The sequence below is a fragment of the Triticum aestivum genome, chromosome 6D (assembly GCF_018294505.1).
Source record: "Triticum aestivum cultivar Chinese Spring chromosome 6D, IWGSC CS RefSeq v2.1, whole genome shotgun sequence".
Classification (NCBI taxonomy): Eukaryota; Viridiplantae; Streptophyta; class Magnoliopsida; order Poales; family Poaceae; genus Triticum; species Triticum aestivum.
In genome coordinates this window covers 380411946-380484034 of record NC_057811.1, presented here as the reverse complement: position 1 = coordinate 380484034, position 72089 = coordinate 380411946, and the positions used below count along the sequence as shown (strand labels likewise).

The 72089-nt window shown below is 46.1% G+C and overlaps 2 protein-coding genes across 2 annotated transcripts; one reads left to right on the top strand and one right to left on the bottom strand.

The window, feature by feature from the left end:
* The first annotated feature begins 38623 nt into the window (after positions 1 to 38623).
* On the top strand, positions 38624 to 44131 carry LOC123145236 (universal stress protein A-like protein). Its single transcript, XM_044564608.1, has 4 exons — positions 38624 to 38889; positions 41166 to 41287; positions 41382 to 41500; positions 43730 to 44131. The coding sequence occupies exons 1-4, from the start codon at positions 38706 to 38708 to the stop codon at positions 43836 to 43838; spliced, it is 534 nt and encodes a 177-aa protein (XP_044420543.1). The 5' UTR covers positions 38624 to 38705; the 3' UTR covers positions 43839 to 44131.
* Positions 43858 to 44794, bottom strand: LOC123145235 (uncharacterized). Its single transcript, XM_044564607.1, has one exon. The coding sequence runs from the start codon at positions 44618 to 44620 to the stop codon at positions 44090 to 44092; it is 531 nt and encodes a 176-aa protein (XP_044420542.1). The 5' UTR covers positions 44621 to 44794; the 3' UTR covers positions 43858 to 44089.
* Between the last annotated feature and the right edge of the window lie 27295 nt (positions 44795 to 72089).

Genomic DNA, 72089 nt, shown 5'->3' with positions numbered 1-72089 from the left:
GGTATTTGCTCGTGTTAGGGCTTTGTTGTGCTTTGAGACACTCCAAGTTTGCTCTTCTTTTGTTCGACATCTTTAACTTGGAGTTTCTCTTCCCATCTGCTGGTCTTTCGTGTATTCAACCCAAGCCATATCATATACAACCTCTAGATATTTGCATAAGCCACCATTCCATCTTGATCTTGCAAGTTTACGCCTGCGCGGTACTACCGCTGGTGTCTGGGCGGTACTAGCGCTTGCAATCGGTACTACCGCCGAGCACACTGTAATACCGCTGGAGCGGTACTAGCTGGCTTCCTGCCGTGCTGAGGATCTGTGGGGGGTATGAGTCGGGCAGGGGGAGTTCCTACTCCCCCATACCCATTCATCTCTCACTCCCTCACATTCTCCTCTGTCCCAGGCGACAAACATGCTCCGATGGCCACCGCCCGGCCGCCACTTCTGTGCTGTCTTCCGTGATTCCGACTGGCGGGATCGTTCCCCACCCTCTCCTCTTGCCATGGATGCCGGTATTGCCCCTGTTTTCCTCTCCTATGGTTCTAGTTTTGGAATCTAGGTTCTAGGCAATACTTGTTGCTTTCTTCGATTTTTGGTCAAATTGGGGCATGAGTAGGGCATAGAAGACTGCTAGAATAGGTGGATTGAGGTTTGGTTGGAGGAAATTTGAATTTGGCATCTCCGGTAGTACCGGATCTCGCCGCGGTAGTGGTCAGCCCACTGACCTCCACCTCGGGTGGTACTACCGCCGCGAGCTCGCGGTACTACCGCTTGGAGCTATCAACTTCCAATTTCCTCATCTCAACCTTCAATCTTTTTGTTTAACTCTTCTAGCTTACAAAATTGTTTACACCTACTTTTCCCTCTCTCTCTCTATGTTGTGGGTTCCAGGTGGTAGCAGCGCTGGGCACCAGGCCGTCGCAAGAATCTGGATCGTCCAGGTGGCTTGAAGCATTACCTTCCACCAGAGGATGTCAGTGTCACCCCCAGTGCTCAGCGTATGCAGAGGTCCAAGCAGGTTGCCAACAAACAGAAGGATATGACCAAATCCGCGAGTGAGCTATCTGTCAGAGATTTCTGTATTTTTTGCTACCGCAACCCGTATCACAACGAGCAAGATCCAGCTCTTGTCAGTCGTCCCTTCTGAACTAAGTAGCACCGCTCTATCTATCATGATGTGCTCAAATGGAAGAATAATCTGTTTGTAAGAGTCAGGTCCATTGATTTGGATGATATGCAGAAGGATCCCAAGTACTTTGGTGAAGCTCTTGAATTGTGCGGTCAGTTGGATATCATCAGGCTTATGACATTCAACAAGGACTTTGATGCAGAGACTGTGGCTCGGTTCTATGCCACGGTTCATCTTGGTACTGATGTGGAGAGGACATTGACATGGATGACAAATGGAAGAATGTTGTCTGCCAAGTGGAAGGGTTTCATGTCCCTCTTGGGCTATGATGATAAGGGGCTTGATACCCCAATTGGGTTGCGCCCTCACAAGGAGGTGGCCGCCACACACAAGTCTGTGCTCTGGCCATTTAGTACTGAGAAGAATTCTCCCACCACCAACAAGAAGTCCTATGAGTTGTGCCCATTCTTGGATATCATGTGCCACATCATCAGGCACACGCTCTTCCCTCGCATTGGGAACTTGGATCATGTACACTCATACCTTGTGGATATGTTGCTCATTTGCGAGAAGGAGAAGAACAAGGGGCAAGTTCTGGATGTGTCTCATGTCATGTAGTCGGAGCTTCACTCGGTCCTGATGGGGCGTAAGTGCCCCATCTATTGTCCCTACTTGATGCCACTTGTTGAGAAGACTTGGGAGTCTACCTTTTCTAGATGACATGTTTGTGACTGGTGACCTGACTATTCACGATGTGGTTCTACTCAGGCTGAAGGACAACTGGGGTACTCCTACTTCTCCTGAGATGGAGGCCCCTGCAGATGAGGATGAGAATGAGGGCAATGATGAGCCCGATTACGAGCCGTCCGGTGAGGAGCCATCTTGGGCTATGAAGCTCAAGCAGAAGATGAAGAAGATGTTCTACATGGAGGCTCATGGTCAGTACAAGGCGCATGTGGTAGAGAAGAAGGCCCGTAGTCGTGACAAGGCCATGATGTCTACTACACAACCTTCTTCTTGTAGACGTTGTTGGGCCTCCAAGTGCAGAGGTTTGTAGGACAGTAGCAAATTTCCCTCAAGTGGATGACCTAAGGTTTATCAATCCGTGGGAGGCGTAGGTTGAAGATGGTCTCTCTCAAACAACCCTGCAACCAAATAACAAAGAGTCTCTTGTGTCCCCAACACACCCAATACAATGGTAAATTGTATAGGTGCACTAGTTCGGCGAAGAGATGGTGATACAGGTGCAATATGGATGGTAGATATAGGTTTCTGTAATCTGAAAATATAAAAACAGCAAGGTAACTAATGATAAAAGTGAGCACAAACGGTATTGCAATGCTAGGAAACAAGGCCTAGGGTTCATACTTTCGCTAGTGCAAGTTCTCTCAACAATAATAACATAATTGGATCATATAACTATCCCTCAATATGCAACAAAGAGTCACTCCAAAGTCACTAATAGTGGAGAACAAACAAAGAGATTATGGTAGGGTACGAAACCACCTCAAAGTTATTCTTTCCAATCAATCAGTTGGGCTATTCCTATAAGTGTCACAAACAGCCCTAGAGTTCGTACTAGAATAACACCTTAAGACACAAATCAACCAAAACCCTAATGTCACCTAGATACTCCAATGTCACCTCAAGTATCCGTGGGTATGATTATACGATATGTATCACACAATCTCAAATTCATCTATTCAACCAACACATAGAACCTCAAAGAGTGTCCCAAAGTTTCTACCTGAGAGTCAAGATGAAAACGTGTGCCAACCCCTATGCATAGGTTCATGGGTGGAACCCGCAAGTTGATCACCAAAACATACATCAAGTGGATCACGTGATATCCCATTGTCACCACAGATAAGCACGGCAAGACATACATCAAGTGTTCTCAAATCCATAAAGACTCAATCCGATAAGATAACTTCAAAGGGAAAACTCAATGCGTTACAAGAGAGTAGAGGGGGAGAAACATCATAAGATCCAACTATAATAGCAAAGCTCGCGATATATCAAGATCGTATCACCTCAAGAACACGAGAGAGAGAGAGAGAGAGATCAAACACATAGCTACTGGTACATACCCTCAGCCCCGAGGGTGAACTACTCCATCCTCGTCATGGAGAGCGCCGGGATGATGGAGATGGCCATCGGTGAGGGTTCCCCCCTCCGGCAGGGTGCCGGAACAGGGTCCCGATTGGTTTTTGGTGGCTACAGAGGCTTGCGGCGGCGGAACTCCCGATCTCTTCTGTTCCCCGGTCGTTTTAGGGTATATGGATATATATATATAGGAGGAAGAAGTACATCAGGGGAGCCACGAGGGGCCCACGAGGGTGGAGGGCGCGCCCAGGGGGGTGGGCGCGCCCCCTGCCTCGTTCCTTCCTCGTTGCTTTCTTGACGTGGACTCCAAGTCCCCCGGGTTGCTTTCTTTCCAAAAATAACTTCTCCAAAAGGTTTCATTCCGTTTCGACTCCGTTTGATATTCCTTTTCTTCGAAACACTGAAACAAGGGAAAAAACAGGAACTGGCACTGGGCTCTGGGTCAATAGGTTAGTCCCAAAAATAATATAAAAGTGCATAGTAAAGCCCATAAAACATCCAAGATGGATAATATAATAGCATGAATACTTCATAAATTATAGATACGTTGGAGACGTATCAGCATCCCCAAGCTTAATTCCTGCTCGTCCTCGAGTAGGTAAATGATAAAAGAAATAATTTATGAAGTGTGAATGCTAGCAGGTGCACAAGTTTCATCAATGATAATTTCAATCACCTTTTCTAGCATCATTATATGTCACAACAGTAGCTCACATCATAAAGCTTTGCATGATCAAGTAACAAACTATTCACATGTTAAAGTATAGATCATAAACTCTCTTGAAAACTAACAAACCGTGTTATCAGTCATCAAACAATTACAATTCATCTTATTTTCAGGAAGAGTCTATGTCAGAGCTTTGATTTAGCAAACTTCACATACTCAACTATCATTTAGTCTTCCATGATTGCTACCACTCAAAGCATATTTAGAACAAATAGCATCCATCGAACACAGAGAAAGATAGGGGCTTAATGTTTCGCCTTCCAACTCATTTATCAAATAGATAATTGTCAACAATAATAATTCATGATCAAATATATTTGAATGGCCATATATGCTCAGATCTTTCCATCACATGATGCTTGCCAACTAAAGAGTAGGTTGGAATGAGAAGGAATACTACTGACTCTTGCATAAAAGTAAAAGATAGGCCATTCGCAGAGGGAAGCAGGGATTTGCAGAGGTGCCAGAGCTCGAAGCAAAAACAAAGATGAAAATAATTTTGAGAGGTATGCTTTCATTGTCAACATAACGACCAAGAGTTCCCAATATCTTCCATACTACATACATTATAGGCGGTTCCCAAATAGAAAGGTGAAGATTTTTACTCCCCCTCCACCAACAATCATCAATCCATGCCTTGCCCGAAACAACGGGTGCCTCCAACTAACATCAAACCTGGGGGAGTTTTGTTTGCAATTATTTTTTATTTGATTTCGATCTTTTGATCATGGGACTGGGCATCCCAGTTACCAACCATTTTCTCGTGAATGATGAGCGGAGTCCACTCATCGTGAGAATAACCCACCTAGCATGGAAGATACTGCTAGCCCCTAGTCGCTACATGAGCGATTCGGGCATACAAAACAGATTATTATTTGAAGGTTTAGAGTTTGGCACATGCAAATTTACTTGGAACGGCAGGTAAATACCGCATATAGGTAGATATGATGGACACTCATGGAAGAAACTTGGTTCAAGGAATTTGGATGCACAAGCAGTATTCCCGCTTAGTACAGATATTTTGGCTAGGAAAGGATTCTAAATAGCAAGCACCACATGTTAGAGGATCCATGACAATATAACTTCTATACAAATATACCCAAGCATAACTCATTATGTTGTCTTCCTTGTCCAACTTCAACTAATTTGCTCAGGTTTGAAAATAATTAATGGGGATCACAATCATAGAAGATGTACAAGATAGTATATTTATATGTGAAATCTCTCTTCCTTCAATATTCTTTCATGAATTGTTCAAGTGACCAATACAATGTTTGCTAACCTTCAATAAATTTACCACCTCTACTTCTTATATCTGAAGTCATTACTCCCCATGGGATAAGCATATGAAACATATATAATTTCATATTTATGACATTCAAATCATTCAACCATTTACTCATAGGATATAAGTGAAGAACACGAGTAAATGACAAACTACTCCAAAAAGATATAAGTGAAGATTAATGAGTAGTTAAATAATTATGTAGCTATGTGAAGACTCTCTCCCATTTAAGAATTTCAGATCTTGGTATTTTATTCAAACAGCAAGCAAAGCTAAATAAAACGACATTTCAAGGATAGCACTCATCATGTGAAGAAGCATAAACTTAGGCTCAACCGATACTAACCGATAATTGTTGAAGAAGAAAGGTGGGATGCCTACCAGGGCATCCCCAAGCTTAGATGCTTGAGACTTCTTAAAATATTACCTAGGGGTGCCTTGGGCATCCCCAAGCTTGAGCTTTTGTGTCTCCTTAATTCCTTTTATATCACGGTTTCCTAAATCTCGAAAGCTTCATCCACACCAAACTCAACAAGAACTCGTGAGATAAGTTAGTATAAACCAATGCAAAAACCTTATCATTCTATACTGTAGCAAATCACAAAAATTATTATTCAACATTGCATACTAAATGTCTCTGCATATTCAATACTCCTATCCTCAAATAGAATCATTAAACAAGCAAACATATGCAAACAATGCAAACATAACAGCAATCTGCCAAAACAGTACAGTATGTAAAGAATGCAAGATTCATCATACTTCCCTAACTCCAAAAATTATGAAAGAAAATTCCCACTGTAGTAAATTTATCAGAGCTTATTATTCAAAAGGTTTCAACATTTTATCACATTCTGACTTTTCTAGGGAATTTTTGCAACAGCAGTAAACTTTCTGTTTTGAAACAGCAACATGTATACTTGCAAAATAAGCATGGTAAAAGCTATCCTTGACATTTTTATTGAAACTAGAGATGCAAAACATTATTATAAATGAAAGAAAGCAAATACTAACAAAAGGAAATGACGCTCCAAGCAAAACACATATCATGTGGTGAATAAAAATATAGCTCCAAGTAAAGTTACCGATGAACGAAGACGAAAGAGGGGATGCCTTCCGGGGCATCCCCAAGCTTAGGCTCTTGGTTATCCTTGAATATTACCTTGGGGTGCCTTGGGCATCCCCAAGCTTAGGCTCTTGCCACTCCTTATTCCATAGTCCATCGAATCTTTACCCAAAACTTGAAAACTTCACAACACAAAACTTAACAGAAAATCTCGTGAGCTCCGTTAGCGAAAGAAAACAAAACACCACCTCATGGTACTGTAATGAACTAATTCTTTATTTATATTGGTGTTAAACCTACTGTATTCCAACTTCTCTATGGTTTATAAACTATTTTACTAGCCATAGAGTCATCAAAATAAGCAAACAACACACGAAAAACAGAATCTGTCAAAAACAGAACAGTCTGTAGTAATCTGTAACAAACGCAAACTTCTGGAACTCAAAAAAATCTAAAATAAATTGGTGGACCTGAGGAATTTGTCTAGTAATCATATGCAAAAATAATCAACTAAATATCACTCTCCAGTAAAAAGTTTTAGCTAATCTCGTGAGCGCTAAAGTTTCTGCTTTTTACAGCATGATCATAAAGACTTCACCCAAATCTTCCCAAAGGTTCTACTTGGCACAAACACTAATTAAAACACAAAACCACATCTAACCAGAGGCTAGATAGATTATTTATTCCTAAACAGAACCAAAAAGCAAGAAACTAAAATAAAGTTGGGTTGCCTCCCAACAAGCGCTAACGCTTAACGCCCCTAGCTAGGCATGATGATTTCAATGATGCTCACATAAAAGATTGAAACATAAAGAGAGCATCATGAAGAATATGACTAGCACATTTAAGTCTAACCCACTTCCTATGCATAGGTATTTGTGAGCAAACAACTTATGGGAACAATAATCAACTAGCATAGGAAGGCAAAACAAGTATAACTTTAAAATTTTAAGCACATAGAGGGGAAACTTGATATTATTGCAATTCCTACAAGCGTATATTCCTCCCTCATAATAATTTTCAGTAGCATCATGAATGAATTCAACAATATAACCAGCACCTAAAACATTATTTTCATGATCTACAAGCATAGAAATTTTCCTACTCTCCGCGTAAGCAAATTTATTCTCATCAATAGTAGTAGGAGCAAACTCAACAAAATAACTATCATGTGATTGAAAATTAAGATCAAGATGACAAGTTTCATGGTTATCGTTATTCTTTATAGCATACGTGTCATCACAATAATCATCATAGATAGGAGGCATGCTTTCATCATAATAAATTTGCTCTTCAAAACTTGGGGGACAAAAAATATCATCTTCATCAAACATAGCTTCCCCAAGCTTGTGGCTTTGCATATCATTAGCATCATGGATATTAAAGGAATTCATACTAACAACATTGCAATCATGCTCATCATTCAAATATTCAGGGCCAAACATTTTATAGACTTCTTCTTCTAACACTTTGGCACAATTTTCCTTTCCATCATACTCACGAAAGATATTAAAAAGATGAAGCGTATGAGGCAAACTCAATTCCATTTTTTTTGTAGTTTTATTTTATAAACTAAAATAGTGATAAAACAAGAAACTAAAAGATTTGATTGCAAGATCTAAAGATATACCTTCAAGCACTCACCTCCCCGGCAACGGCGCCAGAAAAGAGCTTGATGTCTACTACACAACCTTCTTCTTGTAGACGTTGTTGGGCCTCCAAGTGCAGAGGTTTGTAGGACAATAGCAAATTTCCCTCAAGTGGATGACCTAAGGTTTATCAATCCGTGGGAGGCGTAGGTTGAAGATGGTCTCTCTCAAACAACCCTGCAACCAAATAACAAAGAGTCTCTTGTGTCCCCAATACACCCAATACAATGGTAAATTGTATAGGTGCACTAGTTCGGCGAAGAGATGGTGATACAAGTGCAATATGGATGGTAGATATAGGTTTTTGTAATCTGAAAATATAAAAACAGCAAGGTAACTAATGATAAAAGTGAGCACAAACGGCATTGCAATGCTAGGAAACAAGGCCTAGGGTTCATACTTTCGCTAGTGCAAGTTCTCTCAACAATAATAACATAATTGGATCATATAACTATCCCTCAACATGCAACAAAGAGTCACTCCAAAGTCACTAATAGTGGAGAACAAATGAAGAGATTATGTTAGGGTACGAAACCACCTCAAAGTTATTCTTTCCAATCAATCCGTTGGGCTATTCCTATAAGTGTCACAAACAGCCCTAGAGTTCGTACTAGAATAACACCTTAAGACACAAATCAACCAAAACCCTAATGTCACCTAGATACTCCAATGTCACCTCAAGTATCCGTGGGTATGATTATACGATATGCATCACACAATCTCAAATTCATCTATTCAACCAACACATAGAACCTCAAAGAGTGTCCCAAAGTTTCTACCGGAGAGTCAAGACGAAAACGTGTGCCAACCCCTATGCATAGGTTCATGGGTGGAACCCGCAAGTTGATCACCAAAACATACATCAAGTGGATCATGTGATATCCCATTGTCACCACAGATAAGCATGGCAAGACATACATCAAGTGTTCTCAAATCCTTAAAGACTCAATCCGATAAGATAACTTCAAAGGAAAACTCAATGCGTTACAAGAGAGTAGAGGGGGAGAAACATCATAACATCCAACTATAATAGCAAAGCTCGCGATACATCAAGATCGTATCACCTCAAGAACACAAGAGAGAGAGAGATCAAACACATAGCTACTGGTGCATACCCTCAGCCCCGAGGGTGAACTACTCCCTCCTCGTCATGGAGAGCGCTGGGATGATGAAGATGGCCACCGGTGAGGGTTCCCCCCTCTGGCAGGGTGCCGGAACAGGGTCCTGATTGGTTTTTGGTGGCTACAGAGGCTTGCAGCGGCGGAACTCCCGATCTCTTCTGTTCCCCGATCGTTTTAAGGTATATGGATATATATAGGCGGAAGAAGTACGTCAGGGGAGCCACGAGGGGCCCACGAGGGTGGAGGGCGCGCCCAGGGGGGTGGGCGCGCCCCCTGCCTCGTTCCTTCCTCGTTGCTTTCTTGACGTGGACTCCAAGTCCCCCGGGTTGCTTTCTTTCCAAAAATAACTTCTCAGAAGGTTTCATTCCGTTTCGACTCCGTTTGATATTCCTTTTCTCTGAAACACTGAAACAAGGGAAAAACAGGAACTGGCACTGGGCTCTGGGTCAATAGGTTAGTCCCAAAAATAATATAAAAGTGCATAGTAAAGCCCATAAAACATCCAGGATGGATAATATAATAGCATGAATACTTCATAAATTATAGATACGTTGGAGACGTATCAGGCCATCATGAGGCAGATTGGTCTGGAGGTTGCCAGTGGGTCTGAGGACAAGATCAAATATGAGGATTGGACCGCGACACACTGCAAGTGGTTTGACTCAGACGAGGTCCAGCCACCTGCTGCAGAGGAGTCCGAGGAGGAGGAGCACGGATACTGAAGACATGGAGTGTTGCTGCCATCTTGGATCGGTCTAGTGCTCTTTCCCTTTGGTGTCTCGATGCCAAAGGGGGAGATAGTTTAGGGATTTGCTTTGCCGAGTCACGAGTGTGTCTTACTTGCCTCGCTTTCTTCACTCGTGAACACTTTGCTTTCGCTTGTGTTTGGTTTGTGCTTGTGAGACCCGGAGACCTATTTCATATGGTGTGATACATATGCTACCGTATCATTTTCTTTATGGAAATTACCTTGTTAGCTTGTGAGATATTTCCTATCTTGTGCCCTTATCCTTATGCTCACATGCTATGACTTGCATCCATACTTATCTCTCATATTATGTTGTTCCAAGTATTGCCTTATCTACAAAATATAGGGGGAGTGTTGATCCTAGTGTGTGCTTTGCATTCGAAAAGCACACTCGATTAGTGCACACATCTAGGGGGAGCCCGTCTATATTTTGTAGATGTTGGGTTTGCATTTTATCTTGTTTATCCTTGTGCAAATTCCGCATTGTCATCAAGCCACCAAAAGGGGGAGATTGTTAGGGCATATTTATCCCTTAATGGTTTTGGTGATTAATGACAATGCATTTGCGGACTAATCGTGTGCATTGAGCATTTCAGATAACCTATCATATGGCACAAGACAATTCGAGCCCCTCAGATCTTTAAAAGTGAAGACGGTTATTTTCCTTCGTTTCTTTTCGGTGGATTTGAGTCATAGGAGAACTGTACTATTAAGAGGGAGTCTGCTTCGGAAAGTTTTGGGTGGAATCATCACGTACACATTTTGCCATGCACCCTCTTTGCCTTTCCGCTCCGATGGAGTTTCTCTTTCTGTGATGCACATGGGTGGTTGGAGAGTTGCCAGCGGTAGTACCGCTCGTGGCTTCGGTAGTACCGCCACGAGTACCGCGCGTAGTACCGCTCCTTCTCGGGTCTCGAATTTTTGTGTCGGGTTCAGCGGCAGTCCCACTGGCATACTACTGTTGTGTTCCTTTTGACCTAGTTGGATGAGCGGCAGTAGAAGCGGCAGTTGGAGTGGTAGTACCGCTTGTAAGCGGTAGTACTGCCCCTACTTCCACTGCCACTTCCGCCCGTGGCTCAACTCTCTGTCTTTCCCTTGTCTCTCAGTGATGGTAGGGGCAGTAGTGGATGAGCGGCACTATGGCCTGTAAGCCGTAGTACCGCTCCTTGGAGCGGTAGTACCTCTGCTGTGGTACTATCACCATCCCTGTTCCTACCCTACCCCCATGGGCTCCTGAACTGCAACCCTAGCGGTAATACTGCTGGGGCGAGCAGTAGTACCTCCCCGAAAGCACTACCGGCTCGTGGCTCCGTGCCATTGCACTGCTCTGCGAGCACTACCACCCAAGCGGTAGTACCGCCATCTTGAGCGGTAGTACCGCTTGGTGCGGGCTGAGAGCTATGTAACGGTTGGAATCTTTCTCGCTATATAAAGGGGGTCTTTTTCCCCAAGAAGACCCACCTCTTGCTCCCCCAAACTCCATTATTGCTCAAAACGCCATTTTCGCCCGATCTCTCTCCCTAGCCAATCAAATCTGTTGATTTTCTAGGGATTGGTTGAGAGGGCCCCGATCTACACTTCCATCAAGAGAAATTTGATTCCCCCACTAATCCCTTGCGGATCTTATTACTCTTGGGTATTTCAGCATCCTACACGGTTGAGGTCACCTCGGAGCCACAATACATTGTGGTGAAGCTTCGTGGTGGTGTTGGGAGCCTCCAATTCGATTGTGAGATTGCCTCAACCTTGTGATAAAGGTTCAGTCGCCGCCTTCAAGGGCACACACTATTGGAATCACGGCATCTTGCATTGTGCGAGGCGTGAGGAGAATACGGTGACCCTAGTGGCTTCTTGGAGAGCACTGTGCCTCCATGCTGCTCCAACGGAGACGTACTTCCCCTCAAAGGGAAGGAACATCGGTAACACATCCTCGTCTTCACCGGCTCCACTTGTGGTTACTTCTTACATTTACTTTGTGCAAGCTTTACTTGTGTTGTATCTCTTACTTGCTTGTGTTGTTGTTGTTGTTGTTAGCATCATATAGGTTGTTCACATGGTTGCATATCTAGACAACCTATTTGTTGCTAAACCTAATTTGCTAAGAAAACTAAAAATTGGTAGTTGCCTATTCACCCCTCTCTAGTCAACTATATCGATCCTTTCACCGTCTGGGCCGGCCCATGTCCGGGCGGCCTGTTTTTTAAATTTTATTTTTTATTTTTATTTTCATTTTCGTTTCTTTTTTTCTACTTTAAATAATTTGGGACTTCAAAAAATTCCGAAAATAATAAAAAGAGAATTTTGAAATAAAATGTCTCATAAATCATAAATTGTTTGTGGATTCAAAAAATGTTCGCAATTTTGTATAATTTTTTTTGCTTATTCAAAAAATATTTGACATTTTGAAAAAATTGTTCGGAAAAACAAAAAATGTTCAGGATTTTTTATATAGTTCATGTATTCAATAATATTAATGAAATTGAACAAAGTTACACCAATTAAAAAATATTCATGAATGAAAAATATCCTAAAAAATAAAAAATTGTTCGTGACTTACAAAATAGTTTATCCAGACATAAAATATTCGCCGATTCAAAAAATGATCATGCATTTAACAAATGGTTATTAAATAAAAAATTCGCCGAGTAAGATTTGTTTTAAAATGTTCACTATTTTTTTAAATGTTTGTAAATAGTATAAAATGTTCATGAATTCAAAAAATGTTCTTGATTTTAGAAAATATTTGAATTTTTTAAAAATGTTCATGAATTTGAAAAAATGCTCATGATTTCAAATATGTGCATGAGTTTAACAAAATGTTCATAATTTCAAAAATTATTCATGATTTCATGAAATTGAGAGTGGAATGTATCTCGGTGATGCAGGAATATGTTCATGGCTATTGAAGATTATGAAAAAAAATCTCCCGTTGCAACGCACGGACCATTTTGCTAGTAATATCTATACATGCAATTAATATCCTAGCTATGAAGTGCATGCACGTATATACTAGTGTAAAACAGTAGCCCTTTCCACTTTAAATCTCAGGCCGTGCCGAGCGGAGCTGGATCCCATGAACAGTGCTTATTTCAATTTTCAAAAGACAGGTTTCCATTTCTAGTAGATCAATTTCAATTCATGACATACCAAGTTCAATTTTAGAAGACTCATTTCAATTTTTGAAATACTCATTTCATTCTTTTCAAAAGAACCATTTCAATTTCATAAGCTCCCTGACTTTCCTTGTCTTTTTTATTTAAAAAACACTGTAGTTATGTGACATCCCTTAAGCATGAGCATGTTAGAGGATCCGGCTCCGTGCCGAGTCTGCCGACACGGTTCGAAAACAGGAGCATGACTAACAGAAAAGACTTGAGGACTCGAGGAGTGACTCATTCCCAACCGGACCGGTTCATGAGGGCAGGGAGTACCCACGTGGCCACGTGTAAGGATGAGCCGTTGCTCCATGATGAGAGAGCCTCTACGTGGATCACGAGCTCACGTCTGACGTGACGCGAGGAACCCCACCTAGCCGCGTCAACCACGGCATTTCTTCTTGCCACGTTGGCCCCGTAGAGATGCTAGCGGACCACAGCCGTCAGCTACGATCTGGAAAGTACTCCTGCCAACCAGATCACAAAAAGATCATTATCAATCGATGATCAAGTGAAATAACATGAATATTGCTTCCCGCACACCATATAACGCACCAAAGAGTATGACGCATTGTCCCTTTTTCTTCCCATATGTTGGCGGAAAATCTATGCATCAGTTTGCAGATAATATTAAGGGAAAAGTTTCGCACCGGCGGACCGGCTGAAAATTGCGCCCGTCCCACACGGTCGTCACGTATCTCAAGTGGCCCCACCCACCGCCCTCCTCCTTCAGCATACCTTATCGCTTCAGACGACCAGAGACCAGATCCACTCATCCACAGATCTCGCATCGCTGCCATCGCCTCCGCTCCGCATCTCGCTTCCACCTCATCCCGCGCGTCGCCGCCGAGACCCTCTGCAACCGGCGACGCGGTGCCGGCCGGGCATGGCCACCCCCTCCCCCGGTTATATCTTCTCGGCTGCCCCGCCACCATTTTTCCCCTTTTGATGAAGAGAAATGCCACCCTCTTTTTCCCTGTGCTGGAACCGGCGGGGGAATTGCTTCAACCGACGGGCGGATTTGCTTCAACCGGCAAGGATGGTGGTGGGCGGCGACGGCGATGGCAGAGGTGTGTTGCTGTTTTTTTTTGCTGGAACCACTTTTGATTTTTGCTGGAACCAGTTTTTGATTTGCTGCAACAGGGAAAAGATAGTGCTGGGCGGCGACGGCGACGAGCGGCGATGGTTGAAGCAACATGAAGGCGAATCTGGTGTTGCAACCACCACAGCAACGACCGACGAGCGACCGGGATGGCGAGAGTAGATACTGAAGGCGGAGGGAACCTCTACTAGCGACAATGGGGGGCGAGATGCTGCAACCGGCATTCGTGGTGCTACATCGGGCATCACCGGAAGCTGGAACCAGCGTTCCCGGTGCTGGAACCAATGCACCATTTTTTGCATTTTTGCTACTACGGTTTTGTGGTTGCTACAACCAGTGTCAATTTTTGCTACCATCCCCTTTTTGATTTTGCTGGAACCAAGGCTCAGTTTTGCATTTTTCCTACCACCTGTGTTTTTATTTGTTGGAACAATACCCAATTTTTGCTACCACCATTTCTTGGTTTGTTGGAACGCCTAAATTTCCCAATTTTGCTATCAACGTTTTTTTGATTTTTGCTGGAACCATCATGCTGTTTTGCTACGGCAGGCATCAATTTTTGCCGCGTCCAATAAATCGACGGCGAGGTACAACACAAGCTCGACGACGGGTGTTGCGGCGCCCGTTGCCACCGGAGCTGCGGTCATCTCTACCGGAGTTGCAACGGCGGGGTGCACCGTGCACTCTGTTGCATGCGTGCCGACGAGAAACGCATGCGGCGACCAACGTGGAGGGCGGAGACCGACGGCGAGGGCGGTGACCAGTAGCGAGGGTGGCGACCGGCAGTGAGGGACCTGCGGCGGCGGTGCTTTGAGGGTTGTTGCCTTGGTCATCCATGGCGAGTGTTTGCCGCGGCCACTGCTTTTTTCGTGTTCCCCTCTGCTTTTTGTTGGATGCGATTATTTTATAGAAAAAAACAATTCGGAGTCGTGATCTAACCGCTACACGCAGTTAAATCGGACGACCGCGCATTGACCGGCCGAAAGTTTAGCCGGTGCGTTGGCGCCTATCAGTGCCTTAATATTAATCTGTACACACTCTGACAAAAAATGAAGCCGGGGATGTGCTATGGATGGAATAAATGGTCACCTCATGGTCAGAACACATCTATGCTACAGTATTGTTCTATTCAGTCAATATTGTTGTACTACCAGGTCAAAAATATAGTATATTTTATTGTACTACCAGTAAACCGAAGGTACTTAGAAACAGTGTGGATGAAGCGAAACTAGAACGACCCTAGCAGGGCTTTACATCGGTATTTCTCTTCACAAGCCCATCATTTTAGAAAACTGATTTTTTTTGTGGTTCTCTTTTTTGGAAACGATTATTTGGACAGGTCTTCTCTAGTTGATCTTAAGAAGGAACCATTGAGCATCTCCAGAATGATGACAAGATTTAAGATATCCAAGATTAACAGAAGGGGCAATAGGATGGCGCACGAGATTGCAAAGTTTAATTTTATTAATAGGTCTGATGGTGTGCTTCTTAATAGTGTTCCACCCTGTGTGGCTGAAGTTGTAATGGATAATTGTATGAACGTTTTTAATTAATTAATATATAGGAAGGGTTTTCAAAAAAAAAGTGACCCAGCTCCGTGGGTCCAAACACTTTGTTTGGTCTTTTGTACGCAACCTTTCACCGCATTTTTGCAAGGCGTGTAAATTAAAGGTTGATGAGCAAAAGTAGATTTAGTATGGAATCAGAATCACGGTGGCCCATTTATACCAAAATCCGATAACACAAAAATATGTAAAAATATGAAGTAGATAATACATGGTATTAGGGCATCTCCAATGCGCACCCTCTTACCATTTTACCATCCAACGTGGTATCCATCGGCCGGTGGATCGGTACAGACGTTTGTTTCCAGCAAAACGGAGGCAAACCAAGTGGGCTTTGTGAGCATCGGGGTCGCTCCCATGCATGCATCTATCACCATGGTCCCACCGAAAACCCTTCCCGCATCCTCTCCCGCATGAAGATGTTGCCGCGTATTCATTCCAGTCAGCGCCGCACCAAAGCGTCAGCGCCACATTCATGTCGGCCCATAACGAACACGACTTCTCAATGGAGCCCTCATTGAAGCGACGCGCCGGCCGAGAGCGCCGCCCGCGCCATGTCTCAATCACTTACGGTGCAATACACTAGGGTGGTCTCTCTGGGGGGAGCCCGGTAGTAGGCCCGCGTCAGGGCCTAGGAGCCCTAGCAGAAGCCCAACCAAAGGAGGGGGCCCAGAGACCAGGATAAGGATCATGAGACCATCTTGCAGTGCAAACCAAGATGGCGACGACAGGAGGTCGGTTAGATCCCTTGTAAACCCTAGCCCTCGTCACCAAGGCTAGGGGTAGTTCCCATCTACTTTCGTAGAACCATACTCTCGGTATACTCATACATCAACTCCATTGTAACCCCCTTGCACGAGGTGCTCCACCATCAATACAAATCAGAAGCACGACGTAGGGTATCAGTATTACTTCAATATGAGGGTTGGAATCTGGGTAACTCCCTCGTGTGATCTCCGATCTGGTACTTGCGGCTGTCACAATCTGGTACTTACAGTTGTGTTCGCCACCCTACCGAGGGTACTTAAGGTTTTCTGTACCGTCAATCTCCGCACATGTTCATTGTCGGAGAGACTTGATCGGACGACTCTCTCCGCATTCAAACCGGTTGCCCGTTTGTCTGTATGCCGACATTAAACAAGCGCAGCTGCCGAGAAATCCACTCTGACGCCCGCATTCACATAACACGCCGCTTAGCCTGACCGGCACCCGCATTCACACATCCTGTCGCTTAGCTTGGTTGGCACCCGCTATTTATACGTGGTCGGGCCCGGCACGATCCACACTGCACCACACCTTCGCTCTCGATATACGTGGCCAGGCCCGGCAGGATCCAGGCTGGCTTGCCGGTGAGCTTGCCAGAGAGCAGTGCCACCGCCCTTGTCGGTCCATGCCGGTATCACCTTGGAGCAGGCACGTGCGAACTTCGACGCCGTAATGACGGAAGAGCTGCAGGTTGAAGGAAATATGCCCTAGAGGCAATAATAAAGTTGTTTTTATATTTCCTTATATCATGAGAAATCATTATTATTCATGCTAGAATTGTATTAACCGGAAACTTGATACATGTGTGGATACATAGACAAAACACCGTGTCCCTAGTAAGCCTCTACTAGACTAGCTTGTTAATCAAAGATGGTTAAGTTTCCTAACCATAGAGATGTGTTGTCATTTGATGTACGGGATCATCCGTTAGCTTAGCATATTGATCGTTCAGTTATATTGCTATTGCTTTCTTCATGTCATGTACATATTCCTTTGACTATGAGATTATGCAACTCCCGGATACCGGAGGAATTACATGTGTGCTATCAAACATCACAACGTAACTGGGTGATTATAAAGATGATCTACAGGTATCTCCGAAGGTGTTTGTTGGGTTGGCATAGATCGAGATTAGCATTTGTCACTCCGAGTATCGGAGAGGTATCTCCGGGCCCTCTCGGTAATACACATCATAAGAAGCCTTGCAAGCAATGTATTACGGAATGAGTAAAGAGACTTGCCAGTAACGAGATTGAACTAGGTATGAAGATACCGACGATCAAATCCCGGGCAAGTAACATACCGATGACAAAGGGAATAACGTATGTTGTCATTACGGTACGACCGATAAAGATCTTCATAGAATATGTAGGAACCAATATGAGCATCCAGGTTCCACTATTGGTTATTGACCAGAGAGGTGTTGGAAATATGCCCTAGAGGCAATAATAAATGGTTATTATTATATTTCTGTGTTCATGATAATAGTCTATTATTCATGCTATAAGTGTATTGTCCGGAAATCGTAATACATGTGTGAATACATAGACCACAACCTGTCCCTAGTAAGCCTCTAGTTGACTAGCTCGTTGATCAACAGATAGTCATGGTTTCCTGACTATGGACATAGGATGTCATTGATAACGGGATCACATCATTAGGAGAATGATGTGATGGACAAGACCCAACTTAAGCATAGCATAAAAGATCGTGTAGTTTCGTTTGCTAGAGCTTTTCCAATGTCAAGTATCTTTTCCTTAGACCATGAGATCGTGCAACTCCCGGATACCGTAGGAGTGCTTTGGGTGTGCCAAACGTCACAACGTAACTGGGTGACTATAAAGGTGCATTACGGGTATCTCCGAAAGTGTCTGTTGGGTTGGCACGGATCGAGACTGGGATTTGTCACTCCGTGTAAACGGAGAGGTATCTCTGGGCCCACTCGGTAATGCATCATCATAATGAGCTCAATGTGACTAAGTCGTTAGTCACGGGATCATGCATTGCGGTACGAGTAAAGAGACTTGCCGGTAACGAGATTGAACTAGGTATTGGGATACCGACGATCGAATCTCGGGCAAGTAACATACCGATTGACAAAGGGAATTGCATACGGATTGATTGAATCCTCGACACCGTGGTTCACCCGATGATATCATCGTGGAACATGTGGGAGCCAACATGGGTATCCAGATCCCGCTGTTGGTTATTGACCGGAGAGGCGTCTCGGTCATGTCTGCATGTCTCCCGAACCCGTAGGGTCTACACACTTAAGGTCCGGTGACGCTAGGGTTGTAGAGATATATGTATGCGGAAACCCGAAAGTTGTTCGGAGTCCCGGATGAGATCCCGGACGTCACGAGAGGTTCCGGAATGGTCCGGAGGTGAAGAATTATATATAGGAAGTCCAGTTTTGGCCACCGGGAAAGTTTCGGGGGTTATCGGTATTGTACCGGGACCACCGGAAGGGTCCCGGGGGTCCACCGGGTGGGGCCACCTGTCCCGGAGGGCCCCGTGGGCTGAAAGTGGAGGGGAACCAGCCCCTAATGGGCTGGGGCGGAACCCTAGGGGGGGGAGTTTCCCCTTGCCTTGGGGGGCAAGGCAACCCCTTCCCCCTTGGCCGCCGCCCCCCCTTGGAGATCCCATCTCCAAGGGCTGCGCACCCCCCCTTGGGGGCCTATATAAAGGGGGGGGAGGGAGGGCAGCACACTACAGCCTTTGGCGCCTCCCTCCTCCCCTGCAACACCTCTCTCTCGCGCGCAGAAGCTCGGCGAAGCCTTGCCGGAGAGCCGCTACATCCACCACCACGCCGTCGTGCTGTTGGATCTCCATCAACCTCTCCTCCCCCCTTGCTGGATCAAGAAAGGAGGAGACGTCGCTGCACCGTACGTGTGTTGAACGCGGAGGTGCCGTCCGTTCGGCACTCGGTCATCGGTGATTTGGATCACGGCGAGTACGACTCCGTCATCCACGTTCATTGGAACGCTTCCGCTCGCGATCTACAAGGGTATGTAGATCCACTCCTTTCCCCTCGTTGCTAGTAGACTCCATAGATGCATCTTGGTGAGCGTAGGAAAATTTTAAAATTATGCTACGATTCCCAACAGTGGCATCATGAGCCAGGCCTATGCGTAGTTACTATGCACGAGTAGAACACAAAGAAGTTGTGGGCGTTGATGTTGCCAATTCTTCTTGCCGCTACTAGTCGTTTCTTGTTTCGGCGGCATTGTAGGATGAAGCGGCCCGGACCGACCTTACACGTACGCTTACGTGAGACAGGTTCCACCGACTGACATGCACTAGTTGCATAAGGTGGCTAGCGGGTGTCTGTCTCTCCTACTTTAGTCGGAACGGATTCGATGAAAAGGGTCCTTATGAAGGGTAAATAGAAATTGGCAAATCACGTTGTGGTCATACGTAGGCAAGAAAACGTTCTTGCTAGAAACCTACAAACCACGTAAAAACTTGCAACAACAATTAGAGGACGTCTAACTTGTTTTTGCAGCAAGTGCTATGTGATGTGATATGGCCAGAAGATGTGATGAATGATATATGTGATGTATGAGATTGATCATATTCTTGTAATAGGAATCACGACTTGCATGTCGATGAGTATGACAACCGGCAGGAGCCATAGGAGTTGTCTTTATTATTTTGTATGACCTGCGTGTCATTGAATAACGCCATGTAAATTACTTTACTCTGTTGCTAAACGCGTTAGCCATAGAAGTAGAAGTAATCGTTGGCGTGACGACTTCATGAAGACACAATGATGGAGATCATGATGATGGAGATCATGGTGTCATGCCGGTGACGAAGATGATCATGGTGCCCCGAAGATGGAGATCAAAGGAGCATGATGATATTGGCCATATCATGTCACTATTTGATTGCATGTGATGTTTATCATGTTTTTGCATCTTATTTGCTTAGAACGACGGTAGTAAGTAAGATGATCCCTTATAATAATTTCAAGAAAGTGTTCACCCTAACTGTGCACCGTTGCGAAGGTTCGTTGTTTCGAAGCACCACGTGATGATCGGGTGTGATAGATTCTAACGTTCGAATACAACGGGTGTTGACGAGCCTAGCATGTACAGACATGGCCTCGGAACACACGCAATACACTTAGGTTGACTTGACGAGCCTAGAATGTACAGACATGGCCTCGGAACACGGAGGACCGAAAGGTCGAGCATGAGTCGTATAGAAGATACGATCTGTTGGAAATATGCCCTAGAGGCAATAATAAATGGTTATTATTATATTTCTGTGTTCATGATAATAGTCTTTTATTCATGCTATAATTGTATTGTCCGGAAATCGTAATACATGTGTGAATACATAGACCACAACCTGTCCCTAGTAAGCCTCTAGTTGACTAGCTCGTTGATCAACAGATAGTCATGGTTTCCTGACTATGGACATAGGATGTCATTGATAACGGGATCACATCATTAGGAGAATGATGTGATGGACAAGACCCAACTTAAGCATAGCATAAAAGATCGTGTAGTTTCGTTTGCTAGAGCTTTTCCAATGTCAAGTATCTTTTCCTTAGACCATGAGATCGTGCAACTCCCGGATACCGTAGGAGTGCTTTGGGTGTGCCAAACGTCACAACGTAACTGGGTGACTATAAAGGTGCATTACGGGTATCTCCGAAAGTGTCTGTTGGGTTGGCACGGATCGAGACTGGGATTTGTCACTCCATGTAAACGGAGAGGTATCTCTGGGCCCACTCGGTAATGCATCATCATAATGAGCTCAATGTGACTAAGGCGTTAGTCACGGGATCATGCATTGCGGTACGAGTAAAGAGACTTGCCGGTAACGAGATTGAACTAGGTATTGGGATACCGACGATCGAATCTCGGGCAAGTAACATACCGATTAACAAAGGGAATTGCATACGGATTGATTGAATCCTCGACACCGTGGTTCACCCGATGATATCATCGTGGAACATGTGGGAGCCAACATGGGTATCCAGATCCCGCTGTTGGTTATTGACCGGAGAGGCGTCTCGGTCATGTCTGCATGTCTCCCGAACCCGTAGGGTCTACACACTTAAGGTCCGGTGACGCTAGGGTTGTAGAGATATATGTATGCGGAAACCCGAAAGTTGTTCGGAGTCCCGGATGAGATCCCGGACGTCACGAGAGGTTCCGGAATAGTCCGGAGGTGAAGAATTATATATAGGAAGTCCTGTTTCGGCCACCGGGAAAGTTTCGGGGGTTATCGGTATTGTACCGGGACCACCGGAAGGGTCCCGGGGGTCCACCGGGTGGGGCCACCTGTCCCGGAGGGCCCCGTGGGCTGAAAGTGGAGGGGAACCAGCCCCTAGTGGGCTGGGGCGCCCCCCTTGGGCCTTCCCCCCATGCGCCTAGGGTTTGGAACCCTAGGGGGGGAGTTCCCCCTTGCCTTGGGGGGCAAGGCAACCCTTTCCCCCCTTGGCCGCCGCCCCCCCTTGGAGATCCCATCTCCTAGGGCTGCGCACCCCCCCAGGGGGCCTATATAAAGGGGGGAGGGAGGGCAGCACACTACAGCCTTTGGCGTCTCCCTCCTCCCCTGCAACACCTCTCTCTCTCTCGCAGAAGCTCAGCGAAGCCCTGCCGGAGAGCCGCTACATCCACCACCACGCCGTCGTGCTGTTGGATCTCCATCAACCTCTCCTCCCCCCTTGCTGGATCAAGAAAGGAGGAGACGTCGCTGCACCGTACGTGTGTTGAACGCGGAGGTGCTGTACGTTCGGCACTCGGTCATCGGTGATTTGGATCACGGCGAGTACGACTCCGTCATCCACGTTCATTGGAACGCTTCCGCTCGCGATCTACAACGGTATGTAGATGCACTCCCTTCCCCTCGTTGCTAGTAGACTCCATAGATGCATCTTGGTGAGCGTAGGAAAATTTTAAAATTATGCTACGATTCCCAACAGTGGCATCATGAGCCAGGTCTATGCGTAGTTACTATGCACGAGTAGAACACAAAGAAGTTGTGGGCGTTGAGTTTGCCAATTCTTCTTGCCGCTACTAGTCTTTTCTTTTTTCGGCGGCATTGTAGGATGAAGCGGCCCGGACCGACCTTACACGTACACTTACGTGAGACAGGTTCCACCGACTAACATGCACAAGATGCATAAGGTGGCTAGCGGGTGTCTGTCTCTCCTACTTTAGTCGGAACAGATTCGATGAAAAGGGTCCTTATGAAGGGTAAATAGAAATTGGCAAATCACGTTGTGGTCATACGTAGGTAAGAAACGTTCTTGCTAGAAACCTACAAACCACGTAAAAACTTGCAACAACAATTAGAGGACGTCTAACTTGTTTTTGCAGCAAGTGCTATGTGATGTGATATGGCCAGAAGATGTGATGAATGATATATGTGATGTATGAGATTGATCATATTCTTGTAATAGGAATCACGACTTGCATGTCGATGAGTATGACAACCGGCAGGAGCCATAGGAGTTGTCTTTATTATTTTGCATGACCTGCGTGTCATTGAATAACGCCATGTAATTTACTTTACTTTATTGCTAAACACGTTAGCCATAGAAGTAGAAGTAATCGTTGGCGTGACGACTTCATGAAGACACAATGATGGAGATCATGATGATGGAGATCATGGTGTCATGCCGGTGACAAAGATGATCATGGTGCCCTGAAGATGGAGATCAAAGGAGCATGATGATATTGGCCATATCATGTCACTATTTGATTGCATGTGATGTTTATCATGTTTTTGCATCTTATTTGCTTAGAACGACGGTAGCAAGTAGGATGATCCCTTATAATAATTTCAAGAAAGTGGTCACCCTAACTGTGCACCGTTGCGAAGGTTCGTCGTTTCGAAGCACCACGTGATGATCGGGTGTGATAGATTCTTACGTTCGAATACAACGGGTGTTGACGAGCCTAGCATGTACAGACATGGCCTCGGAACACACGCAATACACTTAGGTTGACTTGACGAGCCTAGCATGTACAGACATGGCCTCGGAACACGGAGGACCGAAAGGTCGAGCATGAGTCGTATAGAAGATACGATCAACATGGAGATGTTCACCGATCTTGACTAGTCCGTCTCACGTGATGATCGGACACGGCCTAGTTAAGCTTGGATCATGTTTCACTTAGATGACTAGAGGGATGTCTATCTGAGTGGGAGTTCATTAAATAATTTGATTAGATGAACTCAATTATCATGAACTTAGTCTAAAATCTTTACACTATGTCTTGTAGATCAAATGGCCAACGTTGTCCTCAATTTCAACGCGTTCCTAGAGAAAACCAAGCTGAAAGATGATGGCAGCAATTATACGGACTGGGTCCGGAACCTGAGGCTCATCCTCATAGTTGCCAAGAAAGATTATGTCTTAGAAGCACCGCTAGGTGAAGCACCAATCCCTGAGAACCAAGACGTTATGAACGCTTGGCAGCAGCGTGCTGATGATTACTCCCTCGTTCAGTGCGGCATGCTTTACAGCTTAGAACCGGGTCTCCAAAAGCGTTTTGAGAAACATGGAGCATATGAGATGTTCGAGGAGCTGAAACTAGTTTTTCAAGCTCATGCCCGGGTCGAGAGATATGAAGTCTCCGACAAGTTCTTCAGCTGTAAAATGGAGGAGAACAGTTCTGTTAGTGAGCACATACTCAGAATGTCTGGGTTGCACAACCGCTTGTCTCAGCTGGGAGTTAATCTCCCGGATGACGCGGTCATTGACAGAATCCTCCAGTTGCTTCCACCAAGCTACAAGAGCTTTGTGATGAACTACAATATGCAGGGGATGGAAAAGACCATTCCCGAGGTATATTCAATGCTGAAATCAGCGGAAGGGGAGATCAGAAAAGAACATCAAGTGTTGATGGTGAATAAAACCACCAAGTTCAAAAATGGCAAGGGTAAGAAGAACTTCAAGAAGGACGGCAAGGGAGTTGCCGCGCCCGGTAAGCCAGTTACCGGGAAGAAGTCAAAGAATGGACCCAAGCCCGAGACTGAATGCTTTTATTGCAAGGGAAGTGGTCACTGGAAGCGGAACTGCCCCAAATATTTAGCGGACAAGAAGAAGGACGGCAACACCCAAGGTATATGTGATATACAAGTAATTGATGTGTACCTTACCAGTACTCGTAGTAGCTCCTGGGTATTTGATACCGGTGCGGTTGCTCATATTTGTAACTCAAATCAGGAACTACGGAATAAACGGAGACTGGCAAAAGACGAGGTGACGATGCGCGTCGGGAATGGTTCCAAGGTCGATGTGATCGCCGTCGGCACGCTACCTCTGCATCTACCCACGGGATTAGTTATAAACCTCAATAATTGTTATTTAGTGCCAGCTTTGAGCATGAACATTGTATCTGGATCTCGTTTAATTCGAGATGGCTACTCATTTAAATCTGAGAATAATGGTTGTTCTATTTATTTGAGAGATATGTTTTATGGTCATGCCCCGCTGGTCAATGGTTTATTTTTGATGAATCTCGAACGTGATGTTACACATGTTCATAGTGTGAATACCAAAAGATGTAAAGTTGATAACGATAGTCCCACATACTTGTGGCACTGCCGCCTTGGTCACATTGGTGTCAAGCGCATGAAAGAAGCTCCATGCAGATGGACTTTTGGAGTCTCTTGATTACGAATCATTTGACACGTGCGAACCATGCCTCATGGGTAAGATGACCAAGACTCCGTTCTCCGGAACAATGGAGCGAGCAACCAACTTATTGGAAATCATACATACCGATGTGTGCGGTCCAATGAGTGTTGAGGCTCGCGGAGGATATCGTTATGTTCTCACTCTCACTGATGATTTAAGTAGATATGGGTATGTCTACCTAATGAAACACAAGTCTGAAACCTTTGAAAAGTTCAAGGAATTTCAGAGTGAAGTCGAGAATCAACGTGACAGGAAAATGAAAATTCTTACGATCAGATCATGGTGGAGAATATTTAAGTCACGAATTTGGTACACACTTAAGGAAATGTGGAATAGTTTCACAACTCACGCCGCCTGGAACACCTCAGAGAAATGGTGTGTCCGAACGTCGTAATCGCACTCTATTGGATATGGTGTGATCTATGATGTCTCTTACCGATTTACCGCTCTCATTTTGGGGTTATGCTTTAGAGACTGCCGCATTCACTTTAAATAGGGCACCGTCTAAATCCGTTGAGACGACACCGTATGAATTATGGTTTGGGAAGAAACCTAAGCTGTCGTTTCTAAAAGTTTGGGGATGCGAAGCTTATGTCAAGAAACTTCAACCTGAAAAGCTCGAACCCAAATCGGAAAAATGCGTCTTCATAGGATACCCTAAGGAAACTATTGGGTATACCTTCTACCTCAGATCCGAAGGCAAGATCTTCGTTGCCAAGAACGGGTCCTTTCTAGAGAAGGAGTTTCTCTCGAAAGAATTGAGTGGGAGGAAAGTGGAACTTGATGAGGTGATAGTCACCCCTTCCGAACCGGAAAGTAGCGCAGCGCGGGAAAATGTTTCTGTGGTGCCTACACCGACTGGGGAGGAAGTTAATGATGATGATCATGAAACTTCAGATCAAGTTACTGAACTTCGTAGGTCCACAAGGACACGTTCCGCACCAGAGTGGTACGGCAACCCTGTCCTGGAAATCATGTTGTTAGACAACGGTGAACCTTCGAACTATGAAGAAGCGATGGCGGGCCCGGATTCCGATAAATGGCTAGAAGCCATGAAATCCGAGATAGAATCCATGTATGAAAACAAAGTATGGACTTTGACTGACTTGCCCGATGAGCGGCGAGCCATAGAAAACAAATGGATCTTTAAGAAGAAGACGGACGCAGATGGTAATGTGACCATCTACAAAGCTCGACTTGTCGCTAAGGGTTATCGACAAGTTCAAGGGGTTGACTACGATGAGACTTTCTCACCCGTAGCGAAGCTGAAGTCCGTCCGAATCATGTTAGCAAGTGCCGCATACTATGATTATGAGATATGGCAGATGGACGTCAAAACGGCATTCCTTAACGGCTTCCTTAAGGAAGAGTTGTATATGATGCAGCCAGAAGGTTTTGTCGATCCTAAGAATGCTAACAAAGTGTGCAAGCTCCAGCGCTCAATCTATGGGCTGGTGCAAGCATCTCGGAGTTGGAACATTCGCTTTGATGAGATGATCAAAGCGTTTGGGTTTACACAGACTTATGGAGAAGCCTGTGTTTACAAGAAAGTGAGTGGGAGCTCTGTAGCATTTCTCATATTATATGTGGATGACATATTATTGATGGGAAATGATATAGAATTCTTGGAAAGTATAAAGGCCTATTTGAATAAGTGTTTTTCAATGAAGGACCTTGGAGAAGCTGCTTATATATTAGGCATCAAGATCTATAGAGATAGATCAAGACGCCTCATTGGTCTTTCACAGAGTACATACCTTGACAAGATATTGAAGAAGTTCAGTATGGATCAGTCCAAGAAGGGGTTCTTGCCTGTATTGCAAGGTGTGCAATTGAGCACGGCTTAATGCCCGACCACGGCAGAAGATATAGAAGAGATGAGTGTCATCCCCTATGCCTCGGCCATAGGGTCTATTATGTATGCCATGCTGTGTACCAGACCTGATGTAAACCTTGCCGTAAGTTTGGTAGGAAGGTACCAAAGTAATCCCGGCAAGGAACACTGGACAACGGTCAAGAATATCCTGAAGTACCTGAAGAGGACTAAGGATATGTTTCTCGTTTATGGAGGTGACGAAGAGCTCGTCGTAAAGGGTTACGTCGACGCTAGTTTCGACACAGATCCGGATGACTCGAAGTCACAGACCGGATACGTGTATATTTTGAATAGAGGAGCAGTAAGCTGGTGCAGTTGCAAGCAAAGCGTCGTGGCGGGATCTACATGTGAAGCGGAATACATGGCAGCCTCGGAGGCAGCACAGGAAGCAGTCTGGATGAAGGAGTTCATTACCGACCTAGGGGTGATTCCCAATGCGTCGGGCCCGATGACTCTCTTCTGTGACAACACTGGAGCTATTGCCCTTGCGAAGGAGCCCAGGTTTCACAGGAAGACCAGGCATATCAAGCGTCGCTTCAACTCCATTCGTGAAAGTGTTCAAAATGGAGACATAGATATTTGTAAAGTACACACGGACCTGAATGTAGCAGATCCGTTGACTAAACCTCTCCCTAGGGCAAAACATGATCAACACCAGGATGCAATGGGTGTTCGATTCATCACAATGTAACTAGATTATTGACTCTAGTGCAAGTGGGAGACTGTTGGAAATATGCCCTAGAGGCAATAATAAATGGTTATTATTATATTTCTGTGTTCATGATAATAGTCTATTATTCATGCTATAATTGTATTGTCCGGAAATCGTAATACATGTGTGAATACATAGACCACAACCTGTCCCTAGTAAGCCTCTAGTTGACTAGCTCGTTGATCAACAGATAGTCATGGTTTCCTGACTATGGACATAGGATGTCATTGATAACGGGATCACATCATTAGGAGAATGATGTGATGGACAAGACCCAACTTAAGCATAGCATAAAAGATCGTGTATTTTCGTTTGCTAGAGCTTTTCCAATGTCAAGTATCTTTTCCTTAGACCATGAGATCGTGCAACTCCCGGATACCGTAGGAGTGCTTTGGGTGTGCCAAACGTCACAACGTAACTGGGTGACTATAAAGGTGCATTACGGGTATCTCCGAAAGTGTCTGTTGGGTTGGCACGGATCGAGACTGGGATTTGTCACTCCATGTAAACGGAGAGGTATCTCTGGGCCCACTCGGTAATGCATCATCATAATGAGCTCAATGTGACTAAGGCGTTAGTCACGGGATCATGCATTGCGGTACGAGTAAAGAGACTTGCCGGTAACGAGATTGAACTAGGTATTGGGATACCGACGATCGAATCTCGGGCAAGTAACATACCGATTGACAAAGGGAATTGCATACGGATTGATTGAATCCTCGACACCGTGGTTCACCCGATGATATCATCGTGGAACATGTGGGAGCCGACATGGGTATCCAGATCCCGCTGTTGGTTATTGACCGGAGAGGCGTCTCGGTCATGTCTGCATGTCTCCCGAACCCGTAGGGTCTACACACTTAAGGTCCGGTGACGCTAGGGTTGTAGAGATATATGTATGCGGAAACCCGAAAGTTGTTCGGAGTCCCGGATGAGATCCCGGACGTCACGAGAGGTTCCGGAATAGTCCGGAGGTGAAGAATTATATATAGAAAGTCCTGTTTCGGCCACCGGGAAAGTTTCGGGGGTTATCGGTATTGTACCGGGACCACCGGAAGGGTCCCGGGGGTCCACCGGGTGGGGCCACCTGTCCCGGAGGGCCCGTGGGCTGAAAGTGGAGGGGAATCAGCCCCTAGAGGGCTGGGGCGCCCCCCTTGGGCCTTCCCCCCATGCGCCTAGGGTTTGGAACCCTAGGGGGGAGTTCCCCCTTGCCTTGGGGGGCAAGGCAACCCTTTCCCCCCTTGGCCGCCGCCCCCCCCTTGGAGATCCCATCTCCTAGGGCTGCGCACCCCCCAGGGGGCCTATATAAAGGAGGGAGGGAGGGCAGCACACTACAGCCTTTGGCGCCTCCCTCCTCCCCTGCAACACCTCTCTCTCTCTCGCAGAAGCTCAGCGAAGCCCTGCCGGAGAGCCGCTACATCCACCACCACGCCGTCGTGCTGTTGGATCTCCATCAACCTCTCCTCCCCCCTTGCTGGATCAAGAAAGGAGGAGACGTCGCTGCACCGTACGTGTGTTGAACGCGGAGGTGCTGTACGTTCGGCACTCGGTCATCGGTGATTTGGATCACGGCGAGTACGACTCCGTCATCCACGTTCATTGGAACGCTTCCGCTCACGATCTACAACGGTATGTAGATGCACTCCCTTCCCCTCGTTGCTAGTAGACTCCATAGATGCATCTTGGTGAGCGTAGGAAAATTTTAAAATTATGCTACGATTCCCAACAGTGGCATCATGAGCCAGGTCTATGCGTAGTTACTATGCACGAGTAGAACACAAAGAAGTTGTGGGCGTTGAGTTTGCCAATTCTTCTTGCCGCTACTAGTCTTTTCTTTTTTCGGCGGCATTGTAGGATGAAGCGGCCCGGACCGACCTTACACGTACACTTACGTGAGACAGGTTCCACCGACTAACATGCACAAGATGCATAAGGTGGCTAGCGGGTGTCTGTCTCTCCTACTTTAGTCGGAACAGATTCGATGAAAAGGGTCCTTATGAAGGGTAAATAGAAATTGGCAAATCACGTTGTGGTCATACGTAGGTAAGAAACGTTCTTGCTAGAAACCTACAAACCACGTAAAAACTTGCAACAACAATTAGAGGACGTCTAACTTGTTTTTGCAGCAAGTGCTATGTGATGTGATATGGCCAGAAGATGTGATGAATGATATATGTGATGTATGAGATTGATCATATTCTTGTAATAGGAATCACGACTTGCATGTCGATGAGTATGACAACCGGCAGGAGCCATAGGAGTTGTCTTTATTATTTTGCATGACCTGCGTGTCATTGAATAACGCCATGTAATTTACTTTACTTTATTGCTAAACACGTTAGCCATAGAAGTAGAAGTAATCGTTGGCGTGACGACTTCATGAAGACACAATGATGGAGATCATGATGATGGAGATCATGGTGTCATGCCGGTGACAAAGATGATCATGGTGCCCTGAAGATGGAGATCAAAGGAGCATGATGATATTGGCCATATCATGTCACTATTTGATTGCATGTGATGTTTATCATGTTTTTGCATCTTATTTGCTTAGAACGACGGTAGCAAGTAGGATGATCCCTTATAATAATTTCAAGAAAGTGGTCACCCTAACTGTGCACCGTTGCGAAGGTTCGTCGTTTCGAAGCACCACGTGATGATCGGGTGTGATAGATTCTTACGTTCGAATACAACGGGTGTTGACGAGCCTAGCATGTACAGACATGGCCTCGGAACACACGCAATACACTTAGGTTGACTTGACGAGCCTAGCATGTACAGACATGGCCTCGGAACACGGAGGACCGAAAGGTCGAGCATGAGTCGTATAGAAGATACGATCAACATGGAGATGTTCACCGATCTTGACTAGTCCGTCTCACGTGATGATCGGACACGGCCTAGTTAAGCTTGGATCATGTTTCACTTAGATGACTAGAGGGATGTCTATCTGAGTGGGAGTTCATTAAATAATTTGATTAGATGAACTCAATTATCATGAACTTAGTCTAAAATCTTTACACTATGTCTTGTAGATCAAATGGCCAACGTTGTCCTCAATTTCAACGCGTTCCTAGAGAAAACCAAGCTGAAAGATGATGGCAGCAATTATACGGACTGGGTCCGGAACCTGAGGCTCATCCTCATAGTTGCCAAGAAAGATTATGTCTTAGAAGCACCGCTAGGTGAAGCACCAATCCCTGAGAACCAAGACGTTATGAACGCTTGGCAGCAGCGTGCTGATGATTACTCCCTCGTTCAGTGCGGCATGCTTTACAGCTTAGAACCGGGTCTCCAAAAGCGTTTTGAGAAACATGGAGCATATGAGATGTTCGAGGAGCTGAAACTAGTTTTTCAAGCTCATGCCCGGGTCGAGAGATATGAAGTCTCCGACAAGTTCTTCAGCTGTAAAATGGAGGAGAACAGTTCTGTTAGTGAGCACATACTCAGAATGTCTGGGTTGCACAACCGCTTGTCTCAGCTGGGAGTTAATCTCCCGGATGACGCGGTCATTGACAGAATCCTCCAGTTGCTTCCACCAAGCTACAAGAGCTTTGTGATGAACTACAATATGCAGGGGATGGAAAAGACCATTCCCGAGGTATATTCAATGCTGAAATCAGCGGAAGGGGAGATCAGAAAAGAACATCAAGTGTTGATGGTGAATAAAACCACCAAGTTCAAAAATGGCAAGGGTAAGAAGAACTTCAAGAAGGACGGCAAGGGAGTTGCCGCGCCCGGTAAGCCAGTTACCGGGAAGAAGTCAAAGAATGGACCCAAGCCCGAGACTGAATGCTTTTATTGCAAGGGAAGTGGTCACTGGAAGCGGAACTGCCCCAAATATTTAGCGGACAAGAAGAAGGACGGCAACACCCAAGGTATATGTGATATACAAGTAATTGATGTGTACCTTACCAGTACTCGTAGTAGCTCCTGGGTATTTGATACCGGTGCGGTTGCTCATATTTGTAACTCAAATCAGGAACTACGGAATAAACGGAGACTGGCAAAAGACGAGGTGACGATGCGCGTCGGGAATGGTTCCAAGGTCGATGTGATCGCCGTCGGCACGCTACCTCTGCATCTACCCACGGGATTAGTTATAAACCTCAATAATTGTTATTTAGTGCCAGCTTTGAGCATGAACATTGTATCTGGATCTCGTTTAATTCGAGATGGCTACTCATTTAAATCTGAGAATAATGGTTGTTCTATTTATTTGAGAGATATGTTTTATGGTCATGCCCCGCTGGTCAATGGTTTATTTTTGATGAATCTCGAACGTGATGTTACACATGTTCATAGTGTGAATACCAAAAGATGTAAAGTTGATAACGATAGTCCCACATACTTGTGGCACTGCCGCCTTGGTCACATTGGTGTCAAGCGCATGAAAGAAGCTCCATGCAGATGGACTTTTGGAGTCTCTTGATTACGAATCATTTGACACGTGCGAACCATGCCTCATGGGTAAGATGACCAAGACTCCGTTCTCCGGAACAATGGAGCGAGCAACCAACTTATTGGAAATCATACATACCGATGTGTGCGGTCCAATGAGTGTTGAGGCTCGCGGAGGATATCGTTATGTTCTCACTCTCACTGATGATTTAAGTAGATATGGGTATGTCTACCTAATGAAACACAAGTCTGAAACCTTTGAAAAGTTCAAGGAATTTCAGAGTGAAGTCGAGAATCAACGTGACAGGAAAATGAAAATTCTTACGATCAGATCATGGTGGAGAATATTTAAGTCACGAATTTGGGACACACTTAAGGAAATGTGGAATAGTTTCACAACTCACGCCGCCTGGAACACCTCAGAGAAATGGTGTGTCCGAACGTCGTAATCGCACTCTATTGGATATGGTGCGATCTATGATGTCTCTTACCGATTTACCGCTCTCATTTTGGGGTTATGCTTTAGAGACTGCCGCATTCACTTTAAATAGGGCACCGTCTAAATCCGTTGAGACGACACCGTATGAATTATGGTTTGGGAAGAAACCTAAGCTGTCGTTTCTAAAAGTTTGGGGATGCGAAGCTTATGTCAAGAAACTTCAACCTGAAAAGCTCGAACCCAAATCGGAAAAATGCGTCTTCATAGGATACCCTAAGGAAACTATTGGGTATACCTTCTACCTCAGATCCGAAGGCAAGATCTTCGTTGCCAAGAACGGGTCCTTTCTAGAGAAGGAGTTTCTCTCGAAAGAATTGAGTGGGAGGAAAGTGGAACTTGATGAGGTGATAGTCACCCCTTCCGAACCGGAAAGTAGCGCAGCGGGGGAAAATGTTTCTGTGGTGCCTACACTGACTGGGGAGGAAGTTAATGATGATGATCATGAAACTTCAGATCAAGTTACTGAACTTCGTAGGTCCACAAGGACACGTTCCGCACCAGAGTGGTACGGCAACCCTGTCCTGGAAATCATGTTGTTAGACAACGGTGAACCTTCGAACTATGAAGAAGCGATGGCGGGCCCGGATTCCGATAAATGGCTAGAAGCCATGAAATCCGAGATAGAATCCATGTATGAAAACAAAGTATGGACTTTGACTGACTTGCCCGATGAGCGGCGAGCCATAGAAAACAAATGGATCTTTAAGAAGAAGACGGACGCAGATGGTAATGTGACCATCTACAAAGCTCGACTTGTCGCTAAGGGTTATCGACAAGTTCAAGGGGTTGACTACGATGAGACTTTCTCACCCGTAGCGAAGCTGAAGTCCGTCCGAATCATGTTAGCAAGTGCCGCATACTATGATTATGAGATATGGCAGATGGACGGCAAAACGGCATTCCTTAACGGCTTCCTTAAGGAAGAGTTGTATATGATGCAGCCAGAAGGTTTTGTCGATCCTAAGAATGCTAACAAAGTGTGCAAGCTCCAGCGCTCAATCTATGGGCTGGTGCAAGCATCTCGGAGTTGGAACATTCTCTTTGATGAGATGATCAAAGCGTTTGGGTTTACACACACTTATGGAGAAGCCTATGTTTACAAGAAAGTGAGTGGGAGCTCTGTAGCATTTCTTATATTATATGTGGATGACATATTATTGATGGGAAATGATATAGAATTCTTGGAAAGTATAAAGGCCTATTTGAATAAGTGTTTTTCAATGAAGGACCTTGGAGAAGCTGCTTATATATTAGGCATCAAGATCTATAGAGATAGATCAAGACGCCTCATTGGTCTTTCACAGAGTACATACCTTGACAAGATATTGAAGAAGTTCAGTATGGATCAGTCCAAGAAGGGTTCTTGCCTGTATTGCAAGGTGTGCAATTGAGCACGGCTCAATGCCCGACCACGGCAGAAGATATAGAAGAGATGAGTGTCATCCCCTATGCCTCGGCCATAGGGTCTATTATGTATGCCATGCTGTGTACCAGACCTGATGTAAACCTTGCCGTAAGTTTGGTAGGAAGGTACCAAAGTAATCCCGGCAAGGAACACTGGACAGCGGTCAAGAATATCCTGAAGTACCTGAAGAGGACTAAGGATATGTTTCTCGTTTATGGAGGTGACGAAGAGCTCGTCGTAAAGGGTTACGTCGACGCTAGCTTCGACACAGATCCGGATGACTCGAAGTCACAGACCGGATACGTGTATATTTTGAATAGAGGAGCAGTAAGCTGGTGCAGTTGCAAGCAAAGCGTCGTGGCGGGATCTACATGTGAAGCGGAATACATGGCAGCCTCGGAGGCAGCACAGGAAGCAGTCTGGATGAAGGAGTTCATTACCGACCTAGGGGTGATTCCCAATGCGTCGGGCCCGATGACTCTCTTTTGTGACAACACTGGAGCTATTGCCCTTGCGAAGGAGCCCAGGTTTCACAGGAAGACCAGGCATATCAAGTGTCGCTTCAACTCCATTCGTGAAAGTGTTCAAAATGGAGACATAGATATTTGTAAAGTACACACGGACCTGAATGTAGCAGATCCGTTGACTAAACCTCTCCCTAGGGCAAAACATGATCAACACCAGGACGCAATGGGTGTTCGATTCATCACAATGTAACTAGATTATTGACTCTAGTGCAAGTGGGAGACTGTTGGAAATATGCCCTAGAGGCAATAATAAATGGTTATTATTATATTTCTGTGTTCATGATAATAGTCTATTATTCATGCTATAAGTGTATTGTCCGGAAATCGTAATACATGTGTGAATACATAGACCACAACCTGTCCCTAGTAACCCTCTAGTTGACTAGCTCGTTGATCAACAGATAGTCATGGTTTCCTGACTATGGACATAGGATGTCATTGATAACGGGATCACATCATTAGGAGAATGATGTGATGGACAAGACCCAACTTAAGCATAGCATAAAAGATCGTGTAGTTTCGTTTGCTAGAGCTTTTCCAATGTCAAGTATCTTTTCCTTAGACCATGAGATCGTGCAACTCCCGGATACCGTAGGAGTGCTTTGGGTGTGCCAAACGTCACAACGTAACTGGGTGACTATAAAGGTGCATTACGGGTATCTCCGAAAGTGTCTGTTGGGTTGGCACGGATCGAGACTGGGATTTGTCACTCCATGTAAACGGAGAGGTATCTCTGGGCCCACTCGGTAATGCATCATCATAATGAGCTCAATGTGACTAAGGCGTTAGTCACGGGATCATGCATTGCGGTACGAGTAAAGAGACTTGCCGGTAACGAGATTGAACTAGGTATTGGGATACCGACGATCGAATCTCGGGCAAGTAACATACCGATTAACAAAGGGAATTGCATACGGATTGATTGAATCCTCGACACCGTGGTTCACCCGATGATATCATCGTGGAACATGTGGGAGCCAACATGGGTATCCAGATCCCGCTGTTGGTTATTGACCGGAGAGGCGTCTCGGTCATGTCTGCATGTCTCCCGAACCCGTAGGGTCTACACACTTAAGGTCCGGTGACGCTAGGGTTGTAGAGATATATGTATGCGGAAACCCGAAAGTTGTTCGGAGTCCCGGATGAGATCCCGGACGTCACGAGAGGTTCCGGAATAGTCCGGAGGTGAAGAATTATATATAGGAAGTCCTGTTTCGGCCACCGGGAAAGTTTCGGGGGTTATCGGTATTGTACCGGGACCACCGGAAGGGTCCCGGGGGTCCACCGGGTGGGGCCACCTGTCCCGGAGGGCCCCGTGGGCTGAAAGTGGAGGGGAACCAGCCCCTAGTGGGCTGGGGCGCCCCCCTTGGGCCTTCCCCCCATGCGCCTAGGGTTTGGAACCCTAGGGGGGGAGTTCCCCCTTGCCTTGGGGGGCAAGGCAACCCTTTCCCCCCTTGGCCGCCGCCCCCCCCTTGGAGATCCCATCTCCTAGGGCTGCGCACCCCCCAGGGGGCCTATATAAAGGGGGGGAGGGAGGGCAGCACACTACAGCCTTTGGCGCCTCCCTCCTCCCCTGCAACACCTCTCTCTCTCTCGCAGAAGCTCAGCGAAGCCCTGCCGGAGAGCCGCTACATCCACCACCACGCCGTCGTGCTGTTGGATCTCCATCAACCTCTCCTCCCCCCTTGCTAGATCAAGAAAGGAGGAGACGTCGCTGCACCGTACGTGTGTTGAACGCGGAGGTGCTGTACGTTCGGCACTCGGTCATCGGTGATTTGGATCACGGCGAGTACGACTCCGTCATCCACATTCATTGGAACGCTTCCGCTCGCGATCTACAACGGTATGTAGATGCACTCCCTTCCCCTCGTTGCTAGTAGACTCCATAGATGCATCTTGGTGAGCGTAGGAAAATTTTAAAATTATGCTACGATTCCCAACAAGAGGTGTCTCGGTCATGTCTACATAGTTCTCGAACCCGTAGGGTCCGCACGCTTAACGTTCGATGACGATATTGTATTATATGAGTTATGTGATTTGGTGACCGAATGTTGTTCGGAGTCCCAGATGAGATCGCGGACATGATGAGGAGTCTCAAAATGGTCGAGAGGTAAAGTTTGATATATAGGACGATAGTATTCAGACACAAGAAGTGTTCTGGAGGGTACCGGGTACATATCGGGTCACCGGAAGGGGTTCCGGGCACCCCCGGCAAAGATATGGGCCTAATGGGCCAAGAGGGGAAACGCAGCAGCCAGCAGGGGCTGCTGCGCCCCCCATATGGGCCGCACCTGAGGGAAAGGGAAAGAGGGGAAGAGAGAAGGAAGGGGAGGGATTTGGCCTACCCCTTGCTTCCCTCCTCCCTCCTCTTTCCTTCCCCCTCCGGTGGATATGGTAAGGGGGGCCGAATTGGACAAGGTCCCCAAGTAGGATTCCTCCTACCTGGGGCGCCCCAAGGTTGTCCCCCTCCCCCTCCCACCTATATATACGTGGGGAGGGGGCGCCTAGAACACACATCAACAATTGTTAGCCGTGTGCGGCGCCCCCTTCACAGTTTACGCCTACGGTCGTATTCTCGTAGTGCTTAGGCGAAGCCCTGCGCGGATCACTTCACCATCATCGTCACCACACCATTGTGCTGACAGAACTCATCTTCCTCAACACCTTTGCTGGATCAAGAGTTCGAGGGACATCATCGAGCTGAACGTGTGTAGAACTCGGAGGTGCCGTACGTTCGGTGCTTGATCGGTCGGAATGAGAAGAAGTTCGACTACATCAACCGCGTTGTCAAACGCTTCCTTTTTTATCTACGAGGGTACGTAGACACACTCTCCCCCTCTCGTTGCTATGCATCTCCTAGATAGATCTTGCGTGAACGTAGGAATTTTTTTGAAATTGCATGCTACGTTTCCCTACACAGGCACCATTGGTGTGAGCGTTTCGATAGATGCTGAAGGACTAAGGCTACAACATCCAGCTCATCGACTAGCACCAACTTGTAGAGCGGCAAAATGGGTGACAAGTAGGAGAACGACGATGTCGTCGCAACCATGGTCGTGGAGGATCGAGGCTTCCTGGATGAGGAACGGGCGTTGTACCAGTCCACGCACAGACCCGCCACAAGCGATGGCGGTTTGTGTGTCCTGTGGGCGGAGAGGGACACCCTGTTCATGGAGATCGACGCAGAGGCGGCCGAAGAGGAGGCGTAGGCGACTGCGGACGATGCCAGCTCCGCGTCAGCTACGCTGGAACCGCACTTCGTGCCCAGCCGCCACGACCACGAGGCCAATCCATCCATGTCCGACACCATAGACACGACAGACTCGAGTAAGAAAGAGTAGTATATGGGACGCTGCCACGGCTTGGGTCCCAGAAAGGCTACTCCTATTCTTCCTCCCGCGGCTTCACTTCCCGGGGCTCACGTCTGGTGAGCTTACCTGACATGGGGAAGACCGGACATAGGAGACGGACTTCGCCACGACCGACTGTCATTTAGATTAGTTTGAAAAAGTCTCGTCCGCTTTTGTTTAGTTAAAATGTGGCAAAGATGTATGATTTAAATGAAATTCATCCGATTTGCATAAATTTCGTCCGTTTTATTCAAATTTGTTATGAAATGTATGCGGGCCTGTTTGGATGGCCGACCCGCGTATCACTGCCCACTCACAAATACAATGTCTGTTATAGGGGTTTGCGTTGGAGATGTCCTTACAAAATAAAATAAAAACAGGGCCAATAAAGACTAGCCCTTGATGAACATTTTTTAATAGAAGAAACAACCGTGAGCACCACGCATGAGCTGAGATTTAAACACGGGCGGGCTGGCCACGCACTCGCACGCCCAGCCTGTTCTCCATGGTACTACAAAATTGAAAGTCTAACCAAACGATGAAAACATTTTCTCATGAGTGAGTTTTGTAAATTTAACTAAATTTCTCTGTTCTCTTTAATTGATTTGCCAATACAATTCCAAGCTGGTAACGGAAATTCACACGGATATTCCAAAATTGAGCGGCTTTTGGGCCTCGATGGTGAACCTATTCTCATGTGGCCATAGCAAAAAAAAAAAGAGTGAAAATGACCGGACCCAGTATAAATGAAGAAGGAAAGCGTAGATTGCTTTTTGTCCTCCTCAAAATTTCCCCAAAACTCCTCTTCCCCTTCTTCTTGCCAAGGAAGCAAACAGCAAGCGAGGGCGTGCGCAAATGGCGGATTCGTCGGCGCCGACGCGGGTGATGATGGCGGTGAACGAGTCGTCGCTCAAGGGGTACCCGCACCCCTCCATCAGCTGCCGCTCCGCCTTCGACTGGATGCTCTCCAAGCTCGTCCGCTCCAACACCGACGGCTTCCACCTCCTCTTCCTCCACGTCCAGGTCCCCGACGAGGACGGTACGTGCAACCGCGCGCCCCCCTCGTGCGTCCCGTGGAATGCCCCACGGGTGGATTTGCTTGCTTGCTGCGTGCTTGAGGTGCTCGACGGAATGCGCCGGTTCCCTCTCGGTCGGCGCAGGGTGGTGGTGGTGGCGTGGCCTTGGTATGCGATGCCGTCGCGATGTGGGCGGTGGCTCTTGTTCGATCACAGTGTATCTGTTCGTAGCACGCCCTAGTGGTTTCAGATCGAATGCGCGATGAGTTCTTAGCATTGATCCGTGCTATCCTTACTGCAATCCCACTGTTCCTGTTCACGGGATGCGTCTGCTGCTGCGACCTGTGTACTAGACTAGTGTTTTGGTGTGAATCACACGAACTGTCGGCAGAAGGGGGAGATTATACTTCTGATGCATCCGCTCGTAGCATCCTTTTTCGGCTGCATATAGTTGACACGGTACTTTATGGGGAGCTTGTTCTGTTTCAGGGTTAGTCAATGGCATGTACAATTGCAGTAGGCTGGCTACTCACACTAGCTGGTGGTTGGTGCCTTGTTGGTAGTTGTTGCGGCATCTGAATTAAGTGTACCACTACAAGTGCCATGACCAGAAGCTGTGGCGGATGTACCAAGTGGCTCTGCCTTCATGGCCTGTTGTCTACCCTTGATAATGTACTGAACTGGACTGCTGGTTATGTAGATTTTGCTGTTTCTGGATAGAGGGTACTGCATGAGTGGTGTGATACTAGTGCTTTGTAAGTTGTGTAAATGCAGATTGCAGAGGTTTTATATCATCTAATCTTAACAAACACATGTGGTGGTACTACACAGTGTATTTTTGAATGGAAGGCATACTGCACAGTTTAGAAGAGCATGTCATTTGATTGATGCGCCCCAGTTGGGTTCACTTATGAAGGCATACTGGCTTGGGCCTTTTCAGCCTACACCTTACCCGTTGAGATATTATCTACCACTCCTCAGCTGTTTCTGCTGCCCAGCATTATTTTCTGCAACACCTTGTTTTTCTCGTGTTTGAAGAAATGCCGCTCTTGCAGCAATATTTGGCTCGTAATACCTATTTATGTCTAGTATCCTATTTAGTCCATTTTGGGGTGGAAGAGTATCCTCTTGCCTTGCTATTATAACTGCACAATGTGCTATTTGCTTCATTCAACCGTTCTTCAGGAATACAATGACTATTTGTTTGTGGGCACTAAAGTTTTTCTTGTCATGCCCTTAAGAGGCGTACCTACAGCAAAATCATGGGAATAATTTTTTCAAAGTCAATTCAAAATATTTTAAATGATTTACAAGAAAGAAGAGTTGCCCTTCAATTTTATAGTAGGATGAGCGGAGAGAAAGAGCTCCAAAAAATTAAGCTGTTTAATTTTACTTTGCAAAGGATTTCATGAATTAACGTGACAATAGTGAGTCTGCAACAGCTAGTCCTTTTGATTCCCATGGAATGGCTGGATGAAGTTAAAGGCACGTTGTGCCGTTATAATAGCTACTGCTGGGTATTACATATCCACATGAGTTGTTTACTAACTTTGGAATGTCCATCGAGTTGTTTACTAACTTTGCATGCTTCTTTTTCTCCATGTTTGCTATGCCGCTCAAACTAGTGTACGCGACAAAATAGCTTTTGTACTTTCCAGTGATTTAACCTGAATCTTTGTTCTGTTCTCGTGATTTTTGGACTAAAAGGCACTTCAGCTGATACTTGAAGTTCAGTAGAGGATGACCAAGAAGGCTTAGGGAGCACTTCTCTTGATGCCACTTAAAATGCTTTCCCCTCTTTGTCTTCTAAACCGTTCTTTTTTGTCACTTCTTCTTGCTGCTTGAAATAGCTCCTTGCTTGTAAGATAGCTGGGTAGTAAACTAACTCAGTCGGTGCTAGTGCTTTATGTTATAATATGGTATAGCTGATATCTGGTTAACAAATTGTTTGCATAGCAATCCTACCTGAGATGCACTGTCAGGCTCAGGGCCCATTTACTGTGGATGTTCAGCCTGAATTCTGATCAGTAAATCACTTCTTGTAGACTCATGTCACATGCATTTGCATGTACTCCCTCCGATCCGAATTAAATGATGCAGCTTCTATACAATGTCCAGTTTACATTGTATAGAGGCTGCGTCAATTAATTCGGATTGGAAGGAGTATCATTTTCTCCCAGTTTATCGTGAAACAGTACACTATGGAGTACCGAGTATTTGCTTAAACATTAGATATTTGGATTATAAATTTTTATCTGCCTGATGTATTTATGATTTGTCTTTGTTGCCTATTCAAAAGGATTTGATGATATGGATAGTATATATGCATCACCGACGGACTTCCAGAGCATGAAGCAGAGAGACAAGATAAGAGGGATTCACCTACTTGAGTACTTCGTCAACGAATGCCATCGATTGGGGGTAGTTACATTTTGTTTTTTTCTCCAGTACTGTAGGCTCCGGTCAGGAACAGTTGCCATTTTGGTTCCTAACAGCTTTTCAAATTATGCTGCAGATAAAATGTGAAGCTTGGACCAAACATGGGGATCCAAAGGAGGTTATCTGCCATGAGGTGAAGAGAGTCCAGCCTGATCTTCTAGTTGTTGGAAGTAGAGGCCTCGGGCCATTTCAGAGGTAATTTCAAATCACTTACCGTGTCAGGTTGAATATCATATCAATTTTATAGAAGGGTGTATGAGTATTCTTTGTTGTGTGATAACATGGCTACATGTATATTCTGATAAAATGGTTCATCAGCTAGGTGTGCATCTCATCCAAACTAAGATATATATTCACTATCAACTTTCTTTGGCAAAATTGGGCCGGATCGGATGTACTGTATTGTTGATGGGGGCATTTGAACAGTTGATTTCATGATATCATAATGATATTACAGTATTGTGCCTCCTCTGTTTTTATTTTTCTGTTTGTTACCTTAGTATAGTGGCAGGTTAACGTTGCTGTATTCTGAAGGAAGCATACCGATCTTACTAACATGCCAAACACAGAAAATATCATTTTGCTAATTTTCATGCATGTTAGATGATTGTGTCAGAACAACTGTGTTTCTTTTACCAAAAGTTTGCAGTATTTGCGATAAGCATTGTACATGCAAGTATAGAACATCAGTTCTTGCATTTTGATCGTGTCAATTTTGGACTTCTGGTTATATAGTTATGGAGATCTCTAAGATGAGGGTTGAATAGAGGTACTTTGAATTAGATCTATTGGATAACCCACAACTATGTCTTACAGAACATGGGGAAATAGCCAACAGTTTTTTGTCCTCAAATTTGTGTTGATCACCTTGGTAACTTAATCAAAATGATTTCTATAATACATTATATTGGGAGCCGACTGTGAAATAGTTATTGTAGATAAAAACATTAGAATTTGGACGTTATTCTTTGATTTGCTGACCTTGAACTGAAATCTGAACGTACCACGATAAATCTGATACTGTTGAACTCTTTACATAGGTCTCTTTCGAATAAGTTGTATGCATTTTATCCTCTGGATTGGCATACCAATCCTCCTTCCCAATTTGTCATCATGATATGCTTTTCTTAGAAAAAAAAGGTATTGTATTCCTTTCATTTTAGTGTAGAAAAAAAAGGTAACCTGACATGGACTAGATGATCAGAGAACATGGTGCATTGTTATATGCCCATGCACCTTGTAGTGAAGTCCTACAGGTCTAGATATAAGTTGTGGCCTTTCCAGTTGGTACGATCTGATCCTGCCATTCGCTCTGATTTGTGTTGGTGCTAAATACGGTCAAGTTCTGAAAGAAATTGCGAAGTGCATAGATGCAGGGTGTAAGTTCTTTACCACTTTGTGCGCATGCCTGCCCATTAAGAGGGATTTCGATATTCGTGCTCCCTAGACAAGATGCTGCCTTGTAAATCAAGCAACAGTAGAAGCGTGCCTAGCTATTGTGAAAAAGCCTATTGATAAACACTTTTTAAGTATTACTCTAGGAGAACGTGCCACTGATAAAAAGACGCGATGATTTAACGTCCTACTCGTACAGAACTAATCGTACCCCTTCCTCAAAAGAATTAATCATGCCCCTGCCTATGATGTAAGTGGTTTATCTGTGTAGAACTAGTACTGTGATACACAGGCAACCTCATGTACGTGTATGCTATTGCCCTACGTCATTGAGCTGTTTGGCTACTATTCAGGGTAACGTAGTTTGATTACAAATCCTGCGAACTCACTGTTTTTCTCCCAGTTTAAGAGATATATTTATGATGGGACGTAATCCTGCCATACATTACATCTCTGCAACACTTTATGGCACTGATGCAAGGGCATATTTACTTTGTTATACTTGTTTTTCACTCCCTCCGTCCCATAATATAAGAGCGTTTTTGACACTGCGGTGTCAGTGTCAAAAACGCTCTTATATGAGTAGTTTCGAGAAATAACTATTTTCCACATGGACTGATGCCATATGCTACGTTTGCACCCATAGCTGATAGCTGTGACAAAAGCGAATTTTCCACAGCCTAAATCTTGTCTTTCCAGAATAAGAACGTGTGAGGGTTTTACCTTCCCAGAATATTTTTCAAATCGAAATGCATTCTATCATAGAGTTTGTGAATGCATCCTTATGATGCAACCTAGTATATACATAGGGTTTCCTTTTTATGTTTTCAGGTACATTCGTTTTGTTCCTTCCTGTGTGACCACAATTTTATATGCAGCTTAGATTCTTCTTCTGACAAAGTGCACATCACTGAACTATGCCGTGTGACTTTTTTTATTCTGAACTGCTCCTATATTGTGGTCCATTCTTGCGGGTAAAGCAAAGCAGAATTTCCGCTTGAACTAAACGGCTGCTGTTTTTCGTTGCAGGGTTTTCGTGGGCACGGTGAGCGAGTTCTGCGTCAAGCATGCCGAGTGTCCAGTCATCACCATCAAGCGCAAGGCCAACGAAGCTCCGCAGGACCCCATCGACGATTGATGCTTTCGTGCAGCCGTGGTTACTTTGAGAATGGGACGTTCTTCACTGCTCGATGAATTAATATACAAAATACAATCTGGAAGTGACTGGGAACTGGTACAAACTTTGCAGAGCGCGCCCCAAAACTAGAGTGAAGAACGAAAACGCCATGATCGCCGATGGATCATGGATGCCTAGTAGTAAATGCCTAGCAGACACTCTATCATATGATGAGATGCATCAAGCTGTGAACCTAAAGGCTACTGTGATGATCATGAACCGGGCTTCGCAGAGACGAATGTTCCGCCCCTTAATTGCCCTTGCCTGACCGCGCCGTTCGCGGCCGCGGGGTACCTGAAACCGGCGTACTCCTTCGGCATGCCGACCTGGGGATGGAGGTGGTGCTGCTGCGGCCGCCCTCTGTTGTCGGCCTTGGCGTCGGTCTTCCACGCCGCGGGCTTCCCCGGCGCGAACTTGATCTCGAAGCCGTCGTCCATGTCGTGGACCACCGCGCGGGAGCTCGGCATGGGCTTCATCGGCGGGTACTTGACCTCGAAGCCCTTCTCCAGGTCGCCGCCGACCGCGTTGGTGCCGTAGTAGTGCTGGTCGGCGTAGGCCTTCTTCTTGGAGAGCCGGCGGCCGCACAGCCGCCCCGCCACGCAGGCGACGACGGCGAGGAAGGAGATGACGCCCAGCACGGTGAACACCGGCGCGAAGGAGCCCCTGGACGTGGTGGCCGGCTGCGCGTGCATGATGGGGTTGGTGGTGGGGTAATACGGCATGGGCTGGGTCATGGAAGCCATGGCAGCTTCTCCTCTCCTCTCTGCGCCTCTCGTGCTCTCGAAAACTACTCTCTGATGAGTCTCTGCGCTCAAAGGAAATGGCTTGCGATGGGGCGTTAACTTCGTGGGTAGTGGTGTGGTCCTTTTATGATGGAGCGGGGCAGAGGCCGAGGCAGAGGCCGGGGTTTGAATTGAACAAAATTCCTTTTCGCCCTCGCACTCCAAGCGCCGGTATGATGATGTTGCATCGCCCATCTTTTCACTCATTCTTTTCTTTTTTTCCCTCTCGCTCTCGCTCGCCGCAGAGATCTTTGAACGCATCGGACCGCGAGAAAGGCGCGCGCTTTGGAGCAGTTCAATGCGCGGGCTTGGCACAACGTCTCCCTCGGCATGCAGCCCGGTTGGCCTCGCGCTCACACTCTCACTGTAGCACAGTACTACTGTGCTGTGCTGCTGGCTCTCTGCTTTTGCTTTTGGACGTTGCATTGGATCAAAGCAACCGTAGCAGCGAGCAGCGGCGAGCAGGAGCAGGCAGGGACATCACATCGCTTTGGCTTCTTTGATTGCTTTCCCCCTCCGCTTTAGCAGATTGTGGGGGCGCAGAGGAATGAGCGCCTACTGCTTGACTAGCCACCTTTCTTGGGCATGCCGATCTAAAACGCCTCGCATATAATCAGACTCCGTTAGGTGACATCTTAGGCGTAGGGTTTGGTCTTGCTGTTCCATGATATTTGCTCGAATGCGGTCTAGTGGTAGACATCTTCAGTGTGGGAGCCCTGGATGGTATTTTGGCAGCGTGTAGGAGGCACAACAATTCTGCCTAGGCACTGTACGTAGCAACGTGGACGTCGTTGTCACTCGAGCAGATGCATTCTACTGATTGAGCCACGAGACGAGAAGCATGCGTCGCAAAGGAATGCTCGACGGATGGAAATCGATAACCCTTTTGCCTACATACAGGAACAGAGGAACTGGACTACTGAACGGCGTAACGTAAAGCCCTTCAGATTACGCCAGCCTGCAAAATGTTCCACTTGGGCGACCGGCCGGAGGCGAGGACTGAACAGGATGCTTGCTTGCTACTACAGTAGTGCATTTGCTCTGCGACTGCGCGGCGCCACAATTTGGTCGCGTCACGCGGAGCTGCCGCTGCTTTGCTCGGCCGGGCTGTCCTGCTCCTGTCCGCAGTCGCACTCGAGAGAGATTCCTGCCGCTGCCCGCTGCCAGGTCCCAGGTGTCGTGTCGCCACCCATGCCCGTGTTGTCACCCTCACCCAGGTACACGACGACGGCAAGAGAAAAAAGCAAAGCTACCGGCGTCCTACTACTACAGTGCTAGTGCTACTGCCTGTCACTTGCCAAGCAGCCAAGCCAGCGTCTAGACCCGACCCCGGAGCATGTCCTCTGGTGAACCTGATTCACAAAATGGAAGGAGCGTTGTACTGGATGTGCATTTTGTGTGCATCGTGCTGCACTGCTACGAACTGGGCAATGCGGGCACGAGGAGAGCATATACAACCGGCCATCCCAGACCCTCCTCAAACATCCGAATGGATAGCCCAATCACGATCAGAAACAACCGACCTATCTGCAAGCCTCAAACCCCCTCTAAACATCTGGGTTGACCGGCACCTCTTATATCTAGCTAAAATATGAGATGCACATGAGGAGGCCCGGGCGTGACCGGGCACATTCGCCATGTCGGACACGGCCCACGCTGGCCCCCGATCCCACGTATATTTATCCCCATTCGCTCTCCGGACCAAATCCTAACACTTCACACCACTCCCCTCCATCACCCAACCTCCCGTCCAACGATCTCTCGCCTTCTCTGGCATGGCGGGCAGCGGATCCGAGTCCTACATCTCCAAATTCGTCGACCTCGACCCTGCGCAACCCTAAGGAGGAGATGACTGTCCGGCTTGCGCTCCGCCGCTCCCGGGAGGAGGCCGCACGACGGCAGCGCTCGGACTCTTTGCGTCGGGAATACATTTTGTCCGCCCAAATGGCGCATGGATCCGCCGCGAGGTGTGTCATCGCTGCCTCACTGGAGGCGGTGCGGTCCGTCTGGAGTCCGAACAATGTGGCAGACGCACAACCCCTTCGTTGGCGCGTCGAGTAGGAGGGGAACGCATGGGCGTCGTCCGACGAGAACATGGCGCGGCGTGCCCGCCGTGCGAGGCAGCGGGCGCTAGAGACAGCGGTAGCCCTCGCGGCGGTGGACGTTGGAGAGGCGGAGTCGCATTCTTCGGCGCCTCGACGGATGGCCTGCAACCCCGGGCGCCGCAACCGCGTCACGGTGGATGTCGGCGGCTCCTCCTAGTGCGGGTCCATCATTGATCTCACGTCCACCAGCACCATCAGGGCTACAAATTCCGACGAGGAAGAGTAGGGCATGAGAGACGGCGGCGCCTTGAGTCCCATGAGCTGGGCCATGTCCCATGTCCTACTTTGCCTTGCCAGCGACCGGACCAACACCCTGAGGGGCGTAACTGGCTACCGGATATGGGCACGGCGGAGCCGGACGGGCTCCGCTTAAAATTGGGTTTATGTTGCATACAATGGTATGAATTTAAGGTTGACGCGTTCGCGGGCGTTTGAGAAATCGGATTTGCAAAGTCCGGTTGTAGATACTCTAACGTCTTGCCAAATGTCTTGCACTAGCGCGTTTTTTGTTTTTTGAACTTGATCTTGCCCTAGCACTTTGTACTACGGGTGGATTCTTTTTCTTTTCCTTTTGTAGTACGGGTAGATTCTCCGGTTCCCTTTCCATTATATTCGTGTGGTTTAAGTCGCGTGGGAACTCCTCGAGCCTGCCTGATAAAAGAGAAAACTGCTGACGCCTGAAATGGCGTGGTGGTACTCTGCTTTAGGACGCCATAGACCGGTTTTTTCAGTATATGATAGAGTACGTAGAGTGGTTGTCGCTGGTGCGCACACGAATGGACAAGTATACGGAATGCAGTCTCAGATTCTACTTAGAGCATTTTTTCCCATCGTAATACGTGTCTCATTGATATCATAACGAACAAAGTATCGTAAAAACCGACATGACAAAATTGAAAAAACATCAGAACATCTCTGAGTTTGACACCAACGCACGTCACCTGCCTCTGGTACCACCATAGCACCCACCAAAGAAAAGAATGACGAATCACCTCCTCACCCGAGCTCGACACAGCTTCATCGCTGATATGCAGCTTTACGGACCTCCAAGGTGGCTCACCAAAAGTGAAGCCCTTGCCATTGAACGAATCAGACCGGGGCAACACCCAGGACACGTCATCGAACTCCAGATCTGACACCCCACCACGGCTAAGACGCCGAAGGAGGAAACCGTACCTGCCATCCACGAACCACGAGCCCAACACATGTTCCGTCTTCCAGATGTCGTCGATGCAGACCACAATTTGCATCCGCTCCCGGACTACCTCCCAAGCTCCGCGCCGATGCTGGAGCAAACGCCGTCGCAACGGCAGAGCCCGAGGATAGAGGTCCACCACAAGGATGCCGCCGCCGCCACACCATCCTCACTTGAACAGACTGGTTTCCAAATCCATCCCCAACCATAGGACTGATAGCCTCGTCAGGGAAGGATCCGAAGAATCTTTATTCAGCGCCGTCATCGTCGCCGCCGAAGCAAGGACGATGAACAACCTAAAACCCTAGACTACGTGGGAGTAAAAACGATCCACACGCGTGGATCCGGCGACCCCCCTCACCACCGACGACCGAGATCCTCCAATGTGCACCCCGAAAACAGATATGGTATTTGTCCACGGACATGTCTGCGAAAAAACAGTCGGCCATCCATCCAACTATGTCGGCATACATTTTAAAATAAATTTGAATAAATCAGACAATTTTCATGCAACCACGATGTACGTGTGGCCGTCCGAGCCAGCGGCACTGCCGTCGTCGTCTGTGCCATTGTCATCGTCATCTTCATCGTCAAAGTGGTCCTTTCAGTGGAGGAAGGGCGCATAAGTGCGACAACCCTGCACGTCCGTTGCCTGGCACTCGCGAAGGAGGCGCTCCACTTCCTCATGCGTTGTGCGGAGGGCCGACGCCAACAATGGCCGAGGAGCCTTGTCGTGCCCTTGCCGCAGCCGTCGGCGACGACGGTCTCACTGAGAGACCACTCCTCGCTGATCTTGGTGAGCTCCCCGTTGAGGCGGTGCAGATGCCACACAACCGTCTCCGCGGTGGTCACTGACCAGTCGTGGGGTCCGGTGAGGGAATCCTGGATTATGGGGTCCCCGGGCATCCGGGCTATGTGACATGGGCCGGACTGATGAGCCGTGAAGATACAAGATAGAAGGCCTTCTCCCGTGTCCGGATGGGACTCTCCTTTGCATGGATGGCAAGATTGGCGTCTGGATGTGTAGTTTCCTTTCTCTGTAAACCGACTCTGTACAACCCTAGGCCCCTCCGGTGTCTATATAAACCGGAGGGTTTAGTCCGTAGAGGCTATCAGAATTCATATAGGCTAGACATTTAGGGTTTAGCCATTACGATCTCGAGGTAGATCAACTCTTGTAACCCCTATACTCGTCAAAGTCAATCAAGCAGGAAGTAGGGTATTACCTCCATCAAGAGGGCCCGAACCTGGGTAAACATCGTGTCCCCCGTCTCCTGTTACCTTCGATCCCCAGACGCACAGTTCGGGACCCCCTACCCTAGATCGGCCGGTTTTGACACCGACATTGGTGCTTTCATTGAGAGTTCCACTGTGTCGACAACTGAAGGTTCGATGGCCCGTTTAAACATCACCAACGACGCTGTTTCCGGGGAAACCTTCCTCCCCGGTCAACTTTTTGTGTTCAGCGGCTTCGTGCTGCGTGCCAACTCGATTGGCCACTTCGAACAGATCGACAGCTACGCCCCTGGTCATCATATCAGTTTTGGGAACCTGAATTTTGTCGCTGATATGCTAGGAGACTTGATCTTTGAAGGGTTCGCGGCCTCGACCACCGCTCTGGCCTTAGATCCGGAGCAAGCTACGGGGTCCGAAGAGGGGAGCTTGGAGCCCACCGGACTCTCTGCAATTATGGAGCTTACTACCAGAGATCCGGAGGGGACTGTGTCATCGGCAAGCCCAGAGTCAAACCGGATTCCCCTTATCACTGGAAAGCCGGACTCGTCCCCAGACGCTACTTCCGAACCCTCGAGGTCTATGACAGGTGAGCACGGCCAGGAGGCTTTTGCCCCGCCCAGCTCCAAACACCTTTGTTTCCCCGTCCAATCCTCGCCCTTAAGCGAGGCTCTAAACTTAATGCGATCCCTCGCCATTACAGAGGGATCACTTCCGAACTACGCCCAGCCCGGACTAGGGGCTGAGAGCGGGGAATTTTACGTCCCACCCACCACCCACTTCGTAGCCACTATCGAAGACTTAACCAACGTGCTCGACTACGCCTCCGAAGACATCGACGGAATGGACGACGATGCCGGAGACAAACAAGGCCAGGACCCGCCGTTTACCGGACGTTGGACTGCCACCTCCACGTATGACGTGTATATGGTGGACACACCCAAAGAGGATGACGGCGACGGCAGGAAGGATCCGGTTGAGGACAAGCCTGCTGAGGCACCACCAAAGCGTCGACGTTAGCGGCGCCGCTCAAAATCGCACCGTGATAAAGACAGCAATACCGGCACCGAGACAATAACACTCCGGAGAACACCGAAGACCCTGAAGCCCCAGCCGAACCCACATTCGAACAGGATGATCAGGAGGAGGGGCAAGTCAATCCCGGCGAGCCGGTCGGAAATGAGGATTCAGATGGACTAAAGTCCTGGCAGCCGAAGAATACGGCCTCGAACGCCCAACAAAGAGCTACCCGAAGCGCAAGCTACTACCTCAATTTGACGACGAGGTCCTTGAGCCAATACCTCCAAAGTATAAAGCTGCTGACGAGCCTGACCGACCACCATGTGGGCGGGACAGAACGACTACTTACGCCGAACACCAACCCGCACCACCCCGCCGTAGAGGCAGGGAGGTAGCAGCTCCGGGCTACACCTACGACCTACGCAAGGACCTGGACAATAGAGCCGGTCAGACCAGATCAATCTATGGATCAAGGGGGCGTGCTCCAACGCGAGAGGACGGCCACCAGGCCCGGCGCGACCAGCATAACCTCACCCGGGCAGAAAACCGAACACAGCTGCCGTCCGAACTCCGTCGCGACGTCGCCCGATATAGAGGCGCCGCACATCCCTTGTGCTTCATCGATGAAGTAATAGAGCACCAGTTCCCAGAAGGGTTTAAACCCGTTAATATTGAATCATACGATGGAACGACAGATCCCGCAGTATGGATCGAAGATTTTCTTCTCCATATCCACATGGCCCGCGGTGATGATCTCCACGCCATCAAGTACCTCCCGCTAAAACTAAAGGGACCAGCTCGGCACTGGCTAAACAGCCTCCCAGAAAACTCCATTGGCAGCTGGAAAAATTTGGAGGACGCCTTTCGAGACAACCAAGGTACCTATGTCTGGCCTCTGGACGCTGATGACCTAAGTCATATAGTCCAGCAACCCGAAGAGTCAGCCCGCAAACTTTGGACTAGGTTCTTAATTAAAAAGAACCAAATTATCGATTGTCCGGACGCCGAAGCCCTTGCGGCCTTTAAACATAGCGTCCGCGACAAATGGCTGGCCAGACACCTCGGCCAAGAAAAGCCGAAGTCCATGGCAGCCCTTACTGCACTCATGACCCGCTTTTGCGAGGGGGAGGATAGCTGGTTAGCTCGTAGAAGCAACAGTACCAGCGACCCTGGCACCTCCGAAGCCAGAGATGGCAACAGTAGGCCATGACGCAACAAACATAAGTGTCGAAACAATAATGACGATACCGAAGACACGACAGTCAACGTCGGATTCAGCGGCTCAAAATCCGGACAGCGGAAGAAGCCATTCAAAGGAAACAAAGATGGTCCATCCAGTTTGGACGAAATACTTGATCGGCCTTGCCAGATTCATGGCACCCCTGATAAGCGTGCCAACCATTCCAACATAAATTGTTGGGCCTTTAAACATGCCGGTAAGTTAAACACCTGATACGTCTCCAACGTATCTATAATTTTTGATTGCTCCATGCTATATTATATTCTGTTTTGGACATTATTGGGCTTTATTATACACTTTTATATTATTTTTGGGACTAACCTATTAACCGGAGGCCCAGCCCAGAATTGCTGTTTTTTGCCTATTTCAGAGTTTCGCAGAAAAAGAATATCAAACGGAGTCCAAACGGAATGAAACCTTCGGGAACGTGATTTTCGGAACGAACATGATCCAGAGGACTTGGACCCTACGTCAAGACATCAACCAGGAGGGCACGAGGTAGGGGGGCGCGCCTACCCCCCTGGGCGCGCCCTCCACCCTTGTGGGCCCCCTGTTGCTCCATCGACGTACTCCTTCCTCCTATATATACCTACGTACCCCCAAACTACCAGATACGGAGCCAAAAACCTAATTCCACCGCCATAACCTTCTGTACCCGTGAGATCCCATCTTGGGGCCTATTCCGGAGCTCTGCCGGAGGGGGCATCCATCACGGAGGGCTTCTACATCAAAACCATAGCCTCTCCGATGATGTGTGAGTAGTTTACCTCAGACCTTTGGGTCCATAGTTATTAGCTAGATGGCTTCTTCTCTCTTTTTGGATCTCAATACAATGTTCTCCCCCTCTCTTGTGGAGATCTATTCGATGTAATCTTCTTTTGCGGTGTGTTTGTTGAGACCTATGAATTGTGGGTTTATGATCAAGTTTATCTATGAACAATATTTGAATCTTCTGAATTCTTTTATGTATGATTGGTTATCTTTGCAAGTCTCTTCGAATTATCAGTTTGGTTTGGCCTACTAGATTGATCTTTCTTGCAATGGGAGAAGTGCTTAGCTTTGGGTTCAATCTTGTGGTGTCCTTTCCCAGTGACGGTAGGGGCAGCAAGGCACGTATTGTATTATTGCCATCGAGGATATACGATGGGGTTTATATCATATTGCATGAGTTTACCCCTCTACATCATGTCATCTTGCTTAAAGCATTACTCTGTTCTTATGAACTTAATACTCTAGATGCATGCTGGGTAGCGGTCGATGTGTGGAGTAATAGTAGTAGATGCAGGCAGGAGTCGGTCTACTTGTCTCGGACGTGATGCCTATATACATGATCATACCTAGATATTCTCATAACTATGCTCAATTCTGTCAATTGATCAACAGTAATTTGTTCACCCACCGTAAATACTTATGCTCTTGAGAGAAGCCACTAGTGAAACCTATGGCCCCCGGGTCTATTTTCCATCATATTAATCTTCCAACACTTGCTATTTCTGGCGCCGTTTTTATTTTGTTTTCTTTACTTTGCATCTTTATCATAAAAATACCAAAAATATTATCTTATCATATCTCACTCTCGTAAGTGACCGTGTAGGGATTGACAACCCCTTATCGCGTTGGTTGCGAGGATTTATTTATTTGTGTAGGTGCGAGGGACTCGTGCGTGGCCTCCTACTGGATTGATACCTTGGTTCTCAAAAACCGAGGGAAATACTTACGCTACTTTGCTGCATCACCCTTTCCACTTCAAGGGAAAACCAACGCAGTGCTCAAGAGGTAGCAACACCGTACACAAGGGGAATGGGCCGTCAAGCGAGGACGACGAAGAGCCTCGGCCACCGAACACAGGGCGACAGAAGAAATCCGCCCCGAGGTAAAAACAGTGAATATGATATATGTTACACATATCTCCAAGAGGGAGCGCAAGCGTGCGCTAAGGGACGTCTACGCCGTAGAGCCGGTCGCTCCAAAATTCAACCCCTGGTCTGCCTGTCCGATCACCTTCACTCGTAAGGATCACCTGACCAGTATCCTTCATGGAGGTTCCGCAGCCTTGGTCCTTGATCCAATCATCGGCGGATTCCATCTGACCCGAGTCCTTATGGACGGCGGCAGCAGTCTCAACTTGATTTATCAAGACACGATCCGCAAAATGGGTATTGACCCGTCCAGAATCAAGCCTACTAATACTACCTTTAAAGGAGTAATACCTGGTGTAGAGGCCCGCTGCACGGGCTCAATAACATTGGAAGTGGTCTTCGGTTCACCGGAGAACTTCCGAAGTGAAGACTTGATCTTCGACATCGTCCCCTTCCGGAGTGGTTATCACGCACTGCTCGGACGAACCGCCTTCGCCCACTTCAATGCGGCCCCGCATTATGCTTACTTAAAGCTCAAAATGCACGGACCCCGCGGCGTTATTATAGTTAATGGAAACATGGAGCGAGAGGACAAAAGTCCAGCTGGACACCGTATAACTCTGGTATCGCGTCGCGGGTGAAAAGGGCCTGAATATTTCCTACCAGCAAGCACCCCCACTAACTCACACGTCATTCTTGCATCTCACTGACACTGGGCTCGAGAAACGACAGAAAGCAAAAGGTGTGAACCTTGTAATCTTTTCTATACAGAAAAACAGACCCTCTTCGAAGCTGAACGTTGTGGGGCACTGCTGTCAGCAGAACATTTCCTAGTGTGTAAGCGAATTTTAAGGTGATAAAAAGGCAGCGAAGTGTTCCAGCGGCCAGCCATGACACTCGCCCCACCGTCCAGACAGCTCCCTCCGCACTGAGGAGCACACCGCGGCCCTCGCAGCCGAGGTAGAAAGCGGCCCTATGAAGACGCACACCACATCGGCCATCAAGCCCCCGGACAATGTTAAATGAGTCCGGTCCATTCTGCACAAGGACAGCTCGGCAACTCCCAAGCTAGACTTGCAGTTTCGCCTCCGTCGATTGTCACACACATCCGCGGCATTTGTACCGCGTGTGCACAATTACACACTCAAAATACCTTGGGCATCAATGGCGGCACAATATGGATAGGTCTATAGTACGGTTTGACCCTATACGACCTTGACCCTTTTTTGTTTGGTCATTTTTTCTCTTTTTTTCTTCTTCAGTACCACAGGTGCATTAAAACCTAGCTACGCCACGGACGTACAAGGACTCTTTTCGAGCCCGGTTTCGTACAGACAACCGTGGGCCGTTCCCCTCAAGGAATCTCACTCAAGGGCGAAAGTGACGCAGACGTGCGGTAGGGGGGTGCAAAGGATCTTCAAAGACAACCTTTTTAGGACCTGTATACAGCTTTCCCTTGTTCACAAATTTTCGGCATTTAAAATAGCCTTGATGCTTATAGCATCCTCTGTAAAAACACGTTTCGACGTATCAATCAGACTATAATGGAAACAGTTTCGCCCAACCTTGTTCGGCATTGGCTTATTTCCTAATCTGTATTCCCTCTTTACGTCAGATTGGCATATACACCTCGACACGATTTAAATCGCCAGTGGCTCTATTCGGCCACATATATTTAAAAAAAAGAAGTCCGAACACTTTTACAGTATACTTCGGCGTCCCGAATATAGCATTTTATGCATCGGCTCCGAATCATGTCTTTGGTCAATAGTTGGGTTGCCCGGCTCCTGCGGTTACCACCTTACGTTCCGCTCGTTCGACTAAGGTAGTAAAGGGAGAACTACTGCAATTGTGTTTCTGGTTCGTCCGGTTAAACACCTCAGTAGATAAAGCCAAAAACTGACTATCATGGTACGACGAGAGCTGGTCAGCTATTCGGCGACTTAATATAAATCTCTTGCGATTTTTTCCGTATTATACGAAGGACTGGCTTCGGTTCGGTCATGCGCCTAAGGCATCCCAGTTCGACAGCCGCATGCCCACCAGGGGCTAGTTCTTAGCCCCACCGTCAAACTCCTATGGCTAAGTGAAAGTGCTAAAGCCGCATAGTCTGATTGCCTGGTTCGCTACGTACGTCACCTCCTTTACGGACCAAGACGTTGGGTCAAGAGTGATTACACATTATTCCGAACACCCCCGTAGCATCTACGTGGGGGCTGAAGCCGACGACTGGCAAACTTTCAGAATAATAAAATACGGACGCACAGGAGGTAAGTCCTTCAGATAAAAGCATAAATATATTACAAAGCCTTGGTTTATAATACAACGTCTGGACATCTCATTCATTCAAATATGATATCCTTCGAGCATTGATCCTCTATCAAACGCACACCCTCTAGGACATATTCGAAATAGCGTTCCGGCTTGCGGTGGTCCTTGCCTCCGGGCGGACCCTCAACTGCCACGACGGCGGCCTTTATTTTCGCCCAGTGCATCTTGACATGGGCGAAGGCCATCCGCACACCTTCTATGCATGCCGACCGCTTGCCTACGTCAATTCGGGGCAGCCCATCGATGAGTCGCCGCACCAGGCCGAAGTAGCTGATTCGAATGGGTTCGGTTGGCCATAGCCGGACTATGACGTCCCTCATGGTCAATCCGGACATCCTATGTGTTGGGGAACGTAGTAATTTCAAAAAATTTCCTACGCACACGCAAGATCATGGTGATGTATAGCAACGAGAGGGGAGAGTGTTGTCTACGTACCCTCGTAGACCATAAGTGGAAGCGTTATGACAACACGGTTGATGTAGTCGTACGTCTTCACGATCGACCGATCCTAGCACCGAAGGTATGACACCTCCGCGATCTGCACACGTTCAGCTCGTGACGTCCCACGAACTCACGATCCAGCAGAGTGTCGAGGGATAGCTTCGTCAGCACGACGGCGTGATGATGGTGATGATGAAGCTACCGGCCCAGGGCTTCGCCTAAGCACTACGACGATATGACCGAGGTGGATTATGGTGGAGCGGGGCACCGCACACGGCTAAGAGATAAATGCTCAACTTGTGTGTCTATGGGGTGCCCCCTTCCCTCGTATATAAAGGAGTGGAGGAGGGGGAGGGGGCCAGCCTCATAGGCGCGCCCCAAGGGGAGTCCTACTCCCACCGGGAGTAGGATTCCCCCCCTTCCCTAGTTGGATTAGGAGAGAAGGAAGGGGGAGGAAGGTGGAAGGAAAGGGGGGGCTTCCCAATTCGGATTGGGCTTTGGGGGGGGGCCCTCCTTTGCTCCCTTCTCCTCTCTCCCATTATGGCCCAATAAGGCCCATATACCTCCCGGGGGGTTCCGGTAACCTCCCGGTACACCGGTAAATGCCCGATCTCACCCGGAACCATTCCGATGTCCAAATGTAGTCATCCAATATATCGATCTTTATGTCTCGACCATTTCGAGACTCCTCGTCATGTCCGTGATCATATCCGGGACTCCGAACTACCTTCGGTACATCAAAACACATAAACTAATAATCTGATCGTCACCGGACGTTAAGCGTGCGGACCCTACGGGTTCGAGAACTATGTAGACATGATCGAGACACGTCTCCGGTCAATAACCAATAGCGGAACCTGGATGCTCATATTGGCTCTTACATATTCTACGAAGATCTTTATCGGTCAAACCGCATAACAACATACGTTGTTCCCTTTGTCATCGGTATGTTACTTGCCCGAGATTCGATCGTCGGTATCTCAATACCTAGTTCAATCTCGTTACCGGCAAGTCTCTTTACTCGTTCCGTAATGCATCATCCCGCAACTAAATCATTAGTCACATTGCTTGCAAGGCTTATAGTGATGTGCATTACCGAGAGGGCCCAGAGATACCTCTCCGACAATCGGAGTGACAAATCCTAATCTTGATTTATGCCAACTCAACAAGTACCATCGGAGACACCTGTAGAGCACCTTTATAATCACCCAGTTACGTTGTGACGTTTGGTAGCACACAAAGTGTTCCTCCGGTATTTGGGAGTTGCATAATCTCATAGTCATAGGAACATGTATAAGTCATTAAGAAAGCAATAGCAATATACTAAACGATCAAGTGCTAAGCTAACGGAATGGGTCAAGTCAATCACATCATTCTCTAATGATGTGATCCCGTTAATCAAATGACAACTCATGTCTATGGCTAGGAAACTTAACCATCTTTGATTCAACGAGCTAGTCAACTAGAGGCATACTAGTGACACTCTATTTGTCTATGTATTCACACATGTACTAAGTTTCCGGTTAATACAATTCTAGCATGAATAATAAACATTTATCATGATATAAGGAAATATAAATAATAACTTTATTATTGCCTCTAGGGCATATTTCCTTCACTATGCAGCTTGGCCCACTGCGTCATCTGGTCATTCAACAGCGCTGGGCGCTCTTGCGTCGTGAACATAAGGAGAGGACTTTCGCGATGGAGCGCTGCCGTCTTGATGCCGAACTTGGGCAGGAGCACTTTTGCTCTCCAGCGGAGCGATTCCGCCGGGGGAACTTCCCTCCTAGAGGGGGAAATTGGAGCCAGCGTCATCACCAACAACCCTCTCATCTTTGGGAGGCCAATCTTCATCAACATCTTCAACATCACCATCTCATCTCAAACCCTAGTTCATCTCTTGTGTTCAATCTTTGTATCAATACCTGAGATTGGTACCTGTGGGTGACTAGTAGTGTTGATTACATCTTGTAGTTGATGCTAGCCGGTTTATTTGGTGGAAGATTATATGTTCAGATCCATTGTGCTATTTAATATCCCTCTGATCTTGAGCATGAATATTATTTGCGAGTAGTTGCCTTTGTTCTTGAGGCCACAGGAGAAGTCATGTTGCAAGTAATCATGTGAATTTGATATGTGTTCGATATTTCGATGATATGTATGTTGTGATTCCCTTAGCGGTGTTATGTGAACGTCGATTACATGACACTTCACCATCTTTGGGCCTAAGGGAATGCATTTTGGAGTAGTTATTAGATGATGGGCTGCTAGAGTGACAGAAGCTTAAGCCCTAGTTTATGCGCTATTCCGTAAGGGGCTGATTTGGATCCACGCACTAACGCTGCGCGGGATAATGGTTTATGGGACCCTCGGCGTCGTATGATTTCTTCCGAAAGCTCTTTCAGACGTCATAGTTTAGAGATGCGGCGCGGAGACTAGCAGATATCTCGCTGATCAGGTGAAGCTAGACTGCCCTCGCCCATGCAGGAGTGCTTAGGGCGAGCGGCCGAACTACCCTTCGTGCTTAGGATGTAAACCAGCATGCTGACCTCTCTGGAGACCCTAGGTAGGACTACGGTGTGTCGTTTTCCCGAGGCCGGGCATTACCCAGAAAAGTATGTCCGGCCAGAGGTAATTGAGTGTATCGAGTAATGTGGTGCACCCTGATGACCCACAAGTATAGGGGATCAATCATAGTCCTTTCGATAAGTAAGAGTGTCGAACCCGTTGAGGAGCAGAAGGAAATGACAAGTAGTTTTCAGCAAGGTATTCTCTGCAAGCACTGAAATTATAAGTAACGAGTAGTTTGATAGCAAGATAATTTGTAACGAGCAAGTAACGGTAATGGTAACAAAAGTGCAGCAAGGTAGCCCAATCCTTTTGAGGCAAAGGACAGGCCAAAACGGTCTCTTATGATAAGCAAAACATTCTTGAGGGTACACGGGAATTTCATCTAGTCACTTTCATCATGTTGGTTTGATTTGTGTTCGCTACTTTGATAATTTGATATGTGGGTGGACCGGTGCTTAGGTGCTGTTCTTACTTGAACAAACCTCCTACTTATGATTAACCCCCTCGCAAGCATCCGCAACTACGAGAAAAGTATTAAGATAAAATCTAACCATAGCATTAAACTTTTGGATCCAAATCAGTCCCTTACGAAGTAGCGCATAAACTAGGGTTTAAGCTTCTGTCACTCTCGCAACCCATCATCTAATAACTACTCCACAATGCATTCCCTTAGGCCCTAATAAGGTGAAGTGCCATGTAGTCGACGTTCACATGACACCACTAAGGGAATCACAACATACATACCATCAAAATATCGAACACATATCAAGTTCACATGATTACTTGCAACAAGATTTCTCCCGTGACCTCAAGAACAAAAGTAACTACTCACAAATGATAATCATGCTCAAGATCAGAGGGGTATTAAATAGCATAATGGATCTGAACATATAATCTTCCACCAAATAAACCATATAGTAATCAACTACAAGATGTAATCAACACTACTAGCCACCCACAAGCACCAATCTAAGATTCCGGTACAAAGATTGAACACAAGAGATGAACTAGGGTTTGAGAGGAGATGGTGCTGTTGAACATGTTGATGGAGATTTCCCTCCCCAAGATGGGAGAGTTGTTGGTGATGATGTTGACGATGATTTCCCCCGGGAGGGAAGTTCCCCCGGCGGAATCGCTCCACCGGAGGGCAAAAGTGCTCCTGCCCAAGTTCCGCCTCGAGACGGCGATGCTTCGTCCCAAAAGTCCCGTCTTTATTTTTTCTAGGTCAAAATGACTTATATACCAGAAGAGGGGCACCGGAGGTGGGCCGAGGAGGGCACAACCCACCAGGGCGCACCTGGGCTCCCTGGAGCACCCAGGTGGGTTGTGCCCACCTGGTGGGCCCCCTCTGGTAGTTATTTGCTCCAATAATTCTTATATATTCCATAAAAAATATCCGTGAAGTTTCAGCTCATTTGGAGTTGTGCAGAATAGGTGGCCTGACGTAGCTTTTTCAGGTCCAGAATTCCAGCTGCCGGTATTCTCCCTCTTTGTGTGAACCTTGCATATTATGAGAGAAAAGGCATTAGAATTACTCCAAAAAGCATTATTATACATCAAAACAATATAAATAATAGTAAGAAAACATGATGCAAAATGTACGTATCAACTCCCCCAAGCTTAGACCTCGCTTGTCCTCAAGCGAAAACCGAAATCGAAAAACATGTCCACATGCTTAGAGAGAGGGGTGTTGATAAAAACAAAATAAGGACATAGAAGCATCATGTATAATATTATAACAACAACAAACTTTAACATAAAACTTTATCATATAACTTCTCATGAACAAGTAACAATCCATCACAACATCAAAGTATAAAGCATAAACTCTATTGAAAACCAACAAACTATGTTCTCAGTCAACTTTGCAACTACAATTCATCATCTTTTCAGGAAGGGTCATCGGAGCCTTTAGGCAAGTCCACATACTCAACCATCATATAGTCTTCTATGATTGCTAACACTCACTGCATACACATGAGCAAAAAGTTTCGACCGGACACATAGAAAGATACGGGCTTATAGTTTTTACTCCCAACATACTCACCTCAAGGGTGATGTCAACAATAATAACTCATGCCCACCCATATTCAACTGGATATATGTGCCTCGATCTTTCCTCACCACATGGTGCTTTCCAAAAGAGAAAATAAAAAGGAATAGAGAAAATTCTTTGACTCTTGCATAAAAGTAAATACATAAAAGTAAAAGATAGGCCCTTCGTAGAGGGAAGCAAGGTTGCCATGCGCTTTTTGTTTGTATGCTCAATCTCTTAGTGCAAAAGAATGTCACGTTATATTGCCCCTTATGATAGCAACCTTTATTATGCAGTCTGTCGCTTTTATTCTTTGCCATCACAAGTTCGTACAACGCTCAATTTTCTCTTACACTAAATGATCCAACACTTTTAGAAGCAATTTTTATTGCCTTATTGCACCGATGACAACTTACTTGAAGGATCTTACTCAATCCATAGGTAGGTATGGTGGACTCTCAAAACAAGATTTGGGTTTAAGGGTTTTTGGATGCACAAGTAGTATCTCTACTTAGTGCGGAATTTTTGGCTAGAAAGATGGGGGGCAAGCACCACATGTTGAAGGATCTATGACAATATAACTTCTATGTGAATATGAACAAACATAAATCATTACGTTGTCTTCCTTGTCCAACGTCAACAATTTTGGCATATAATATTTTGATGGGGGCTCACAATCACAAAAGATGTCCAAGATAGTGTATTTGCATGTGAATCTTCTCTTCCCTTATTAATTCTTTCATGAATTGCATCATTGACCAATGCTATGTTTGTAAATCTCCAATAAAATTTTCTACTTATACTCTTCCTTATGTGATGTCATTACTTACCATAAGATTAGCATATGATCCTTTTCATTTATTTCCTTTCTTTTTATTGACATGAAAGTAAAGAAAACAAAACTCAAACTAAACTTTATTATATATCTCATACATGATTACAAGGATAGATCACTAAGCAAAAACTCGAAAAGAAAGGATCGAACTAAACTTTTATTCAACTAAAGCAAAAGATAACCGAGGATCGAACTAAGATAAGTAAAGGCAAAAGATAATGGAGGTGATACGATACCGAGGCACCTCCCCCAAGCTTGGCACAAGCCAAGGGGAGTGCCCATACCCGATACTCAAGTTTCCTTTGGTGATGAAGAAGGAGGTGGTGATGAAGTAGTAGCAATCTTATCCTCAGGTTTCCATGGCAAGGGCTCACCATCATAAGAGGAGGAGTGAGTCTCGCGGGTCCTGCAACTGGCAGCCAAACTCATACCTTCAAACCTTGCCATATTCAAAGACTTGGTTTTGGAGATCATAGATCTGGCTTTGGAGAAAGTTGATTTGCTCGTTGAAGGTGAAGACGATGTCCTTCATGGACTTTCCATCCACCTTGAGATCACGGGTGTAGTCCGCGATCATGAGGTGATTGGCACCGAGTCCACGTTCCACCATCCCCTTGCACCGGAAGACCTCCTGCTCCATAGCTTCAAGCCTGGCCTCCACGGTCCCCATCCCTTTGGGGCCCTGGACATCGCGGATGTGGAGCACTCCCTCACGCATCTCGATGGCTTGAGGGTGCTGCATCACCTCCTGCAAGTATGGGTTGATGACGTTCTCGAAAAACTTGTCCTTGGAGGAGCTTGAAGTGGCCATGGTGAATTGGATCTGTCAGAAAACAAGGAGAAAAGAAAATAGAAGATTTCTCCGTGATACGGTGGTCAACAGGTTCGAGGGGTATATAAAGAATTTTTTATCTTGGGAAACAAGCAAACAGAAGAAAACGGAGTCCGGAGGGTACCCGAGGTGGGCACAACCCACCTGGGCGCGCCTGGTGCCCACCAGGGGTGCCTTCCTGTTTGTTTCTTATTTTCCTAATTTTTAATATATTCCAAAACTGAAAAAAAAATTTGCGGATTTTTTGGAGTCCATTTACTTGTTGTATCACGTACCTCCTCTTTTTTAATTATTCTAGAGTATTCCTGAAGGTTTCCTTTATGTGTTCTTTCAGTGTCATAGTTTGGATAATATTGCTTTCAACATTAATGGGCGTACCTGAGATATAATGTTTTATTCTTTGCCCATTGACAACCTTCGGGTTAGTGTTGGAAAACTTAGCATGCAATTTCAAAAAATTTCCTACGCTCACACAAGATCTATCTAGGAGATGCATAGCAACGAGAGGGGGAGAGTGTGTCTACGTACCCTCGTAGACCGAAAGCGGAAGCGTTTGACAACGCGGTTGATGTAGTCGAACTTCTCTCGTTCCGACTGATCAAGTACTAAACGTACGGCACCTCTGAGTTCTGCACACGTTCAGCTCGATGACGTCCCTCGAACTCTTGATCTAGCAAAGTGTCGAGGAAGTAAATGAGTTCTGTCAGCACGATGGCGTGGTGACGGTGATGGTGAAGTGATCCGCGCAGGGCTTCGCTTAAGCACCGCGAGAATATGACCGAGGGTGTATTCTGTGGAGGGGGGCGCCGCACACGGCTAACAGATGATGTTTTATGTTCTAGGCGCCTCCCCCCTTTATATATATAGGTGGGAGAGAGAGGGAGCAGCCAGGGGGGGCGCCCTAAGTAGGCCAAATCATACTTGGGGTTCCTCCCCAATTCGGCCCCTTTCCTTTTTCACTGGAGGGGAAGGAAAAAGGAGGGAGGAGGGAAGGAAGGGGGAGGCCGTATCCCTCCCCTTACTTATCTCTTCCCCTCTTTCCTTTCTCCTCTAGTGCGGGGGCTGCTGTGTTTCCCCTCTTGGCCCATTAGGACCATATCTTTGGTGGTGGTGGTGGTGGGGGGGGGGTGCCCGGAACACCTTCTGGTGACCCGATATGTACCCGGTACCCTCCGGAACACTTCCGATGTCCGAATACTATGGTCCTATATATCAATCTTTACCACTCAACCATTTCGAGACTCCTCGTCATGTCCGTGATCTCATCCGGGACTCCGAACAACATTCGGTCACCAAATCAGATAACTCATATAATACTAAATCATCATCGAACGTTAAGCGTGCGGACCCTGCGGGTTCGAGAACTATGTAGACATGACCGAGATACCTCTCCGGTCAATAACCAACAGCGGAACCTGGATGCTCATATTGGCTCCTACATATTCTACGAAGATCTTTATCAGTCGAACCGTAATGACAACATATGTTATTCCCTTTGTCATCGGTATGTTACTTGCCCGAGATTTGATTGTCGGTATCTTCATACCTAGTTCAATCTCGTTACCAGAAAGTCTTTTTACTCGTTCCGTAATACATCATCCTGCAACTAACTCATTAGTCACTTTGCTTGCAAGGCTTCTTGTGATGTGCATTACCGAGAGGGCCCAGAGATACCTCTCCGAAACTTGGAGTGACAAATCCTAATCTCGATCTATGTTAGCCCAACAAACACCTTCAGAGATACTTGTAGAACATCATTGTAATCACCCAGTTACGTTGTGAATTTTGGTAGCACACAAGGCATTCCTCCGGTATCCGGGAGTTGCATAATCTCATAGTCGAAGGAATATGTATTTGACATGAAGAAAGCAATAACAATAAAACTGAACGATCATAATGCTAAGCTAACAAATGGGTATTTTTCCATCACATCATTCTCCTAATGATGTGATCCCGTTCATCAAATGACAACACATGTCTATGGCTAGGAAACTTAACCATCTTTGATTAACGAGCTAGTCTAGTAGAGGCTTACTAGGGACACGGTGTTTTGTCTATGTATCCACACATGTATCAAGTTTCCGGTTAATACAATTCTAGCATGAATAATAAACATTTATCATGATATAAGGAAATATAAAATAACAACTTTATATTGCCTCTAGGGCATATTTCCTTCAGTCTCCCACTTGCACTAGAGTCAATAATCTAGTTTACATCGCCATGTGATTTAACACCAATAATTCACATCTTTATGTGATTAACACTAATCTAAAATACATCGCCATGTGATTTAACACCAATAATTCACATCTTTATGTGATTAACACCCATAGTTCACATCGCCATGTGACCAACACCCAAAGGGTTTACTAGAGTCAATAATCTAGTTCACATCGCTATGTGATTAACACCCAAAGAGTACTAATGTGTGATCATGTTGTGCTTGTGAGAGAAGTTTAGTCAACGGGTCTCCCACATTCAGATCCGTATGTATTTTGCAAATTTCTATGTCTACAATGCTCTGCATGGAGCTACTCTAGCTAATTGCTCCCACGTTCAATACATATCTAGATTGATACATAGAGTAATCTAGATCAGTGTCAAAGCTTGCATCGATGTAACCCTTTACGACGAACTCTTTATCACCTACATAACCGAGAAACATTTCCTTAGTCCTCTTTAGATACCTAAGGATAATTTTGACCGCTGTCCAGTGATCTACTCCTGGATCACTATTGTACCCCCTTGCCAAACTCATGACAAGGTACACAGTATACAACATGGCATACTTTATACAACCTATGGCTGAGACATAGAGAATGACTTTCATTCTCTCTCTATCTTCTGCCATGGTCGGGTTTTGAGTCTTACTCAACTTCATACCTTACAACTCAGGCAAGAACTCCTTCTTTGACTGATCCATTTTGAACTCCTTCAAAATCTTATCAAGGTATGTACTCGTCGAAAGTCTTATCAAGTGTCTTGATCTATCTCTATAGATCTTGATGCCCAATATGTAAGCAACTTCACCGAGGTCTTTCTTTGGAAAACTCCTTTCAAACACTCCTTTATACTTTCCAGAAAATTCTACATCATTTCCGATCAACAATATGTCATTCACATATACTTATCAGAAAGGTTGTAGTGCCCCCACTCACTTTCTTGTAAATACAGGCTTCACCGCAAGTCTGTATAAAACTATATGGTTTGATCAACTCATCAAAGCGTATATTGCAACTACGAGATGCTTGCACCAGTCCATAGATGGATCGCTGGAGCTTGCACATTTTGTTAGCACCTTTAGGATTGACAAAACCTTCTGGTTGCATTATATACAACTCTTCTTTAAGAAATCCATTAAGGAATGCAGTTTTGATATCCATTTGCCAGATTTCATAAAATGCGGCAATTGCTAACATGATTTGGACAAACTTAATCATCGATACAAGTGAGAAAATCTCATCGTGGTTAACACCTTGAACTTGTCGAAAAACTTTTGCGACAATTCGAGCTTTGTAGATAGTAACACTACCATGAGCGTCCGTCTTCCTCTTGAAGATCCATTTATTCTCAATGTCTTGCCGATCATTGGGCAAGTCCACCAAAGTCCACACTTTGTTCTTATATATGGATACTATCTTAGATTTCATGGCCTCAAGCTATTTATTGGAATCTGGGCTCATCATAGCTTCTTCATAGTTCGTAGGTTCATCATGGTCTAGTAACATGACTTCCAAAATAGGATTACCGTACCACTCTGGTGCGGAACGTGCTCTGGTTGACCTACGAGGTTCGGTAGTAACTTGATCTAAAGTTTCATGATCATCATCATTAGCTTCCTCTCTAGTTGGTGTAGGCATCACGGGAATGGTTTTCTATGATGAGCTACTTTCCAATTCGAGAGAAGGTACAATTACCTCATCAAGTTCTACTTTCCTCCCACTCACTTCTTTCGAGAGAAACTCCTTCTCTAGAAAGGACCCATTCTTAGCAACAAAGATCCTGCCTTCAGATCTGTGGTAGAAGGTGTACCCAATTGTTTCCTTAGGGTATCCTATGAAGACGCACTTCTCCGATTTAGGTTTGAGCTTATCAGGCTGTAGCCTTTTGACATAAGCGTCGCATCCCCAAAGTTTTAAGAAACGACATATTAGGTTTCTTGCCAAACCACAGTTCATACGTGATGACCCACAAGTATAGGGGATCAATTGTAGCTCTTTTAGATAAGAAAGGGTGTCGAACCCAACGAGGAGCAGAAGGAAATGACAAGTGGTTTTCAGCAAGGTAATGTCTGCAAGTGCTGAAATTGTAAGTAGCAGAGTAGTTTGATAGCAAGATAATTTGTAACAAGCAAGTAACGATAGTAGTAACAAAAGTGCAGCAAGGTAGCCCAATCCTTTTGAGGCAAAGGACAGGCCAAAACGGCCTCTTATGATAAGCAAAGTGTTCTTGAGGGTACACGGGAATTTCATGTAGTCACTTTCATCATGTTGGTTTGATTTGTGTTTGCTACTTTGATAATTTGATATGTGGGTGGATCGGTGCTTAGGTGCTGTTCTTACTTGAAAAAACCTCCTACTTATGATTAACCCTCCCACAAGCATCCGCAACTACGAGAAAAATATTAAGAATAAATTCTAACCATAGCATTAAACTTTTGGATCCAATCGGTCCCTTACGGAATAGTGCATAAACTGGGGTTTAAGCTTCTGTCACTCTCGCAGCCCATCATCTAATTACTACTCCACAATGCATTCCCGTAGGCCCAAATATGGTGAAGTGTCATGTAGTCGACGTTCAGATGACACCACTAAGGGAATCACAATATACATACTATCAAAATATCGAACACATATCAAATTCACATGATTACTTGCAACATGATTTCTCCTGTGACCTCAAGAACAAAAGTAACTACTCACAATTAATAATCATGCTCACGATTAGAGGGGTATTAAATAGAATATTGGATCAGAACATATAATCTTCCACCAAATAAACCATATAGTAATCAACTACAAGATGTAATCAACACTACTAGTCACCCACAAGCACCAATCTATAGTTTCGGTAACAAGATTAAGCACAAGAGATGAACTAGGGTTTCAGATGAGATGGTGTAGTTGAAGATGTTGATGGAGATTGCCCTCCCCAAGATGGGAGAGTTGTTGGTGGTGATGATGATGATTTCCCCCCTCCGGGAGGGAAGTTCCCCCGGCAGAATCGCTCCGTCGGAGGGCAATAGTGCTCCTGCGCGAGTTCCGCCTCGAGACGGCGGCGCTCCGTCCTGAAAGTCCTCTCCTTATTTTTTTCTAGGTCAAAATGACCTATATACTAGAAGATGGGCACCGGAGGTGGCCTGGGTGAGCACAACCCACCAGGGCGTGCCTGGGCTCCCTGGCGCGCCCCCTCTGGTAGTTATTTGCTCCAATATTCTTGAAATATTCCATAAAAAATCTCTGTGAAGTTTTAGCTTGTTTGGAGTTGTGCAGAATAGGTAGCCTGGCGTAGCTTTTCCAGGTCCAGGTTTCCAGCTGCCGGAATTCTCCCTCTTGGTGTGTACCTTGCATATTATGAGAGAAAAGGATTAGAATTACTCCAAAAAGCATTATTATGGATAAAAACATCATAAATAGCAGTAAGAAAACATGATTCAAAATGGACGTATCAATATGGTGTCGTCTCAACGGATTTAGACGGTGCCCTATTTATTGTGAATGCAGCTGTCTCTAATGCATAACCCCAAAACGATAGTGGTAAATCGGTAAGAGACATCATAAAACGCACCATATCCAATAAAGTATGGTTACAATGTTCGGACACACCATTACGCTGTGGTGTTCCACGTGGCGTGAGTTGTGAAACTATTCCACATTGTTTTAAATGAAGGCCAAACTCGTAACTCAAATATTCGCCTCCGCGATCAGATCGTAGAAACTTTATTTCCTTGTTACGATGATTCTCCACTTCACTCTGTAATTCTTTGAACTTTTCAAATGTTTTAGACTTGTGTTTCATTAAGTAGATATACCCATATCTGGTCAAATCATCTGTGAAGGTCAGAAAAAACAATACCTACCGCGTGCTTCAACACTCATCGTATTTCCAATAAGTCATTAGCTTGCTCCATTCTTCCGGAGAACTGAGTTTTAGTCATCTTGCCAATGAGGCATGGTTCGCATGTATCAAATGATTCATAATCAAGTGATTCTGAAAGTCCATCTGCATGGAGTTTCACTACAAAAAAATACACTTCCGTGATGATACGTGTTTGTCACAGTAGGTCACGTTTTCTTTCATGCATGCACATCCATGACGATTTTATGACAGAATCAAGATAGTCATACCTATGCTATCGTAGAAGTGTTCTGTGACATTACCAAAATTATCATCACGGAAGTGTCCACTTCCATGACGATAAATCGCGCGTCATAGAAGTGCTCTCGTCAAGGGTGTCCGACACGTGGCATCCACCGTAACGGGTCACCGTTAAGCTATCGGGTTCCGGTTTGGATCCGATAACCCGTTAACAGCCCGGACCAATGGGGGTTTTCCACGTGTAAAATTCTCATTGGCCGGAGGAACCACGTGTCGGCTCACCGTTGGGACAGATGTCATCCACTCATTGGACAGGAGGCGCCTATGATAGATCGACATGTGGCATGGCCCAACAGTGGCCCATTCTGGTGAAATAGGCCGGCCTAGTAAGAATTAGCAGGCCGGCCCATATAAGGCCTACTTGTGTCAGGTCCATTTAAGCCCACGGCCCATACGAGATGTGCCAATTCGGCCCGTCAACGGCCCGTTAACGATTTGACACCATTGCAGCCCATCGTCAGTTCGAGCCCGTTAACAGCCCGCTATATATTTGGGCTCAATATCGGCCCGATGTGGTTTCGGCCTGTTAACGGCCCATTCAAGGGATGGGCCAATTTTCAGGATGTACATCTTTCGGCCTTTTAGCGACCCATTTAAGTGTTGGGCCAATTTCCGGCCCGGTGTGTCTTTCAGCCTGTTGACGGCCCATAAGTGAGTTGGGCCATTTGCCGTCGGACCTGAGTTTTGGCCTTTTAACGGCCCATGCTCTTCATGGTCCAATACCAGCCCGGTTTCTCTTTCGGCCTGCTAAAGGCCCACAACACAGTTGGGCCATTTACAGTATGACCTGACTTTCGGCCTCTTAGCGGCCCATGCTCTTCATGGTCCAGTACGAGCCCGCTGTCTCTTTCGGCCTGCTAAAGGCCCACAGTATAGTTGGGCCATATGTAGCCCGAACTTAGTATCGGCTTGTTAACGGCTCGTGAAATCAAATGGGCCCACCTGTTGCCCACTTTGATGTCGGCCTGTTAACGACCCGGGAGGTAGGAGGACCGACCATTAACTTTTGGCCTGGTAACGACCCATTAACTTAATGGGCCCACTAAAGTTCGTACATGTCTTTAGGCACAATTAGATAATTTGAGCCCATTATGACGAGCAATTATGCACAGGACCAAAACCAATCAAGCAAAGGTACGGCATACAGGGAAAAACGTTGCACATCCAGCATATATTACAGGAAATTACATCCACTGGGCAATCAAAGATTGATGCCAGTGCAAATAAATGAACAGAACCTAACGATCTACAACGTCACAATCTGCAACCTCAGCGCGGATGACGCCCGTAAGCATGTGGGCAAGTTCTTGTTGCTTTGCTACACTGTCTCTGAAAACATTGATCAGTTGTTGTTGCGCACGAATGTGCACCTCTGATTCCTCCACCATTTCCATCATTGCTTCAGCCATTAATTGGTTCACAAACATACATTTTTTCCGTTGCATTCGAGACAGAGGAAACTGAACAGATTCAGATGGCGATTTTGGCAGGCTTGTATTATTGATAGTGGAGAGTGTCTCGACCACTGCATCATAACATAAATTAGGAGGGGAACCGAACAGATTAATCAAGAGTTATTGCCATATTACCTGGCCTAGATTTATTGGAAAGAAACAATGGGGTTGCCTTGCTGTTAGAGTTTGTCTTCTTATCTTCAGCAGCCTGCACCAAATTAACACACTAGCATTGCTATCATTGGCCAGGTCAGATAATAGGAAAGCAACATTGACACAACGAACGTTTGGGCAACCAGACCACACCAGCCTACACCAAATTAACACAATATGGCACATCTATCATCAGCCAGGTAAGGTAATACGAAAGCAACATTGACACAATGAATGAATGGGCAACCAGAGCAGCACTACAATTCAGTAATGTGCATGATATGAGATAGTACACTCATGCAGCTCAGTATGCAAAACTACCAGGCAGTTTTCCTTACAAAAATCAACATTGTCGCCTTTAACATTTTGCTACAACTGAATTTAGATCAGATAAAGGTTGGATTCACACCGATTAACAAAATACATGCTGATGTAAAAATATAGTGATATACAACAGGTACTTACATCAGCATTGGAGCACAGAGAATTCCCGCAAGATACTTTCCTCGAATACGATCCCAGTACAGGAAGTCTTCTATCCTTTAAGCTTATTTTCTAAAAGAGAGATGGGTAAGAAACATGTAGAAAATATGATCAGAATGCTATAAAATTTCATGATGCGAGGATACGCACACGCTTCTTAGAATGGAGTTGACATATTTTTGCTGGACTGGAGCGGACTAGTTCTTTGGCCACTGGAATCTGCTTATTATCAGTGGGAGTTGGGTTTCTCTGTGCTGGAGCAGTATCTATGAAAACTGGAGTTGGTTTATTATCTCCTGGCGTTTGGATCTTTTGCAAAGACCTGGTTTGTAACCCTTCAGATTCTAACATAGCCGTCTTCCCCTTGCATGCCTTATATAGAAGAATGGTGCTTCAATTATAAAACATGCTACAACAGAGATGGAATAGGTACTGAAGAATAGAAAGGCATGACATATTGACATGTATTCCCTCCATCCGGAAATAAATGGATGGGTCTAGGCGTATTTCAGTTCTAGATACATCCAGTTTTATCCATTTCTGCGACATGTAATCCGGACGGAGGGAGTATGATGTAAGAGCTAGGGATACGACAGGACAACAGTGTAAAAAACACTACTTGAATGTAAAACTGTATGCTAGCGGAATACATACAGAAAAACACTAAGGCAACATATGCGTGTATGATTGGGAAACTAAGATGGCATTGCAAGAGACCACTAGAACAACACTTCAATGTAAAAAAAGAACATGGTATGGTAGACAGATGAAGTACATACTGATGAATAACAATGCATAAGATATTGAGAAGCATGATGTCCAAACTAAGCAGATGGCATTGCGATAGAGTAGAATGACAGTACTTGAATTTGAAAACATGTTATCATGAATGGAATAGGTACTGAAAAACAGGAAGGCATGCCATATTTACATGCATGATCAGCAGGCTAAGCACAAGGCATTGCAACAGAGTAGATGCACTCCAGGACATTATATGCATGTTGTACCCATATCAAGGGCCAAGTTAGAGCAAGGACCTTGTGGGGTGAATAGGATTCATCATCTTTCTGCAAGTCTTGTGAAGAACTGCCTTTACATGTTCCATCATATTGGGTATCATTGACGTCAAGTTTGTTGGCCGTTACATTGCTCCGTGAGGTTCTTGTGGATAAATCAGTGTGTGCAATTATATCTGACATGCATGGAAGACAACTAGTAGTTAGATTTATGTAATGAGTGCCTGTAGGAGACGACATAAA

Bases quoted from the DNA above. Each gene is read 5' to 3' on its own strand.
- LOC123145236 (XM_044564608.1), top strand. From the start codon at position 38,706: ATGGCGGATTCGTCGGCGCCGACGCGGGTGATGATGGCGGTGAACGAG. The intron at 38,890-41,165 runs GTACGTGCAACC...CCTATTCAAAAG, and splicing joins CCAGGTCCCCGACGAGGACG to GATTTGATGATATGGATAGT. The intron at 41,501-43,729 runs GTAATTTCAAAT...TTTTCGTTGCAG, and splicing joins GGCCTCGGGCCATTTCAGAG to GGTTTTCGTGGGCACGGTGA.
- LOC123145235 (XM_044564607.1), bottom strand. From the start codon at position 44,620: ATGGCTTCCATGACCCAGCCCATGCCGTATTACCCCACCACCAACCCC.